This window comes from Archocentrus centrarchus, chromosome 2 (assembly GCF_007364275.1).
Source record: "Archocentrus centrarchus isolate MPI-CPG fArcCen1 chromosome 2, fArcCen1, whole genome shotgun sequence".
Classification (NCBI taxonomy): domain Eukaryota; kingdom Metazoa; phylum Chordata; class Actinopteri; order Cichliformes; family Cichlidae; genus Archocentrus; species Archocentrus centrarchus.
In genome coordinates this window covers 24,045,987-24,118,075 of record NC_044347.1, presented here as the reverse complement: position 1 = coordinate 24,118,075, position 72,089 = coordinate 24,045,987, and positions in this window count along the sequence as shown.

Below are 72,089 nucleotides of genomic sequence, written 5' to 3'. Positions count from 1 at the left end.
GGTGGGCAGCACTCCTCCTTTGTAGTTCTGCTCTATTGTGCTGTACAATTTAAATGTGAAGTTCTACTCATACTTCACCGCCATATTCCATTTGACTCAGAAACGTGTGACATTACAGAAGCCAAACGTGTTACAGCTATCACTTCACTGTGACTTTAGGACAGTGTGTCCCCAGCATGAAGAACAAAATTGCTGTTATAAGTTTTTTTTTTTAGTTCAAGCTCAAGATGATCACCTTTGTGTCACTGTGACAAACTACACTAGCTTCACACACATGATTGCATGCACAAAAGAGGCATAAAGGGACAAAAAGCTCCCTAATTTTGCTCTCTTTTCTCTTTTTCATAACACTTCCACGATGTCATTTTACGCGTTCAGACAGCTGAATGGAATGACAAGCACTTGTTTGGCCTTCTGTTCTGGTCACTTATTCATGTCACACAAAAAAACAGAAAAAAATACTACACTCTTCACATCCCTCCATGGGGTTGCAGTATCACATTTGGCCCACTGTGACACGCTAAAAGGCTTGACCTCAGCTGGGTCCGTGCTGTCAGGCTGGCAAGCGGGATCTGATTGTTAACACGGCAGCCTGACTAGCAGCAGCTCGTACCAATGAGAGGTGACCTTACAGCTTCACAAAAACAAAAAAGAGAGGTGTACGCATCCCCAGGAGAACAGGGGTCCTGATGTAGTGAGGTTAGAGGTGACAAGCTGGACTCCTATTACTGATGTTGGGCTAATAGAAATCTACTTGATTGTGCCAAGCATTAAAAGAACTATCTCAATTAAAAGGGTAGACATAATGTGAGAATCTACAGAACAACAACAAAAAAAAATAGGTGGTGGGCGGGGGGGGGGGATCAATCACAAATATGGACTAAACATGGAAAGTATTCTCAAGGCACTTTGTCATAAAGAACTACAATATTAGAGAGAACTCCAATGATCAGATGATGCCCTGTGAGCGAGCACTTGGTAAAACCAGGGAGGGGCAGAGAGACACTGTGAACAACAAGCAAGACAAAACACAAACTTCTGGAGAGAGTAGCCAAAAGTTAATGACATGCAATAGTGGCTTTCATGCACCAGGCATGAAAAGAAGGGAGTGGAAGAGAATTCTTCAGTGCTGTAGGATCAGAGGCCTGAGCCTTAAGCCCAATCTTAAAAGTAGAGGGGTGGGGGTGTGTGTCTGTCTTCTGAACCCAAACTGGGAGCTGGTTCCACAGGAGAGAAGCTTCAGCTTTCAAGCTTGGTCTCAGAGTCTACGCTCTGAGACAACTGTGCTCTACTGGGATAATAGGACTCTCTGAGTTCTATTAGATGTGATGGGGTCCGATCATTCAGGATGTTAGGAGAAGAATTTTAAATTCAGTTCTGGTTGTAACGTATAACACAATAAACAAGGCTAATACCAAAGAAATACAGTCTCTTTCTATTCACTTTTAGTACTCCCACTGCAGCGTTATACAGCAACTGAAGGACGGTCAAGTCTAAAAGCAATATATCTCCAAGCTTTGAAATACATGAGGTATTAATAAGTGTTTTATGAATGTTTATCTGCCGAGCACTTTGTGTGGTCAGCAAGACTGGAAAAATGCTACATAATGTTAATTTAAAGCTAAGAAGGAAAGCAGATAAAAAACTACCAACTGTGTCAGTTAACCGACATATTAGCATCATGACAGTACTAAGAACGAGGAAGACCTGCTTATAGTAAGAACTGAGCACTCCATTAAAAAAAGGAGAGCCAGACTTCAAACTGTTAAGTAGGTTGACTTGGAAATTTCACATAAAATCAGCAAGTAGGCTATAAAGCAGGGATCCTCAAATCCAGGCCTCGAGGTCCGCTGACCTGCAGGTTTTAGATGTGTCCCTGATCCAACACATCTGAGTCAAATATAGAAGTCATTAGCAGGACTTTGGAGAACTTTACTGTATACTGTGGAGGTAATTCAGCCATTTGATTCAGGTGTGTTGGATCAGGGACACATCTAAAACCTGCAGGACACCGGACCTCGAGGCCTGGATTTGAGGATCCCTGCTATAAAGCATAGGCACCCTGTTTTTGGATTATATCACTATATTAAGGCTTTATGGAACAAATAAATACTAAAATTGCTCTTCAGAATTGATATTTCATATTGATCCTCATCAGGGCAAGACTGCAGTCTGTCTCTAAAAACAGTAGGTCTTACTATCTGAGGTCAAAAGTACGTGGTGGGCTGTAACTTAACCTGGTGTGCATCATAAATTACCACGGTGATGGTACCACCTTCGTAACCCCGACAACTTCGGGATTAAGCCTGACGCAACCTCATTAAGCTCCTCACCCTGCTTTGTAGTAAAATCCTCCAGTCAAATGCTTCCAAAGTACACGAAACAATCTCTCGCAGCAGTGAGAGAGTGTTTCAGATGCATAACTGCATCATTTCCTTAACAAATGTGTGCTGTAAGAAAGCCATGATAGTTGCAGGACTTTCAAGTGGTAAAAGAGCTGGACCTATCCATAGGCAGAATAATGGGAAACAGCAGTGATAAATATTGAACATCCACTAATGAAAGAAGATCAAAAAGCCTGAGCTGAAGACGTGCAGAGCCAACACATCTTCTCCATAAATAAAACATGAGATACTGCAGGCTTCTACTCCCAACCCAGATTTAATGAGAGAAATAATAACAAACACATACGGTGGGACGTAACTTTGCAAGACGCTCTCAGATTATCTCACAGCAGGAGAGCGTGGTAAAGGAAACCCTAAAGATGATTTTAAAATTACTGCCATTAATGTATTTGCTCCTGTTAGAAACAAAAAAAAAAGATTCTTGTTACATTTCAAGCAACGAAACAGTAAATGAGATTGTTTTCTCAGGCTCAGGGTGTTTCATTTTGTTAATAAAAATGTGTGCATGTGTGGTATGCAATTTCAAGGTGAGCTCTGCATGCATAAAGCAGCCAGGGAGAACCGTCCCAATCAGAATCCTATTCATTTGTGGCTAAACGGAGTAGAAAGGACATTATGTGTGGAGTATATGTTAATTATGCATACTAACTGAAGAGTTCAAAAACCCAGCAATATTTGGAGCAGAATGTTGCTGGAATCCATCTGGACATGCCCGAGAAAATGGCCATGAACATTCATGCAAGCACTCTCTAACATTCACACGCCAATGAACACATCAGGAGCAACTCAGGATTCAGTATCTTGCCCAGGGATACGTTGGCATGCAGACTGGAACAGCTAGGGATCAAACCACCAACCTTCTAATTAGTAGATGACCTACTCTGCCTCCTGAGCCACCGGCACCCCAAACCTGATTACACCCCCAGTTTGTATTCAGGGGTTCAATATGTGATAAGAAAATATCCCCCAAACCATTTCATTACCACCAGCAGCCCGAACCATTGATGCAAGGGAGTGTGGATCCACGCTTTCATGTTGTTCATGCCAAATTCTACACTAACATCTGAATGTTGCAGCAGAAATGGACTCAGCAGACAAGGCAACATTTTTCCAATCTTACATTGTCCATCTGCTTCAAGGTTTGATGCCTCCTGCATACCTTGGTTGTATCAAATAGTTATTTGAGTTCCCGCTGCCTTCTTATCAGCTCAAATCAGTCTGGCCACTCTCCTCTGGCCTCCGAGATCAACAAAACATTTTCACCTATAGAACTTTCACTCGCTGGATATTTTTTTAGACCATTTTCTGCAAACCCATAGAGATGACTGCACAGTACAGCCCCAATAGATCATTAGTTTCTGAAATGATGGCAACTTTGAAGCCATGAATCACCTTCCCTTCCAATTCTGAAGCTCGGTTTGAACCTTAGCAGGACGCCTTGACCATGTATACATGCCTAAATGCATCGAGTTGCTGCCATGTAATTGACTTAGGCATTTGTGTTAATGAGCAGACGATGGTTTTGATTCAAAAAGTGTTGCTGAAGAGTCCTTAGGAATGTTTTCCATCTCCCCCATGAAGCTTGGAATATGGCATTGTGTTGGAATTGGCCCCACTTTGAATGGCTGACTAAACCATTGACTGGTCAACGTACCATAGGGTTGTGGGGGTGACTTAGCAGGCAATATTTCTTAAATATAATAATATTTCTTATATATAATAGTAATATAACTTTTGGAGAGTTCAGTCAGAAGAGTATCATATATACATGCACACATAAGCTGAAGAGGTAAAACCTTTTGCTTTAGCTCCCTTTCTCCCCATTCTTTCAATTTCTTTTAACCTCGAGTACTCATACGTATGACTCTGAAATGAACAGCAATTTATGGAAAAAAATGGATGAATACTTTTTTTGTATTTCCATAATATTTATCACACTCTTTGTAAAAAGACAGTTAAAGAACCTTTACTAGACTAGGGTGATATGGGACACAGGCTAATGAGGCTTTCCCCTGGGGCATCACCAAATGGATAAACGCCAAATGGATAATTAATTTCAGACACTGAATCTGCCTTTAAAAGTCTGTCACAGATTCTGTGGGTCACTTATGATGAAGTGAACCACGGAGCAACAAAATAAGCTATTAATGAAATGACAGGAGGTGTCAAAAAGCAACACAAGCAGAGCTGCTTTGTGTTTCAAACGAGGTCATTTGAGGGCTATTTTCCAAGTAAAAGCTATCAAAAAGTTTGTCCTGATCAGACCCCCGTGCCACAACAAATCCACACTAACTTCCCCTCTCTTTAGATATTATTCAAGGGATAAAACCTGACAAGTTGTATCATTCGTGATTGTAATAGTGAATGTTCCGGCTGAGAGGCCTGCTCTGTGAAGCATACTATAGGACAGCATACAAATTATGGGAGCGGGTTATATGGAGCAGGTTAAATTAACACAGAGCAAACAACTTTCAAGCCTCTGGCTGTCTAAATCTGAGCTGCAAGCATCATCAGGTGGGCTACACACCCAAGGTTGATTTTAAGTCCTAGTCAGACCATGAAACAAGTGGACTATTTTCACAGCACTCAATCATAAAAGAGTAATTTTGGTTCCTCAGTGCACTGTCCCTTTGACCCAAATAGCTGACCCAGCTACACTGTCCAGACTTCATGTGGGCGAATCCTGCCATTCGATGAACTTTTGAGTCCCTTAGCTTGTGCTATCTCCTGAAAAAAATAAGGGGGGGGGTGCTGGCATTTTCAAGCCAATATTCCATATACGCTACATGAAATTGCTTGCTATTATGTACTTTTACAAATGTCATGTCAGCGCGGACTTGGAGGCACAGCTTTTCCTACACAGCTGAATTGACCATTTTGCTGATTTCCATCAGCGGTGCTCCTTATCTGGTTGCAATGTATTCCTATTGTCATTTTCACATTAACTACATGCCAACAGTGTCGTGTTGTTTGACATGGTCTCAACCGCAGCTACATTCAGAAGACATCATCATGCAGTCATGTCCTGTCAAAACTGAATAGAGGAAATATGGAAATCCAAATCCATACCACTGAGCCAATTGTAATCAACATGCATCGAAAGATTATTTTTGATTAAGTATTCCATCTATTTGGATAAAAACATAATGCGATGGGTATTTTTCAGTTTGAACCCAATATTTTCTTTTGAATATCAAAGCAGATACAGGAGAGCTATTCTTCTATTAAGGGGGTGCATGCTTGCAAAAAAAAAAAAGTTCTAAATGCATTCGTGTGAATGGAGCAAAGCCACTATTTACAGCTGCTTACAGACAAAAACGTCCACATATGTAATTCTCACAAATACAGTCTCCATAATGTGTCCAAATAAAAAAAAAAAAAAACACACACTTTTGGTCTTTTTACACCCCCCTTCAAGCAGTGGCGTTCCATCAGGGCGAGCAAGTAAGCAAGCAGGGCAAGCAGTGCTTGTACTGTGGAAATTAAATATACAGATTAATTAAAATATTACCAAAGTGAAAGTGATTTTTCTCCTTACATCTCAAGCAGACTCCTCAAACTCTCCCATAAAGCATCTTCCACCGCCTTTTTGCATCCATCCAATAGATTACTAAAGTCCTGTGGTGGCAGTCGGCTATTGTCTGTCGCTCTGAGCCATTAGAATCTGTGGTATCTGTCATTTTCAAGGGTGAGTCTGCGTCCTGCAAACAAAGGCTTGAGCTTGTTAAGCTGAGAGGCCAGCAGACATTTTTTTGGTTGTTTGCAACTTATGGATAAACCTTTGGCCTGTCGCGGGAGACTGACAGAAGACCAGTGTGCTAGACAAGCTTCTCCCGGCTCTGTTTTCACTGCGCTGAGATCACTTATAATCTGTCAATCACACGCGTCTAGATATGTGTGGAAATAGAGGGCGCATTAGCAAATAAACAGTCAAATGACTGTGATTTATCATCTTAACAGATATGTCTCTTACCCTTTCAAGGTGCACGCCTGTTTTTCTGAACTCTTTAAGAGATACGTGGCTGTCACAGGGCAGCCACTCTTCAAGCATATGATTTGATAGAATATGTTACCTTACTGTAGATTAAAGAGGATATAAGCATTAAAATTGAGCTCAACCATCTGCAGCAGCAGTATTGATGCGTAAAACACTAATGGGGAACATTTTTATGAAGAGTAAATACATAAGAGTTTCCATAGTGTGGTACTGCAGCTTTTGCAGAAGGAATGGTTCTAAAAAATCCCTCCTTATTGTCAGCTAATGGTAAAAAAGTGCCAAAGTAATAATAAAATAAATAAAAAATAATTAAAAAGTGTATATTTCAGCCCAAACAATGACCTTTTCCTAAATCTGATCAGTGAATAAAAACAAAATTACGATCCTCAGACTCCTGGATGGAAGTCTTCCGGCTTCAAAGGGAGTCCCTGTGATTCATCTCGAGGTTACCAGACAAGTAAAGTCAAGACAGCTCAGCATTCAAAGCAAGAATGTAACAGAAGTTGTAACGTCTACGTTGTGGCCCTTAAAGTAGCCGGCGTGGCAACAGTTGGCGAGAGTTTCAGCTCAGACTGCAGTCAGCTGAGGAAGTCACTTCTTTGACTTGTGCAGTCTGTAGAATATAATTTCAAAACCATACAGTTGCTGAATATAATCTAATTTCATTCCAATGCCATATCTCTGCTATCCCAATTAATTACGGCGTGTCATTGTGTAGTTTTGTATTTCTTTGAGGGTACATTTGTCCTGTTCCCCACTTAATGATTTCCACTTAACTTAATTAAGTGCATTAACCACCTGGCTGCATATAAAGAAGTGCCGAGCCCCTGGGACTGAGATAAAGTACTGCTGATCTTGCAACGGTGAATCATTACGGCCCAAAATTCCTGTAGCTTCTTGTTGTAATCACTGATTAGAATATCTTCAGTCAAAAAAAAAAAAAAAAAAAAAGCAGGTGAGCTGCTCTTTGAAGTCGCTGCCTTTGCTGCCTAGTTGTAATAAAAACATTTGCCTTTGGTTCGTGACTGCACGCTGTGAAACGATTTCAACCACAGTGTAGTGCACATTAAAGGTGAGGCATATGAGCCGAAGAACCAGAATATAAATCACATTAACATGCAAAAGCAGGCAGACTTTTTTTTTTGCTCTCATTAGTGTCCATTAAAGTTAATTTTTTTATATACATGCTCTGCATAATGTTGCTTATTATGAAATATTGCATCCCCAATGAGTATGATAGTTTCTTATTTGGTTCCAAACTAAGGTTACAGGTATGCTATACTGAAAAATTGACATTTGGGATTCCTCTGAAACAATAAACTATCTGCTCACAGTGGGAATTAACAAGTTCATTTCACGTACACGGATGGAAATAAGTCCGATAAGGTTAATTGAAGCAATTTCAACTTTTTTGCAGAATCCAAGCGGTCCCATAAATGGTTGGAAGCAATAATAATTACTTTGCTCTTTGAATGGGGCGAACATTCCAATTAAACTGAAATAGGTTCATATAAAATTCCAATTACCTGTGTTTAGGAAAAAGCAATTCATAATCAGACCAATGTGTCTTTAATTGCCTGTCATATAGGTAAAAAGCAACCTACGTCATTAAAACTGGTAATTCGTCTTGTAAATAATGCACGCCTTCCCTGTGGTGTTCCATGTGGATGCCAATTACAGCTAAAGCCTCTTTGTTTTCTAGCAGCTATGGGAAGGAAACAGACCTGGGCTGCTGCCAGTCAAACCTACTAAAAGCATTTCGAGGGCCACATTAATTAATAGCCTGTAAATACTTGGAGGCTGGTTAGAAAGGTGACTCCTAATACACCTCAAACTCTCTCTTTCCAACTGTATTAACCTGTCAGTCTCCTCATTTGAAAGCCCCTGAGCTTAGTAATTACACTTTTTACAATAGCGTGCATGCTAAGTTGTATAATTATATCCTGATCTGAGGCTTTGTAGTTCCCACCCTCTATCATCTCGTCACTTCGCTTCATCCGCTGGCCTCACGGGGAGAGTGAATGGAAGGCAAAGAGGGAAAAGAAGTGGGGCAGTTTAGAAACAGGCATGCAGGGTGACTCATCACTTGAAGCAAGAGGAGCACCACCACTGGGCATAATGTTCACAGTGGAGTCAAAACTGATCATCGAGTGTGACTAAAGGCAACTTAGCTTCTGCACGGATCATTCTTTTCGAGGGCTTACTTGATGCGCTGCTATTTAATATTTCACTGCCCCCTCTCACTCTGTGAATATGAACCAACACTGTGTTCCTGACATTTCTACACTGGTTTCACGCTAATATATAACAAGACAGAAATTTATGGGTGTATTATTACTTGGGGCAATATTTTTTTGTCCGTGTCCACAGATGTAAGGCCTCTGTGTATTTTAAAAGAGAACCGAAACTTGCTCTATAATTTTAGGGCATAACTTGTGAGTGACATTTATTAGCTTCATTATCTAGTGCCCTTGATGAGTCTTTTGAAGACACGCAGTCATGAAAAAAGTTTTCTCAAGACACTGTGCAATCCCGTGAAAAACACCCCATGATTCATTAGCTTCCAGAGCCACCTTTAGTAGCAATAAATTAAAGTAATTATTCTCTGCATGACTTTATCAGTCTCTCACATCGTTATGGAGGAATTTCGGCCCATTGTTCTTTACAATGTTGCTTCAGCTCATTGGGGTTTGTAGGGAGTTGTTTATCCACAGCTCTCTTAAGGTCCCGCCACAACATTTCAGTAGGATTGAGGTCTGGACTCGTGGGTTGTTATAACTCCTGGATTCTTTTCATTTCCAGCCATTCTGTTGTAGATTTGCTGCTGTGTTTGGGATCACTGTCCTGTTGCATGGACCAAATTTGTTCAAGCTTAAGCTCTATGACAGATGACCTCGCATTTGACTCTATTTATATTATCATATTAAAAATTAGAACTGTTATGGTTTCTGAGCTAGTGCAGACCAAAATGAGGTTTGGTTGGGTTAGAGTGGCTGCTGTGGCAAGAGGATAAAGTATATTTTCAGAGTTGCACATGTTTATAATATCGCTGAAGAACACAGAAGATCAAAAGAACTCTCAAGCTATTAGGAAATCTCCTGAATATCCCATTGGCCTGTCCATCACTGGAACTGTGCTGGTATGTTCCTCTTCTGCCAGGCATTTGGAGTCAGGAAGTCATCTTCTATCCAGTCATCCATCCATTTTCTTCCACTTATCCAGTTTAGGGTTGTGTGTATGCCCTGGACAGACAACCATTAACACTCACATTTATACCTACAGCCAATTTAGAATCACCACTTAAGCTAACATGCATGTCTTTGGACTGTGGGAGGAAACTGCAGTACCCAGAGAAATAACTCCTAAAGGCAAAAGGCCCCAGCCGGCTCATGGATTCAAACACAGGACCTTCTTGCTAACCATTCACAGTGTTGCCAGGAAATCATTGTATCAGCCACTGTTTTGGTATATTTATGGGCATTAGCAGTACCATCCATAAATGTCACAATCTTATCACCTTTTGCACTAGAGTAGCTCCATATTATCACACGCACACATCCCTTGAACCATGGCACAAGAGCTCAAATTTCCAGGGATAAGCTCTGTGCCAAATATGAAGTACTCAGTCTTCTATTTTTCCAAACTAGATTGTACAAGTAATTCTACGCAGTGATTTTAGAAGGTCACCACAGTAGCTTTGATTAAGTGGTGATACGGCTCATCCTACACCACCTCATTATTGCTGCATCTGTGTTTCCACTCATTACTAGTTGGTTAATGATCTTCTTTTGTATGCTTCCATGTTTGTAAAGTCTCATAATCCAGTTTTTAAATTTCTCAGGCAAACTGTACCCTGCCTCTTCCCCTATGGCAGCTGGGATAGGTCATTTTCTGTCCATAGTTTCTTGTACAGTTCTGTCCATCAGAAATTGTCATGATCTCAGTCCTCATGGAACCCGTGTGTTTTTTTGTATCTCTCTCTGTCTGTGTCTACATGGGTTGTTCTTTGTGCCTTTTTTCAGTTTAATTACTGATGTATCTTGAAGGTTAACTTCTCATGTGGCTTTCTTTGAGTTTGTGTGTCTTCCCCGGGTCCACCCCCAGTTCCAGTCCACCGCCTGCACATTTTCACTTTGGTTTCATGTTCATATGAATAATGTGTCACATTAGCCAGAGATCCAAACCAAACAGCTTTAAGTAGAAGCATGTTTTAAAGCCATAAAGCCATCATCATGCTTAGCCTGTGCCAGTGCAGGTTACAGTCAATCTGTGGCACCCCCCCCCCCCCCCCCCCCACTGGAAGAAACACTGCACACCAAAAAAAAAAAAAAAGTGTCTTGGAAATAAACATAAAATGGGGTTTTATGGAAATTTATGGAAATGGAATAGGTGCATTTTCTAATAAATGATAAACATGAACCTAATGCATCTATCTGATAGTATAAATCACCAGTGATGCTGAATGTATTCCTACCCTACCTTGTAATCAAAGGGCCTTCAGCAGCCACAAGTGTGACTTCACACAGAGTTACAATTGTCACACTGTGTGGATGGTGTAGAGGCTGTAATGGAAGTGGGCCTGGGTGTTCTCCCTCGGTCTTCTTTTGGTTGTCTCTTCAGCTTCCAGTTTCCATGCCATCTTTTGAGTTCCCTTGCTGGGTCCCTGTTGTGGGTTAATTATTGTAGTTTATTGTATTTTTTTGTATTATATGTGGAGTACCTTTTTATGTTTTCAGAGAGCACCATTTCATTTAACCACCTGCCACTCAGCCTTGTGTTTTGTGTGCTTTTGGGTCCATTTCACTGGCAACATGACAGAATTAACAAGCATAGTCCTAGAGTGTCTAAATGTGTTTTTCACTGTAGTCCATCCAAATCATGCATTTTTTTTTTCATAGCAGGGAATACTGTCTTTCATATACAGTAAATGGAAATACTAATGGTACTTTTTGCAATTTATTTAACAGAAATTTCACCACCAGGGGGCAGTGTTTATTCAGTGGGTATGTCAAAATATTACAACAAGTATAGTCCTAGAGTGTCTATATATTACAGTGTTGTAAATATTGTAAATATTTACAACACTGACCTTTCCCAGGTCAGTGTTGTAAATAATGATGTATTTTCACAGACAGCATAAAACACAAACATAGTTTCCGAGTTATAAAAATGAAGCCACCTGCATTATATTTGAAAGTCACCAGATGGTGAAAGCTGTGGTTGCAAGAAGACTTCGTGTCTTATAGAAGGCTACGGGAGAACAGCTTTCTCTGTCTGTAAATGCTTTCCTGATGAGTTTATAGGCTCGGTCACTCATTTTGGGTCATACTTAATAAAACTTAAGTCTGTTTTGTAAATCTTGGTCATACCATGTTTCCCAATGGTGAATTATCTGTGACATGAAAGCCACACCCTCATTGGCCAATGACGTGTCAATCAAAGGTCATTAGCCAGTGAGAGCACGGTTTCACAGTCAGACCCACCCTTCTTCAGCAAATCTTGTTTTTTTTTAAAACACGATGATGACAGCAGAAACTCGAGACTTCAAAAGTGGGACCTTGGGAATCACTAGGTGCTGTCACAGCAGCTACGTCCATCTTTTTATGCTGTCCGTGTGTGTTCTTAATGACATGCCTTGGTTAAATTAAAGCTACAGTTGATCGCAGTGGCTGTTTCAAAAAGGACCTTAAAGTTTTGAATTTGACATAAGTGGAAACTACCTTTTGCATTTTATTGCACGGTGACGCAGTGGTTAGCACTGTTGTCTCACCACTAGAAGGTCTGGGTTTGATTCCACCTTGGGCCCGGGCCTTTCTGTGTGGCATTTGCATGTTCTCCCCGTGTCTGTGTGGGTTTCCTCCCACAGTCCAAAGACATGCAATTACTGGGGTTAGGTTAATTGGTTATTCTATGTTGCCCATAGGTGTGAATATGAGCATGAATAGTTGTCTGTCTCTCTGGAATTCAATGCATTGATCAGCTGTGTTTTTTTCTGGTTTTACTGACTCCTGTGAAAGTCTCCCTTGGAGAATTGTGCAGCCAGCTGGAGTTTATAAAGCGACGGCACATTTATTAGGCACCGTCACATATTGTTGCCCGCAGGGACGAGACAGGTGTAATGTGATACTCCTCAGAGCCCCCTTACTCGACTTCAACACTGTACCTGCTAATGAGATTCAAGCTTGTGTTATCTTGCTGTTTGGACTTGGATGGAAACATGATTCACCTGCATGTTTATTGAAATCAACTTTGAAATCAAATTTCATTGCAACTCAATTATGCCTCCCAAACACATAATAGATTTAGAGAAAACTATATTTTCTAACTTGCATTTTAATGTCTTTTGTCTGTATTATCCAATTTGGGTATAATTAGGGCAGAGAAGATTCAATTTACTTTTTTATGGCAGCATTTCAGCAAATTAGAGACATTAGACATTATATGAGAGATGGCATTTAAAATGCATGATGCACATGTCTCCATTTAGGACACCTATGTTGATATACAATGAATGACTGAAGTTTAAATGTGTGGCAACAGCAGCTTTTTTAAATCAACGACTTGCGTTGCAGCACCAAATAAAAATATCAAAAAGGTCTGATATTATTACCATATGTATAAAGTACCAAGCTTAATATCACACATAGGCCACATGCTGCACGTGGGCACATCTTCCATCTGTTGAAAACATACTTTTATTCAAATTTATGCCCAATGAACAATACAAATGATCCACTGCACAGGTGGAGTCTACTTCAAATGGAGGATATTGATTGCAGCCCACTTAGCATTTGGTTGCATCAGACAGCAACAGGTCCACTTGTGTTGACCTGTGAGGAGAAGATAATAACCACGAAGCATTTTCTGAAGATAAAGTCCACCAAAGATATTGTGAGAATGAGTAATTAGTTTGTCCAATTTAGAAAATAACCACCTGAAAATGGTCCAAAAGACTAGACAGTTGTTTAAAAAGGCTCAAACACACACTCACCACTACCCGTTTTACTAAGTGGCCGTTTCCGTGTGGATCAGTTAATGAATTTTTTTTAATATAAAATAATTCTTTGGCAAACAATAGTGTGGTAACACATATACGTCTACATAGCAGCAAAAAACTTGTTCTTTTTTTTTTTTCACACATTGGATGTTTTACTACTTGGAGGGATCATCCCACAGTACACAGTGTAAAGCAAATGCACTTAAAAAGGCACTGCTGAACTATAGCTCAGACAGCTAAACCCAACCAAGTACAGCTGGCTTTTCTCCCCCTTCCATATTTTAAGCCCCTTCTCTTTAATAGAATGTCTTTAATCCGGAGGCATGTTGTGCGAAGCCGTATGAAAAATCATGTTTAGGAGATTAGCATTGGAATCCTCGTTCTTCTCGCCAAAGCTTATCACTTGAGGGGCTTTTTGAGGCAGACTGCAGGGCAGCGCTGACTCAAATGTTTGTGTTCATGAGGCGTGTGTGTGAGTAAGTGTTGGCCTGCAGAGATGTGCAACTGGTGCATTACTCAGCAGGTTTTTTTTTAGCAGTTTGTTTAGGCTTTTTCCAAAAACAGAGTCTCTATGAAGAACAGAGAGACCCCTCCCCTGTTTACATGCTAATATATATATATATATATATATATATATATATATATATATATATATATATATATATATATATATATGCTTTGAAACACTTCATTAATTGATCATCAGCAAGTATGAGCACCTCTATAAAGCAGGCGTTTTGGCAGTTTGCTGGTCTGAAGGTTTCGGGGGGGTGTTAGGAGGAAAAGCATCTGCAGTGATGTGAAAGAAACAATGGCTGCTGCCCATCAATCTGGGAAGGGTTACAATATCATTCCCAAACAAATTGAAATCCATCATTCTGCAGTAAGAAATATTATGCACAAGTGGAAAGCATTCGAGACGGTTGCCAATCTTCCTAGGAGTGGGTGTCCCAGCAAGAGTACCTCAAAGTCAGATTGTGTAGTGCTCAGGCTCCAACTGTGAACACAGAAGCCCCTCCCACCTGCTGTTCAAAAGTTCTGCTTATGAGGGGCAGCCAATCAGGAGTTAAAACGGATTGTTTCAGACAGTAGATGAACTGAGGAATCTCAAGACTCGACACAGGATTAAATAAAGATTATTTTGAAGTTACTCTAGACAAAAATGCATAGCTTTAAATGAGGATAATTCGTCCCCTTGAATAGAGCTGATTGTATTTTTCTGGATGTTCAGTTTGTTGGGTCAAAAATCCAAATGAAATAAGATTCTAAGGAATAAAGGCAAGCAATATAGGGTGAGCTAACGGTCATCAAGAGGACTATACATACACCATGATCTAAGACTAAGGTCCAAACATTGAGGGCAAGACAGAGTCACAGGGGTGGGAAAAAGGCAAAGGCAGGAAGTAAAGTCAGCTGAAACACACAAGGAAAGTGACTAACAAAACAAAGGGAAATGTCTACAACAGAGACATGAACAACACATAAGAACAAGCAGAGACAAATGTTACAGACCTCTGGTGGGGTCTGTTTCACACAGAAAGAAATAGAGACGGGAGACATCAGTTGCGTTCGGTCTGCAGGCTCTTCCTCGTCTCTTTATTTACAAACGTTAAATCATCCTTCTCATTCACAATATCATCTAACATATCTCTAAACACAACTACAATATTGAAACAAACTCACATCTTTTGCTCCACTGTATATAATATACAAAATAACTGCCCCATAATTCAGGGTCTCTTTTGTGCGCTGCTACTACAGCGAAATGCTACAGCTATCCTGCTGCAAAAACCTATCATGTAATAATATCATCACTATTTACCTGCTTATTATTACCTTTTTTTTTTTGCTGACACTTCTTTCTAACTAAACATATGAAAACCCATATTTTCCAACTGAAACACATCTATATCAAAATCTCAAAAGAAACAGAATACATCATCATATAAAAACACAGTCAACAACAATACTTTGCATTTAAGAGGTATATCTCGGAGCAACATCCATAACAAAATGAAACACACATTGTAAAGCCTCACCATTTCGTACCATTACCCACCGATAAGATGGCTGCTCTCCCGTCGGTCGACGGAAAACAGTTTATATTTCTTTTCTATGTTCGAACACACAACTTACAACATTACACAACATCACGAGCATCTAAACACAATCGCCTCTCTGTAAACATGTACTGAGGTGAAATAACTCAGATTACTAACCTGTTTCACACAGAAAGAAATAGAGACGGGAGACATCAGTTGCGTTCGGTCTGCAGGCTCTTCCTCGTCTGAAGCCCGGAAGCCCCACAGCACCGAATACCACCCGCGCTATTTCCCCCTAGTGGCGAAACTACACAATTACATCTCCTCAAATTCAACATAATACTACCATTAGCATTGGCCTTTCCACAAATAACTTCTAAGCAAATTACAATTGTGACGCTTACACTTGTAGGTGTCACACACTCCCCAACAAAATGAAAATGGCTCCTGACATTTGACCTCTTAAACTTTAACATATAACATTTACTCAAAATATTCAGATCACTTTGTGCCTCCCCTCTTGCTAACATCAGTAAATGAACTCTTTATAGTATACTGGGAGGATATATCTCTGTATACCATGAGATGATGGAATGGACTGTGGTGTCCAAAGGAAATAAGGTACTGAGTGATACAGTGGCATACTAGAAGCTGATGTGTTTGGCGATTCATGTACATCTGCGAAACTAACTGACGAATGCAACTGGAGAGAAGGCTGGCCAAGTGTTTCATAGGTGAACCGTGCAGCTGGTCGCCTTTCTCTCGTTGACCTTCTCAACCCTGGTACCTCAGCTGGAGGGGTCAGGTTATATGCAGACTGCATTTGCTTTTCAGGCAACAGTTCAACCCCCCCTCTGTCTTCTGTGAGGGCCGCTTCCGTGTCGATTGATCCCCCCTGTTCTTCTATTACCATGCGTTCCTCCAGTGGCGTCCCCTCTGCGTCCAGCGGCATCCCTTCGCTGACATCTGGATCCGACTCAGCCGGGACTACACATCTTGAGGGTACATTAGTAGAGTCAAAGGTATCCACAGCACTGTCTCCATGTCCACCTCTCAGATCGTATCCTAGTCCATAATAAATGGAACCCCCATCCTCATCCGAACTTGACTCGTCGTCTCGTTGCGCCTTTGTCTCTTGTCGAGTTGGTTTAGATTCTTTTCTTTTGACCCCTGGGGGCTTACTTCCTTGGTTTGTGGCTGGTAAGTCCCTGGAGAGCTCATTGACAAGATGTAATACGTTGCGATGCAACACACGCTCCTTCTTTCCATCCATCTCTGAAGCCACCCTATAGACTGGGCTTTCTCCAATCTGCTGCTTCACCACATAGATGGTGTTTTCCCAATAGGACCGCAACTTCCCCGGACCACCTCGTTCAGTCAAGTTCCGTACCAGTACCCGATCTCCGGGTTGTAGCACAATTCCCCTCACATGTCGGTCATAGTACTTCTTCCCACGAGCACTTGACTTTTGACTGTTTCCAGATGCGATCCGGTAAGCTTCAGTCATCCGTTCCTTCCATTGTTTCACGTAGTTCCTTGCTGTCTGTGGCTCTTCTCCAGTCTCCAGTTGGAATAGGAGATCTACTGGCAGCCGCGGATGCCGACCAAACAGCAGGAAGAAAGGTGAGTAGCCAGTCGCCTCATGGCGTGTGCAATTATATGCATGTACCATCTGTGGAAGGTAATCCTTCCACCTTTCCTTCTGTTCGTCCCCCAGGGTCCGCAGCATCTGCAAGATGGTGCGATTGAAACGTTCAGCTGGGTTGCCCTGGGGGTGGTACGGGGTCGTGCGGGAGTGTCCTACCTTGCCCAGCTGCTGCAGAGCTCGGAACAGTTCATTTTCGAACTCCCGCCCTTGGTCATGATGTAGCTTCAAGGGATAGCCAAACCTCAAAATATAGTCATTAAAGATCCTTTCAGCGGCAGTTTTGCCCACTCTTGTGCGAGTCGGATAAGCCTGAGCATACCTAGTGAAGTGGTCTACCACACTAAGATGTACTGGTATCCACCCCTACTCGGTTCTAAATGCAGGTAGTCAATCGAGACCAATTCCATGGGTGAGCTTGTGACGATGCTGGCCATGGGAGCTCGGAATGCGTGCCACGGCTTCTTTTGCTTGATGCATGGGCACTGCCGGGTGACATAAGCTTCGATGTCTCGCTTCATATATGGCCAATAGAACCGAGGGTCTCACCAAACTGAGAACTCTCTCAACTCCGACATGCCCCACATCATCATGTAGATGTTTGAGGACAACCGATCTGAAACTTGTTGGCAAGACTAGCTGATGCTTCTCTTTCGCTCTGCGGTACAGGATGCCATTCTCTATACTCAGTCCTTGTCCACTCATGCATCATTTTCTAACGGGACCTCTCACCTTCTCCTTCATTTCAGGGGTGAGTACTTGACTTGACTCTTTCATTCCCAAAATGACACCGATTATGGGATCTGATCTTTGAGCTTGGATTAGTTCAGCTAACTCGATGGGCGGACCCACCTCTTGGATGCCTGGTTCGCCCTGGCTGTGCTGTGCTAGCGTCAGAGCAGCGATCCAGGCTACATCCCCCCGCTCGCCTGCTCCACAGCCTTCCCAGGTAGCAGCAACGCTTCCCTCGGGAGCCCGTTCGTACACTCCCCAATATATCTTTCGATATCAAGAGGGTTTCTCGACAGTGTATCTGCATCGACATTGACTCTTCCAGTCGATATTTGATGTCAAATCTAAAGTCAGACAGTTCCCCCACCCACCGGAAACTAACCGCGTTCAATTTGGCAGTGCTCATGACATATGTTAAGGGATTATTGTCTGTGTAGATGGTGAAGTGTGGGGCGTAATAGAGATAATCCCTGAATTTCTCGCAAACGGCCCACTTGAGAGCGAGAAACTCGAGTTTGCCTGAGTGGAGTCGATAGTTTCTTTCCGCGGGTGTTAGCGTTCTTGAACCATACCCTATCACTCTGAGCTTCCCACCCTGTCTCTGATAAAGGACGGCTCCAAGTCCGTCATTGGAGGCATCCGTGTGAAGCACGAAAGGGAGCTCAAAATCCGGATAAGCGAGGACAGGAGGAGCTGTCAACCTGTCAATCAGCTTACACAGAGCCTCCTGATGTTTCACGGTCCACTCAACTGAGTCTTTGAGGGTAATTGTGCACCCTTTCCCTTTTGTCCCTCTGTTCTTTTCTGGGCTTGCAAGAGCTCATAGAGAGGTTTCGCTATCGTTGAAAAATCTTGGATGTAAGAACGATAATAGCTCAAGAAGCCAGTAACCCTTCTTACATCCCCAACTGTCGCTGGTGTCCTATCTTTCAAGGCATACACGGCCTCGAGGTCTTTTGGATCAATTCGCACCCCCTCAGCTGAGACCAAACGTCCCACATACCTTACTTCTCTCTTGAACAGGTCGCATTTTGCAGGTCGGAGTTTAACTCCATGTGCCTGCAAGGCTCTTAGGACTTTTCTCAGTCCTTCCACGTGGTCCTCAAAAGTCTTCGCATAACACAGGATGTCATCCAGGTATGGAATACAGCACTCATCCCGTAAGGGAGCCAGCATTTCTTCCATACTCCGCTGAAATGCCGCGGGTGCGTTGGTCAGCCCAAAGGGGATCCGCACCCACTCATAGAGACCCCAGGGGGTGATGAAGGCAGTCAGGTGGCGTGATCCCTCGGCTATGAAGCCCTGGTGGTACGCCTTCCCCTGATCTAGCACAGAGAACCAACTATAACCCCCCAAAGTGTCAATGAGATCCTGAATTCGCGGTAAGGGGTGCCGGTCGGGCACCGTGCGCTGGTTCAAGAGGCGGTAATCTATACAAAGTCGAAGGGATCCATCCTTTTTCCGCACACACACGATGGGTGCAGAATAAGGAGATCTGGACTTAACGATCCATCCCTTTGCCAGGAGGTCCTCAATATACTCCTTAACCTCCTTGTAAAGGGGTTTCGGGATGGACGTATACGATTTCTGAATTGGGGTTGTTTCCCTCAGGGTTATTGTCATTTCCAAGCTAGGAATGCACCCCATGTCATTCTCATCCCGTGCAAATGCCCCAGACTCCTCCCTCAGCATTTGCTTCACTACTCTCTGTTCATCCCCTGTTAGATGGCTAATGTCAACAGGCGGATCCCATTCCTCTGCAACTTTACTCCCATTGCCCTTCGGAACACTTGTGGATTTCAAGGTGACCACCCCCAAGGGTGCCTTTGCAAACTGGTGGTTGGTAGTCGGTTTGTACAATCCCGGCAATCGATTCAACAGTCCCAAGAGCGACCCGACTGGTGAGCGTCACATCATGCTTGGTGTGATTCCCAATGGGGACCCTAATATACGGGACTTTTGCTTCATAAACTGTTAGGAGACTGTTGCCTACATCCAGCTGTTGCAACTGTGGTTGCTCTCAGTTGGTTCAAAGAGCAGGAGGGGATTGGAAATGTCAAGTGCAGAAGGGACCTTACATTTAACATACTTGACCTGGCCAGCTGGGATAACTACATCATGCAGTCCTACTGTGAGTACACTTTGGCTGCTTCTACTATCTCTGGTAAAGCTTGGTCTGGATGAAATTGACCAGTGCTGTGGCTTTGTCATTCTGGAGGTTCATTGCGCTCCGCAGGAGGCTCACTAAGGTCGGCATGAGGTTCGCACTCACGTCCGGCCCCAGGACCAGCTGCTCAATCACATTGAACCCAATCAGGGACATCCAATGGCACGCTGCTCACCAAGAAGGGCATTGAATAGTCCAGGTCCGGGTTTGCTATTCTCTGGTAGACTCACCATCCACCCCCAGGCCATCCATCATAGGGCAATGGCTGGCCATTAACACCCAACACACTGAAGGCCTTGTCACCGATGAAGCTCAGTCAGTGGTCGTAGCTTGTGGTCAGGGAGGTAAGTCTTCACCCACTGGCTATCTAGAAGACTTCACTTGTGCACCAGTGTCTAGCACACAGTCCACTGCGTAGCTGTGGATGTAGCACTTAATTTTACACTTCTTGCCCACCAACTTTGCCACTCTCTCACTCCCCTCAGTCTCTTTAGTTTGAGTTGGGGGGTTGCTTGACTGCTTCTCACATGAGCAAACTCCTTCGGGCTCTGGTGGGGTGGTTCGGGGTGGGCTGCCCACGGCTGCTGGAGGACGGTGCACCAGCAGGGGACAAAACCAGAGTGTTTTGGCTGGCCTTGCTGGAGACAACCAATTGCTCTGTGACCCGCCTCCCCACAGACAAAACAATGATTACATGTGCTTGCCCCCTTTTGAATACAATTGGGACAGCCATACTGCTTTGTGCTTTGCCTGGGTTTTGGTTTTGAGTGCGCACACTGACACGTTGGTTCACAAGTCTGCCTCGACGTGAGAGACTCCACCACTTTAGTCAGCGCGTCTATCTTGCACTCAATTCATCAACTACTTTATTCCTACTCTTCATTTTACCCCATCATCAGCCGGTTCCAGCTGAGCAGTGTGGGCATGTGTTACCTTTTGCCGAGCAACATGCCCCAGTCTCCGCTGCCTCTCACTCTCCTCACTCGACACCTTATTACCTGTCTTATCAGTGTCTCATCTGACACACTATAATCTGAGAGCAGCGGCTTAAGTTCGTTGCGCAGGTCACCATATTTCGGAAGGAGACCTTGATGAATGGTGCGTAGGAACACGTTTGAATTGTCCGTGTCTCATACACAACATCCATGTTATCCTGTTTGGAAGCAAACATGACTTTCTGCTTCAACCCAATCATCCTATAAAGGAACTGCTGGGGAGTCTCGTGGTCATGTTGTTTGGTACTCAGTAGTTCCTGAAATAACTCACTCCCACTTTTCTCACTGAGGTGTGAACATAATAAACTTTTAAGTTCCCCAAGGCTCAAGTCATCTTTACTGACTAACATATCCTTAAACTGTCCAGGTTTAATGATACGAAGCACGCCCTGGATGATCTCACCCTCTGTATGGTTCGCTTTCAATCCCTCTTCCATTTGTTTACATAGTCCGTGGTAGGTGATGTCAGATGTAGTGTCTCCCACCTGGCCCCCATGCACCTTAAACTCTCTGCGTTGCAGAAATGACAGATCCCTCAAAGAAACCACCTGCTCAGGTCTCTGGTGTCTAACATCTCTCACTGCATGGCTGCTAGCTGCATTTGCACTTCTAAGTGGCGGTATCTGTGGAGCAGGCAGAACAGGTGTGTACTGTACTGCTGGTGTTGGGTTTAACTCTGCTAGTTTTTACCAAGTGCTTCATAGCTAGCTTTCAACTCATCATATTCATTTATTGTGGGTCAACAGACTCATGGAACATTGTAGCTTGAGGATGCACGAGTGCCGGGCTAAAGACAACACCCTCTTCCTCTGACACCACAGGGGCACCTCCTTCACAAGTACGATTCGCTATAAGCTGAACAATAGCATCACTTAAAGACAGTAGGTGTGAAACTCCTGCATCTTCTAAACCCAAGGAGTGTTTTACAATGAAGGTATGCACAAATATAATCAAACAACTTTCCTCATCACCAAGTCTGTAGCTCACAGGGTCCAAGTCCCGACAGCCGTGTGATGTCCTCTGCAATCTGAAAGAGTTCCTCTGCTGTCAGCTCATGAAGACTCTTTTGACTTCCATGTCAACTCTTTTCGCTCCTTGTCCTCCATTTGTCCCTTGGCAGCACTCTCCCAGCGTAGTCAGCTCACCGTAGCACGTCACTCCTCCAGCAGGGTCCCCTCCTTCCTCTGGTCCCACGGCTGCCTCATTGCACGTCTACCACTCCAGCACCCTGCGATGTCTGCTGCGGGTTCGTTTGATTAAAGGATCACATCCATCTTTGTAGCATGCCGATCCCCGTACGGGCACCAAAATTATGTTACAGACCTCTGGTGGGGTCTGTTTCACACAGAAAGAAATAGAGACGGGAGACATCAGTTGCGTTCGGTCTGCAGGCTCTTCCTCGTCTCTTTATTTACAAAACGTTAAATCATCCTTCTCATTCACAATATCATCTAACATATCTCTAAACACAAACTACAATATTGAAACAAACTCACATCTTTTGCTCCACTGTATATAATATACAAAATAACTGCGCCCATAATTCAGGGTCTCTTTTGTGCGCTGCTACTACAGCGAAATGCTACATCTATCCTGCTGCAAAAACCTATCATGTAATAATATCATCACTATTTACCTGCTTATTATTACCTTTTTTTTTTTGCTGACACTTCTTTCTAACTAAACATATGAAAACCCATATTTTCCAACTGAAACACATCTATATCAAAATCTCAAAGAAACAGAATACATCATCATAAAAAACACAGTCAACAACAATACTTTGCATTTAAGAGGTATATCTCGGAGCAACATCCATAACAAAATGAAACACACATTGTAAAGCCTCACCATTTCGTACCATTACCCACGCGATAAGATGGCTGCTCTCCCGTCGGTCGACGGAAAACAGTTTATATTTCTTTTCTATGTTCGAACACACAACTTACAACATTACACAACATCACGAGCATCTAAACACAATCGCCTCTCTGTAAACATGTACTGAGGTGAAATAACCAGATTACTAACCTGTTTCACACAGAAAGAAATAGAGACGGGAGACATCAGTTTGCGTTCGTCTCTGCAGCTCTTCCTCGTCTGAAGCCCGGAAGCCCCAACAGCACCGAATACCACCCCCCGCGCTATTTCCCCCTAGTGGCGAAACTACAACAATTACATCTCCTCAAATTCAACATAATACTACCATTAGCATTGGCCTTTCCACAAATACTTCTAAGCAATTACAATTGTGACGCTTACACTTGTAGGTGTCACACAAACATGGGGGGGGGGGGGGGGGGGGGGGGGGGGGGGGGGGGGGGGGGGGGGGGGGGGGGGGGGGGGGGGAGGGGGGTGGGGGGGGGTGTTAAACACAGAAGATAAGTAGGTAGAAGGAAGGAGGCTACAGAAATGAAAATGGTAACCAAATTCCTAAACCCTATCAGATTTTAGTAATCTCTCTCATGTTTGTATAGGAGGGTTTCTGTAAAAAAAATCATACAGATTTATAAACTATAAATTATTCAAGTATTGATTTTAATACTTTAATACTTATAATTTGAGCTTGTAACAGCAGCAAAAGAATACATAGTGATGCAAGAACCTCAGCCCTATGGAAGATGTTTCCCATCTGTCCTTCCATTCAATCTGCAGTCTCAATTACACTGCAGTGCAACAAGACTCATGCAAATGGTAGCATAATTAATGTAGTTATCTTGAGAGGCGCATTTTAATTGATCAGAGACCTTAGTTTCTAAGACACTCATGCTATGAATAGCAACAAGGCTCGCAAAGGCATTAAGGGAGTGCGACACATTGAGAGAGCGGCAGAAGTATTTCTTTCCAGTGCTCTGGGACTCTACCACTTTTTAATTGTTTCGCAAGTTTCAATTTTAGATTAAACATACAGACTTTGACTGTTTTCCTTTTTTTTTTTTTTTTTTTCTTTAGAAATGACGGCCAGATTGCATCAAATTAAATCAAAAGTCAAAAGCTTACTAGCTACAACCAACACGATCACTGCTTCCCTGTCACTGTGAGCTGAAGAGGGTACTGTGTGTCAAGACTACATGGTGTTAAATGACTTGGGTAAAGCAAAACATGCATAGAGACAACGTGATTCATTTGACCTTTCATGACATTAGACTTTTGGCTTCTTTGGAAAAGGCAGTCCATTTAGCCCATGAGCCCTTAACGCATCACAGTGATGCTAAAGAGTTTGGGAAGTGTTGAGCAAAACCCTGATGTTATATCTTGAAGTGCCAGGCAAATACACCCTGCTCATCTATCTTAGGTTGTAATCATTATAAGCACAGCCGCCTTGTACCAGGCTGAGCATGACTGCCTTGACACACTGCACGGCATGTGACAGCTTATGTGGAAGTAAAGCAATTTGCAGAGCACAGCACAGCTCATAATGCTCTTTACTCTGTGGCTTATCCTAGGCCTAGGGTGTGGTGGACTAGCACAATCACACATGATTCCAGGATACCAGATATCTGCTGTGCCCAAGCAAACCTACTCAAAGCACACTAGTCAAACCTACTGGATAGTGTGAGTGTACCCTTAAGAACCTTCAGTGTCACTATTGCCCATAACCAGTTCATTGTGACTGTAAACATATGACACGAACGTGCAATTACTGTAGCTCGAGACAGCAGGACAGGCTTATCATATTAATCTGTTGCAGTTGTTGCACAACTATATAACTGAATTCATGTTTTAAAAAACTACCTGTTACATTACTCGGCTCACATACTTTTGCACTCATTCATGTCAGACTATCAGGTGTGGCTACATGAAACACACTCCAAGCATCCAGATGGTCAAAAAGCTGAACTAAGCCTTTGACCTAGGGGCAGATTGCACTTAAGCCACATGCTGGACAAGTATAGGTTCACACTATAGAAGATGTGACCTTTTAAATCAAGATCCTTAAATGTATTTTAGGCTCACTGTTATCCTGACATAAGATTCCCATTTGGTATGCCACACTGGTGAAAATTCCATAAAAAGTGGTAAATGTCACCTTAATCCTAACCTACTCTAACCCTAAACCAGTTAGTGGTAACCAGGTTAATGTTAAGAAGGCAGTGATTTTAAACAATGTACACATTTTAAAAAAATGACCAACAATCTTGCTAGGCAGTGATAAATGCTGTACAGAAAGAATTCTAGCACAAAGTAAAATGCTTGATGGGCACAGGTTTGTTTGAAGGGGGACAGCGGACAGGTGAAAGATGAAAGGTGGGAAAAAAAAGACAGCGTAATAGGCTGACTCGCAATGAGGTTAATAACGGGACTTGGAGAGAGAGTAGAATAGAGAGGAAAAGTTGAGCAGGAGTCCATGGCACAAGATAATTGGAGTGGATGATGGCAAAGACATCGCTATCCCAAGTAATGAAAGCAAGCTGACACCTCATTGACCCCAGAATTCAAATTACTGTGAGCATAGGACTTCTTTTTTCAGCCGGAGGGGACTGTGGTATCTAAGGATTTAATGCTAATGCCTATTTAGTTCCTCAGTGTGAAGCCCTTAAACCTTATAGGGCTGATTTGGACCTGCAATTAAAAAAAAAGTATCAGGCTTACTGTGCATTGCTGTTCTGGGATCCAGGCTGAAACGACAACAGGGTCATTCTTGCTTTAATACGCTGTGAAAAGCAATATAAGTTCAGACTTACTATATATAAGAGATGGATGTAACAGCATTTCAAAGCGTCAACATTAGGCTTTTGGCTACTGCTGCGTTGTTATTTAGGAGCGAGGTATTCAGAGAGAGGATGAAATGCTAAGTCATAGCTGATGCCAGAGTGTTTGCAGACAAGTTGGCATCTTCCATGCAACTGTAGTGACCAAAGCAATTGCAACGAGGTTTTCAGTGCAGCACCATTTACTTCTATGCAACCAGTTTCACCTAACAATGGCAAACATCCTGCAACCAGTCTCCAACCAGTTGGAGAATAAATAGGAGTTGCAAACAAATTCATTCCCTGTTGTTCTGAGGAGGAAATTACCAACAGAGACCAATGCTGTTTTTGTATAACGCTGTAAACACATTGTTTTCCTGGCTGAAATTTGACTTTTTAACATAGAAGTTTGAGGGGATTTTGGCCACTGGAGGAACTGCGGTTTTGGGCAATTCTACATTTGCATCATTCTTTGGTTACTGCAGGTTACTGCTTGGTCCAGACAATAGGGAGAACATCAGCCTTCACCACGTGCTTGGTGTTATACCTTTTTTTAAAAAAAAATGTTAACTCTGTTTGATATTCCAGAATACTAGAAATTTTAAAGTAGCCACGTGCAGTGGAATGCAGACCATGTGTAATTTTAGCACAACAGAGCACTAAAATCACACCAGTTAATTTTATTGATGTCTTCCTCTCTGGTTAAAGGAGTGCGAATGAGTGAAACTATCTCGTGGAGATCGGTGGGTTGGGATAATCTAAATGGCCCTTTCACTGCATGTGGATGCCATCCACAGTTGAACTGACGGCAAACAAAAATAATATAAAAAAAAAAAAAAACAAGACAATAATTGGTTCCTAAGGTTGGTTGCTAAGCTAAAATTGATGCATAAACTACCACCTGCTGAAAGCTGTGATATTCTGCCCATCCTTCACATGAAGATCCAGCATGTTTTAGCTTTGCAGTTTAATTCCAAATATATATATATATGTATATATAAAACAAACAGATATGTTTATGTAAGATTCCAATTAATACTGCTGGCTGTTTAAAGATTAAAGCAAAGAGTGAAAATAGACTTTTGAATGGGTGATTCATGTCATGCAGCTTAATCCCAAGATGACAAATAGAATCAACACTGATCTTGCTGGCGCCCCCTCTGCACTGAAGGTTTCAAAGGAAATGTTGTTTTGTTCGTCTTTTGCTCCAAGTTCATAGCTTTAACTCACCTCTCTCCTCATACTCCTGAGACCCATCATATGCCAGCCTTCTGCTCCAGTCTGCCAGACTCATGCCTCACAGTGACACCTGCCTCCCTGCTCTCCACCAACAACATGACCAAGGTTTAAAATAGCAAGGTCAGTGTATGTACAAATAATCCCTATGAGCCAATGCTTCATTTCAGACAGTTTTATACTCTTTTCTGCCCCCCCCCCATCCTCAGTCTTTTGTCTGTGTTGGTCACCCAATCAGAAAAGTTGGCTTAAAAGAATGGATGAAGTGAGAGGCTGCACCAAGGATTATTTGGACTGTAAATCATGCAAAGAGTGCAGTCAGAAAATAAAAGAAAAAGTGGAGTCCAGAATGAGGATAATGGATACATTTTAACCTCATTCAAAATGTCAAACTTTTTTTTTTGTAGTAAGCCATTTCTCACATATTTTCAAATCACAATAAAAGTTCCTACTCCTTTGATAAGAGGTAGGCAATGTAAATGACATTGAACTGCAATGACAGATTAAACCTGTGTTTGCTTTATGCCAGTATCCAAGTTATTTTAGAGGCTTAGGGATTGTCCTTTAAAACAAATCACAACCATCATTACAGAACAATGCAAGACAATGCAAGTTCAACAAATTCATATCCCTGACTGGCTGTGAGTAGTTTGCTGAAGGGTGCTGGCAGTCACTGTAAAATCAATTGCTAAGCACCAGTCACAGAAGTCAAAAGACCGGTCAGCGACCCCATGGTAATCGCCAGTTGCTGAGGGAAAATGTGTATTCTCCAACCTGTTGGTGAGCAGTTGTGATAGGTTGTTTGCTGTAGCTAGGACAGGTATACATGTGCAAACACTCGCCAACTACTCCCTAAGGAGCAGTGAAACAGTGAAGAGTGCAACGCAAACCGGAAACAGAGACCGTTCATTAAAAACTGCGCCTCTTTCAAACATGCTTGTTTCAGCGATAGGGAGCGACTTCTACTTTGGAGTTGAACGGTCGCTCCTGCTATGTCTGCGTATTCTGTTCAAACTAAGGATGACTGCAGCAATCTGCTAGTGACTGAAGCAAATCACAAGGAGACTTTTAGTGCAACACCACCTTTGCGACCAGTTTCAGTTACAAATTTTCCCCAGTGACCGGAGATGCATGAAAATAATTGGGTTTACAATGCAAATTAATTGCCTTGTAAAAATTGCCAATAATAAGTTTTTGGTTTTTTTTATGTAGAAACCAGAGGGGGGTGGGGGGTTGTTTTTCTCAAAGTTGGCAGTCCTGAAGAGGATACAGTGAACTGCAGTGAACCACTGTCCAGATTAGTTTCATCACTCTAACCAAGGCAATGGAGCAAACTTTACTACTACTTACATGAGACCCTTGAGGTGATATGAGCACAGATAACAGAAGGCTTCCTGCTCTTTATGCACTTCATTTTTTCCATGCTGGGCTGGAGGAATATGTATACAGCCAGCAACTCTGAAAAAGTCAGCCGCATTCTTTAATCCTGTCATTGTCTCTCTTTGGGCTCTGGGAAACTTGAACCATTTGTCTCTCCTCCCAGCTGTGGCTGTGAGCACACTTGACACAGCTCTGCTCACACAGAATCGAGAAACAGCCCACGGCTGTTTGAAATGCACAAGTCCCCAGAACTTGTCTAAGTTGTGAATGATCTGAACAAGTGGAGTGCAGCATGTAATATGTGGGGACTGGGTTCAATGTCACATTTAATACAATCCAGCAGTTATATGATCAAATGGATGTTTCAATGCTCAAGAGCAATTGGCCACGGAATATTTCCATGCCTGTGAGCCACGCTGGAAATGATGACTGCATGTTGTAATCTGCATGCAATATTGTTTTTTTTTGTCTGTCTCTTAGTCACACAGGCCAGCCATCCTTTGAACTTCCTGGCACTGCATGTGTCTAGGTGCCACTGAATTCAGGGAATTGTTGATTTAAGTTTTTTTTGTTTTTTTTTACTGGTTGACACCAGGGCTAACTCAGCCAAATTCAAAACTTTTGCCACTAGGCACCAGCATTTTAGAAAAAAATGGAAAACTGAACAAATAAAATATGGGATAAACATCTAAAAAAAACCAACTTTAAAACCCTTGAACACGTGCAGTAGTTCCATGTGTATATTACAGAACCTGCCGTGATAAGCTAATCAGAGAACCACAATTGGGCTATTACACCCTGCAGCACCCTGCAGAAACATCTTCAGTCTGCACCGTACTTTCACTCAGTACAGTTAGTTCTGTTTTCAACAATAATTTGCACATCCTTCATAAGGGGATCATAAGTACTTGAGCACATACAGCCTGTTCTCGTTCACAGGGCGTCAGTTTCTGCTGTCACATATGCTCACAAAGTGTCATTCGGTATTGCTCCTCTCTGAAAAATATCACCATCAGTGATATCAGGGGAAACCCATGCAGGCACTGACAGCATGCAAACTCCAGGTGAAAAAGCCCCTAAACAACTTGAACCAGAGACCTTCTTATTGTGAAACAACAGCGCTAACCACTACATTACCATGCCAGCTAAAGAGGCTAAAAGAAGATGCTGAATACTACTGGGGCTGGTGCATTGTAGCCGATGCCCATTAGACCTTGTGTGCTTGTATATGCCAAGCTGTTACATGCTGCTCCTGAGCTCCTGAGTTACCCTTCACCTCTAGAAACTGACCCCCGACCGGTCGCGGCAGATTGCTGCCCCTCCCTGAGCCTGGTTCTGTCCTTCCCACTGTCACCAAGTGCTTGCTCATGGGGATGGGGGGTCTTTACACTGCAATATAAAGCACTTTGAGGCGACTGATATTGTGATTTTGTGCTATATAATTAAAACTGAATTGAGTTGTTCATATAAATTACTCTCATGTTTTAGTAAGTATTTACAACAACAGGACAGTGTAGGTGAAACTGACTGTAATCTTCATGAGGGAACATTTCACGCAGTTCAGAGATCATTTTATGTTTTGTTTACTAGTTTTTGGACAGTAGATACCTCAAGGCCCCAAACAAAGTTAAAGTTACTTATCATGTTTTTTTTGTTTTTTTTAACATGCTGTCTGGAGGATAACGAGGTTAATGCAAGGGTTAAAACACAAAGGAAAATGAGAAAGATGTATCTCCTCTTCTGAAGTAAAATACTTGAGGTTGTACAGGATCAGCTCCACACTGACCAAAGAGAACATTCAGTCTCTTCTACAGTTGCATGCCGTAAGCCTAAACATGCATCAAAGCCATCCCGGGCCTATTTGAAGTCTTGAGGAAGAGCTGACTTGCAAGTATTTCCTTCTACAGTCAGCAGACTTCAACTCGACTGAGCATGGTTTTGAAAATAAAAAAAAAATAAAAGGAAAAATGAACTTTTTGTGTGTGTGTGTGTGTGTGTGTGTGTGTGGGTTGGGGGTGTGGGATGGTGGGGGTGGTGGAGGTGTTGAGGGTGGGGGATGAAAAACTTGAAAAGTGACGGGTCAACCTTTTGCAATTCATTTTCCTAGAATGCACGAGCATTTTTACATTCAACACGGCCTTTCTTCTGTGTTTTGTCAGCCTGTGTTTTACTCTGCTTGCATAATCTTGCATCCATAAAGAAACAGAATAGTAATGTGTTCCTTAGATACAATTTAGTATTTTATTAGTGTGTTACTTTGAACTATTAGTGTGTGTAAGTGTCTGTGCACTGCTCCCTTATAATTTAGGCATAGAGTGTGCTAATTGTGGCTGCTAGCGTTAGCTGCTAATTTAGCATTTCACCCTCTTGTTTTATGTTCTCTTTTCTGGCTCAAAGAAACAAAGAAAACATGTATGCAGTTTAAATGTTAATGTTGAGACTTCAAAGTGCTCAACAAAAAAACAATATGATGCCCTGGTAGCGAAGGTATCTTTTGTATGAAACTAGAAATTTATTGGCATGAAGCTAGTCTTCAAAGACTGACTTGAAAAAAAGAAAAAAAGGAAAACTTTGAAAACACATCCAATTTCAATTGTAAAACGGGACAAACAGAAGAAGAAGGCCTTTATTTGTCATTATATGGAACGCACAATGAGACTGTACATTCTCATGCTAGATAGCTATACTGATATGGAGTGGGTGATGTGTTAGGAATGAAAGGATGCCACATCGTTTGATGGAAATGAGTATCAACCTACAGAGGCTGAATTCAAAGACACCCCACAAATGACTGAAAAAAATGATAGTGATAATGATGATAATGATAGGCTAGTACATCTTGCCCAAATTTCACTGCAGCAACTCAAAATTGTACTCAGTGGTTTGTATGGCTCTTATGTGTTTGTATGCATGCTCCTAATGAGATGCCAGATGGTGTCCTGGAGGATCTCCTCCTAGATCCGGACCAGAGCATCACTGAGCTCCTGGACAGTCTGAGGTGCAACTTGGCGGCATCGGCTGGACTGAAACATAATGTCACAGAGGTGTTCTATTGGATTTAGGTCAGGTGAGCGTGGGGGCCAGTCAGTGGAATCAAGCTGGTCGTGTTGAATGATGTTACAGGCAGCATAACGTTCTCCACGGCTTCTCCAGACCCTTTCATGTCTGTCACATGTGCTCAGGATAAACCTGCTCTCATCTGTACATGGCACCAGTGGTGGACCTGCCAATTCTGGTATTCCATGGAAAATGTCAGTCAGGCTCCACGGTGCCAGGCTGTGAGCACAGGGCCCACTAGAGGCAGTCGGGCCCTCAGGCCACCCTCGTGAAGTCTGTTTCTGATTGTTTGGTCAGAGACATTCACACCAGTGGGATGCTGGAGGTCATTGTGTACAACACATGAGGTCTAAGTTGTTCCTGGTGACACTTCCACCCCTGACTCTGTTATAACTCTCAGCAATCAGAATATGCTTTTTTTGTTTTGATTTAAATGTTCTTCCAAGTCTTGGAAATCAGGAAACAAAGAAAATGATCATTGTACCTGACACTGATCAAAAACAATTTTTCCAGAATATTTAGTTTTGCCTGTTATGGTATGGTTAAGGTTAGGGCCATCACCTATGACTGTAGACCCAATAATATTAATCCTCTGAGACCTCAGATGGTTAATATAATTGCATTGATTAAAAAGAGACCCCACAAAAGCCCATGTAAGCTGTGCGCTCTTTAGTCGGAGGACGTGTAATTGAGGAAGGATCACATTACTGTGAGAGCCTTCCTTGGCACCCAAATCCAAACCTTGAAGAAACTGAATTGAGAGTGAAAATGAAAAGTCTTTTAATAAGCAGTCCTAGTAAATTCTGTCATTGATTGCAAGAGTATTTCTCCTCCCATCCGGTTTAATATTTTATCATCAAGGCACACTGGTGGTACTTCAGCTGAGCCTGCTGAAAAACAAGACAATGAGTACTGTCCAAATTGTAAGCTCCTTAAACATGGCAGTCAGTGTTAACAATGCCAGCTTTTTTTTTTTTTGCCTTTAAAATGGATACAACAGTGAGTACATTCTTAACATTTCAACTAACAATGCACATCACCAAATATTTTTTAATGAGGGCTTTGTTGGCTCAGGAGTAGCCAGACAATTAGAGTCAAGGCAGCTGAGAATCAGCGGTCTAATTGGCTGCCGTGTATTTTCATGTGGCATTGTAGATCACACAAAACCTGAAAATCTATAGATCCAAACACTGCCCCTTTCTTTCTTACATAGTTGTCAGAAGGCTGTGAAATCATTTTTTATGCTCTAAGCAAAGGATTGAACATTCACAAAAAGGTTTTGTTCTAGTGCTGATTCTGTTTATGGAACAAGGCGATCACAAACATGCAACTGAAATGCCCCAATATAGAGACGTCTTTAGAAAAGGGTGTACACAATTTCACTACAGTCACATTGGGGAAAATGGTGGTTGGAGACCACGACACAGCCAGAATTACTGCCACTGCGTGCAATGAACTTGCAGTCTCACTGCCTTTGAAATGGTTGCTTTGAAGATGGGGACCACTGGTAGTCAGTTGCTGCCTTCAAAGAGGTGACAATGAAACAGCAATAATAAGATTTCAGTCTGCTATCAGTTTGCAGTTGAATGGGGTTAAGTTGGCAATTACATGCAATGTTTGTGATGATACAGCGATTAACTGTCATTAATCAGTGAACATCACAAATCTGTTTCCATCTGTTGTAAACAGAGATTCACATTAACTACTTCCATTCAGAGTCCAGTCAGAAGCTCAAAGATTTTAAACAGAAACTCAAAAATTCCTCCACAAATAGTCTCTTGTTGCAAAAAGCCACATTGTAGACATTTTGCACTCTTTGGCACAGACTCAGACTGACTGTAGTCACTCTCAGACAGTTTGCCAACACGGTGCAGTCAGTCTGAGTCAGACAGTGATTGCTTGCAGACAGGTTGCATCACACCAATGACCTGTACATTTGCCTTGCAAACTACAGGTGGTGGGCCTACAGGAGGGCAGGCTGGGTGCAGCCTGATGAGGAGACACGGGCCTGATGTTCCACAATTCAGGCTCAAAAAAGAGTCCCTCCACCTAAATAACTTCTAAACCTTGCATGGCCTGAAAGAAAAACGAAGCTCAGTCTTTTCAACAAATAAATTAGATTTTATGTTAAATCACTCAGTTATTTGTCACAGTGGCAGATGAACAACGTGAGCCCCAGAACTGAGCCATGTGGGGCATCAAAGGACACAAGGGAGGAATTAGATTTTAGAATTTTTTAAAATCTGAGATGGGATTTGGCTGGAAATGCCCACCAAGTCATCGAGCCTCTTAACCAGGATTTGATTGTCTACTGTGTCAAATGTTGGACTTTAAGGTCCATCCCTGAAAAAATACAGGATATCAGTTTGTTCATCAGCTCATGCAAACTGTAAGCAATACACAAAATGAAGGTGTAATGTGTGCCCTCGAATTTCACTCTCATGTGGAGCAACTGATACATTATCGAGACGCTGCAATATTAATTATCACAATGCATCGCTGTCACCCAGGCTTAAATGCTGAGGCCGCTGGGACAGAGGTTTACATTCTGTTTTTCACTTGAATTCTGCTGGCTTAAAAAAATAAATAAGCCAAACTGGGATTAACACAGTGATTAAGCATTAAAGTAAAGGTCAGCACTGGAAGCTGCAAAAACATCTTCCACTCATATGCATAACTAGCATCATCCATCCTGAAAAGAATAAAACAAAAACCAAACATTTTCAGCTGTGGGAAGATAATCACAAGCAATTATTCCAAGACTCCTCTGATAAATATCATGGAACTAAAATAATGTTATGAAATTTTCTTAATTTTCACTATAAATCCCTGGACTGTTGCTCCCATTTTCTGGTGTCATCAAATAGCAGTATTTTCCTCATTCACATGCACATACAGATTAAAAAGGAGGAGAAAAAAAATTGACTATGATAAAGCAGGCAGCAATCTATTATTCAGCACACACAGTCTATGAATTATTTCATTTAGAATCAGCTATGGCATTTTGTTTTGAAGCAAAACTACACATGCCCAGTGTGGGAGGGAGTGCTCAGATCTTTTATTCAAGTGAAAAGCAATACCACGATTTAAAAATAGTCCTTTAAAAGTAAGTCATAAATTCCAAACTTGACTTAAATAAAAAGTAAGTATCGGTGTTGGCCTAGTATTTTGTAAAGTAAAAGTATTCATTACACACTAAAATGGAAGGTTGCCAATGCTCTTTTTGTGTATATCACTTTATTGTGCACCATTAATCCCTTAACAGTCACACTAAAAAATACTTAGGCAGCAGACCGTCAAGTCAACCTGGTGGGTGACTTGCATAGTTGAGGTAGTTTGAGGCACAAACCAGCAAGTAGACATTAGTATAAATTTGTTTCACAAGCATTTTTTTCAACGAAATGTGAATCATGTTCATATTCCAGAGAGTACAATATGTCAGTCTTCTTCTTTTTTCCTCTTTTGGCATCACCACAGCTGATCATCTGCCTCCATCTCACCCTATCACTAGCACCAACCCTCTGCATGTCCTCCTTCACTACATCCATGAATCTTCTCTGTGGTCTTCCTCTTTTTCCTCTTGCCTGTCCAAACCAGCTCAGTCCGTTATGTGCTGGTAAGCTTGTAAAGTGGCAGGTGTTGTAACAGTTTAGTTAATTAATGTTCCAGTATGTGCAGGTTCTCTGAAAATCTAACTTTAACATTTTAAATGGGTTGTGAATAATTTGCTCCGTTGTTTTTTTTTTTTTGTATCTCAGACTAATGTTTGCACATGTGCCTATTTAATGTGCTTTTCATTGTAATGCCTGCTTTGATGAAGTAGTTCCCCAACTCCAAGATAAGCTTCTCATATGGGAGACAATAAGTAACCTTAACCTTAATTAAGCATTCTACACTGTGCTTCTGGAACCATCTTCATTGTGTGCCCACTTGCAGTGAGAGCAGCCTCAGTTCTAATTTGTCTCTATTAATGGACAAATGCAGTAATTACAGACAGATAAATATGTAAACAATATTTGTTTTGAGATTACTGCGTATTTCCCAGCTTCATATAAATCGACAACTCTTGATTGCAAACTTTTTTGCAAACCATAGATCACATTACCAAATGCTTCTGTGAATAGTAAAATGCTTGTATTTTCAAGTCTAATTAGTATTTAATAGCACATCCATTCTTGTTTCTTTGGATGGACTCCAGATTTTCTGACTGCGGGTTGGCCTTTGCTAATGCCATTAACCTTTGGCTTCACTTTATCCGACCTACACTGTGAAGGTTTGTATTACTCATCTTCAGATATCTATCAGTGACTTGTCTGTTCATAATTTTATATTATCTTAGTCTCCAAACTAATGTGGTTATATTGTTTGACAAATCTGGGTATAAATTCAGTATAAAATATAAGAAACTGAGGAGTTTTCTAAAAACTTATCAAACCTCTTGTTGCTTAGGAAAAAAAATTGTATTCTCAGACTGGTTAGTGAGTTGTTGCATGAGGTTGCTGACCTCTAAATTGCGGTCGTCTGTAGTTTGCATCAAAGATGCCAACTTGTCTGCAAAGGCTTACTAACTAATAACCACTGACTGTAAAACTTCACAGCCACCTAAGAAAAAGTTGGCGAGTGTTTGCAGACAAGTTGGTGTGTTCCTTGCAAACTACAGGCAACCACTGCAATCTCTAAGCGACCAAAGCAATCTCAAGAAGGTTTTTGATGCAGGACCGTACACCTCTTTGTGAACAGAGATCATCCCATGACAGCAAGCAACTTCCTGTAACCACTCCCAAACAACCAGCAGTTCCCAGTGGGTCACTAACCAGTCTTTAGACCTACGCAACTGGAGCTTAGCAATCAATTTCACAACAGCTCCCAACAACCTCCAGCAACCACTCACAACCGGGTAGGAAATGCTCACTTTTCTCTACTTATTGGTGGTTGCCAGGCAGTAGGTCCATGTGACTAAGACCTCATTAGACCCCCACAAATAAATAATTGACATTCTGACAGCAAAGGACTGTTTAAGAAAGGGAATCATATCAAAACGTTATCATCAGCTTAAATCCTGTTCACTACAGAGTTAATTTTATAAGCTACATGCTTCTGCGAGAGCTCATACTCATACGCTGAATACACACATAAGATTAGTACTACAATTGGTTAATAAGAACTTATTATATACCAGACATATCTATAAAATGTAAAGAGGGTGAAGGAACACTGTTTTCACTGTGTTTCTAAGTGTTGAAAGTCTAACAAAGTTTTGGGAATAACTCCATGTGATATGACAATATTAGGCTAAAAGAAATCCCACTTGACCCAAAGCTATTTAGGCTTGGTTTGTCTCCAGGAGAGCACAATTATAATAAACAGGAGTAAAGGAGCTGTTTTGTTTTTATCCAATTTTGCTTCAATAATGTAAATCTCTCTTGGGTGGTATCAAATAATGATAAATCTCTGAACACAATGCAAAAAATAAAATTATGGGTGGCAGAATATGCTACATTCACTCAGGACCATTGAAATAAAAATCTTTTCCAATTGCAGTGATTTACATATGCCAGCTGTCGGAGCACACCTCTCTACTCTAATGTGTGCATGCACGGAAAGGCTGAGGCAGGAGCAAAAATTTGCCATCCCCAATTTAAAACACATTTTGAAACCCAGCATGCAAGATGGTACAGCAGTGTTTTGTTAAAGCATGCTTATCCATATAGTATATAGACAGATACAGATTTGGAGCAACAAATAGTGCCATCCAGACAATGCCAGGGAAAGTCCTGTTTCTTTCAGCAAGACAACAGCAAGCTCCATATGATCCACAGATTAAAAAAGCATGACCCCATAAAAAAAAAAAAAATCCTATACCAAGCAAGGAGAGGAACACTTTTTGCTTTGAGAACTGCAGCAGCTCCCAAACAGTTATAGAGTTTCAGTAGAAGAAAAGGCAGTGCACATTATTCCTTTCTTAGTTTTATCATTCAGGAAATTGTCACTGCAATATTAATTAGAATTAAGGAATCAAATCAGTAATGTACAACTCATTTTACTCTCTGTCAGTTCCAGGGTTTTATGTTTCAGGACTTAATAAGAATTATCCGGGCCGTAGCAGGTCTTAAAACGAGGTAAATCCAACCTCAGATCAACAGCAACACACCATTTATAGCACATTATTATTGATTTAACAACAACAACTAGGCCAAAATGCAGAATCAGTGAAATACTAGGTACACCCTCACTGCTTCAATAGGAAATATATGGGCAAGCAGCAACCAGGTGCTGATATTCAAATGCACATGATTAATCGATCAGTTGATTGATTAATTCACCAGGAAGTGTGACCATCGCTATTAAAGTAGAGGTTTTGATAGTTTGTTGGTCTGAAGCATTCAGGTGCGTGTTAACATAAGGAAGGAAAAACATGTTAGAGAAGCAGTTTTTACTGCCCATCAATCTTGGAAGGGTCATAAGTCCATTTCCAAAAAAATTGAAGTCCATCATTGTACGGTTAGAAAGATTATTCACAAGTGGAAAGATTCAAGACAGTTGCCAATCTTCCCAGGAGTTTATGTCCCTGCAAGTTCACCCCGAGGTCAGACGATGCAACGCTCAGAGAAACATCTCTACTCAAGCTTGACTCTACACACATCATTTAGAGTGTTTTTTTGTTAACATTCATGACGGTACAATTAGAAAAAGGTATTGCATGTTTGAAAGGGTTGCCAGGAGAAAGCCTCCTCTCTATAGAAAGAACATTGCAGCACAGCTTAGGTTTGCAAAACTGCATCTGAGCAAACCACAAGATTTAGACAGACCTCAGTGACTGGGTCAAAGTTCATCCACAGTGATGTGACAGACTGATGAAGTAGTAGAGAAAAAGATTGTTGCAAGTTATTGGTGCTGAGGATGGCTCAACAATCTACTGAATCATGGGGTGGACTCAGTTTTTAACAAACTGCTTCTTCATTTCAGCTTAATATTTTTAATATATGTCCTGTGTTGTTGTTCACATCAGGTTTATTTACCGAATTTTAAGACCTCCTAAGTATTAGATAATATTTTATTATGTCCTGATATGAATTGTATTTTCTTGTTACCATGACTGTCCATCTTGGGCTGCATACTGCTAGCAAATCAAGGACACCTATCAGCACAGCTCACTGGGCTTAACTTTTAAGAAGTGTTTTACCCTGGAATTAAAAACAGATTTTTTAATTTTTTTTTACTGTGCAAAAAACAGAAAAAAGAAGGCAAGGAAACTGCAAACATGATGAAAATACAGTTCAAAGTCCAAAATTTATGCCCTCCTACTTTGACATTTCCACTTCTTCCAATGTCATCCAGTGGGCAGATTGGACCCTTTAGGGAACCGGTTCTTGCCCACAGACCACATGTTTGACACCTCTGGTTTAAATCATTTGCAACTCAATCCACTCGTGTTTTAATGTACAATCAACCTAATTGGAAAAATTTTTGCACTATACAGTTGAAATAAAGTATCCCATTGTTATCTTTGTTATTAACCTACACATGCACAAATGTATACTGTAGGTACGCTTATACTTATCCAGTTGTTACTCATACCACAATGCATGCATTCAGGTGAACTAATGAAACTCTTGCTCATTATGCAGTGACATGATCTAGAGCAAAGAAAGGCTCTGCAGATTTAAACACATTCAAACAGAGTCACAATGAAAAGCTGTAAATGTGCTGCGAGGCTGTGTGTGCGAGATAGTGTCACGCAGACATTCTCGGTCCATCTGTGGTAACTAATTATGTCAGCATCAGCAGCTAATTAGAAAGGGAAAAATGTGGAAATGCCAGATGTTGAATGCCCAGATCAATCAGCCTGGAATATAAAAGTTGCTGCTGCAAGTTAGTTTCAGTACCGGGTTGGTTTATGCTCTCTTGCCCCCACGAGCTCATGCGGATGTGAGCGGGAGCCACATTTCTCTTCTTTTTTTCCACTTTGGATCAATTGTGCTGAAAAGAGCGACAAGTAAGATTGCTTTTTTTTCTGACTTGCTACCATTATCCGAATGGAATGAGCACTGAAAGTTTCTCCCATTAATCATTACAGCAACCAAGTCCCTCTCACTTTTTTTTTTTTTCCCTGTACATGAGTCGTGTGACCCACACAAACACGCGCACACATCTAAAGGTACAACGCAACCAGAGGAAATGCTACCCGAAAATAATATGAGATCATATTGCACTCAGACCCCCAGACAGGCTCAGGGACAAATAAATACACACATACTGTACAGCATAAAAGCTCCCGACACTGGCATTGAATTCCCGGCCTGATCTCAGCAGGGTCGGCGCGGTTGAAAAGCTAATCCAGAGGCGTGTAGGTGGTGCAGAGAAAATAAATAAATAAAGGGGGATGGTGCAGAGCAACACAAGCCAGTCATTAAATAGAGATACAAAAACAAAGTGGAGCAATTTGTTGGAGATGTGAAGCTGTCCAAATTATAGACGTTCAATTAAAATGGTCAATAAAGCGGTTATTGCAGCAATACGTCAGCTAAGTGCATTTAAGATTTTTTTGGCTTTCACTGTATGAAGGCTTAATGAGGTACGCCTTCAAATGAGGGTGTACAGCCTCAGATGACAAAATGAGTCTGAATACGTGCAGATTTCAGTCATTTTGGTAAAGCAACACAATTTTTTATTTGGTTCCATGCAGTAATGTCCACACAGCAACACTTATATACACAGAGAGAGAGAGAGAGACAGGGTTAGGTATATACTACATGTACATACAATGTATTCATGTGTTTACATAGGTGTATGACTATATATGTGTCTATATAACACATACAACATTGTGCAAAGATTTTGAGCCACCCCCCTCTGTGTGTGTGTGTGTGTGTGTGTGTGTGTGTGTGTGTGTGTGTGTGTGTGTGTGTGTGTGTGTGTGTGTGTGTGTGTTAACCCACTCAACACTGAAATATGAATCATTAAAAAGGGCTCTAAACTCAAGGGATGAACCAGTGTTGCACATAACAGACTGTTTAGCAAAGGACTTTTTGAAATTTTAAATTGTTATTAGCAGCCAGCTGCAAAAATACATCATTTGTTCCTATTTCTTTATTCGAATGTATGGAAAATTGCAAAGACCAACAAGCTGATTCCCACAGCTGAAGATTTTTTGTCCCCCAATAACACTCCTAGATTGAAATGCAGAATTTCAGTGAGTGCTCTATAAAGGGTTAAAAACTTTGAGGAAACTGGACAAATGCAGGACAAAAGAAGACTAAAGGCCAAACAACTCTCTGCAGCAGAAGAACAGTACCTGAAAGTCATGGTCATTAAGCAAAAAAGACCCTGACACTGAACCTGAGAGATGCATCTGGCCCTTCAGCTGGTCGATCTACTGTTCGCCTGATCAGAAGTGCTCTTGAAGACAGCCATTCTTAAAGGAAGGGAAATATACAAGAAGTGGACTGGTTCAAATCATTGTAAATCTGTATGGAGGAGGTCAGGAGAGAGTTACAACAGAGGTACAACTACAAGCATCTGTAAAACATGACGGAGGCTCTGTCACAGTCTGATTCTGTTATGATGTCGTCTCTCTGTGGTTCATTTCCATCTTTTTTTCCATTTATCTACCAAAATATTAAGAAATAAGAGATAACTCAGGACTTTTGCTCATGCATATATAGACTATAGTTTGCAGCAGTAGTAGTCAGTTTAACATGGCCTGCTGTAAGACTCACTCAGCTGATGATCCATGCTGATTAAAACAAACACCTCTAATTATCTGGAATTGATATTTGAACTTGGATAACTCTGCAACATGATGACAAACAGGCAGGAGAAAGAAAAAAAAAAGCTTTAGTGTACAAAGTAAATGTTTGCAGGCAGCTTTGGCATTCAGCATGACAACAGGCAAAAACACAATGCCAAATCATTATGCAAACTTAAAACAAAGCAGTTCCATTAATAGCTCATGTCAGATACTTTCTATTTCAAAACCAACTTCCAGACCCCACGCAAAGGTGTCTAGGGACAAAATTGGACACATCCCCTCCTAGGTGTTGAGCAAACCACTGATGCTAACATTTTGTGAAGCTCGACTGACACGAGCACGTACACACATATACAAGCACACTCCCTGTGGGATGGCAGGCTGGAAGGGCTTATCCAATCTGTCAGTGTGCTGCCAGCATGCTCCGCTCTCCCTCTGCTTCATGACCTGCACGCAAAGAGGCATTTACCCAATAATCTTATTGTAAGGCTTTGCTATGTCTGAGTCATATACTAAATGTAGTTCAAAGGTTTAATTGTGCCTATTTTTGATTGATTTAATGAGTGTCTTTCTGTAGTAAATAGTGAAATAAATGGCATTTTGTGGTAGGTAAAAGATGTGAATGACAGGCCACTGACCTGAAACCACTGTAAGGTTTAAATATATATCTATATTTATTTTTTTCTGCAAAGAAATGTAACAGTTGATGCACTGAATTAAGATCTATTAATTAATATAAAAGGACAAAGGTTTGCAGATTCAGTCTTAACCACAGTGAGCATTTATGCAGACGTCTTTTGCTGAGTCATCAAGCAGCAACTTATGGTGGTGAAAAATTTGGCCAAAGTGGCTGTATTAAAATGATACACAAAAAGTATTTTGTTTTTAGTCTCACCTGTTTGGAATTTGTTATCTATGAATTTGAGGAGTGTATATACAGTCTGTGGCTGGCAAATAACAGGCTGGTACTAGCCAGAGCTAGCCTTCTACTTTCTCTATACTTTAACATTAACTTGAGTTTTTATGAGTTCACTTCATATGAGCAGGGTGTGTTTTGGTGGGATGTAAGAATGAGGGATTTCTCCCCCTTTGATCCACACGCCCCTGCCGCTGCTAAATTATTTTAGTCCCCAGTGATCCCTGCCTCTGAAATTATTAAATTTTTGTTATGCTCTGGGGCTGCTGTCTATGACATCCTGCAATTAGAAACTCTTGCTATGCAAGCCGTCTCTAAAGAAATTACGTGCACAGTTTGCTGGCTTTGAAGCTGATGGTGCAGCTGTTGTGATGTGCTGATAGTGGAAAAAGTCCACCCTAACTTGCTTGTCATTCAGTTCATCATTCATACATGATGCAAACTTGTGAAGCTGCGCAACACGTTACAGAGCCGGGTCATTTTCACATATTTATTAACTCTCTAACTCTGAGCGTCTGCTGCTGATGTCAGTAAGTGGCACATCTGGCCAAATAGCTGGAAGTGGGAGGGAGAAATAAAGAGTTAAGGTCAGTGGACATTAACATGCCAGTAATATATACAGTATTTATTTGATATTTGATGTTGATATTGCTTTTTTTTCCTGAATTTCCAGGGATACCCTTTTTGTATATTGTTTCTATTGACGGTTAACCTTCAGTGTGTCATATATAGCACACACAGTTTAATGTACTACATTACTTAGTGATACGGTGTGCTTTCAAAATGGACTTCCCTCTTCTATTGCCTGCTGGAAATGGGATGTCTCCATAATTATGAGGCTGCAGAATAACCTGCTGGTTAATCGGGTTTTCTCCTGAACCATCATGCCTTGAATAAATTGCCCATGAGGCCACACCTGTCGAGAATACTTAACCCCGTCTAGTCCTGGGCACCATTTGCTTCGAAAGCTTTAAAGAGAAGAGAATCCTGAACACTCCTTCAAATATTTGTCCCTGTTATTTGTTTTTTTTTGGGTTATTTGTAGTAAAAGCCTGACTCCCTGGATTCTCATTTCACACCGATTTAACATAATTCCACAGTGAAACACTCAAATATAGCTTGTCATCTGCTTGCATTATGTGGTGGTCTGCTTTATCAGGTTTTGATTTTTTTTTTTTTTCTATTTTCTATTATAATACTTGGGCACCTACTCAAAAAAAATGTTACTCACCTATGCACTTCTACATCTGTAATGTATGGAAAGGTGCATTAAACAAACAAATCAATATGGCTTATGTAGAAATGCAGATATTAATATTTGCAGCACGGTGGTGCAGTGGTTAACGCTGTTACCTCACAACAAGAAGGTCCTGGGTTTGAATCGGCCATCTTATTTTGACAGTATGTAATTTGCTTTAGAGTGGAATGTGGAAATTGTGTAAAACTAAGAGTAAGATCATTTTTTTTGCTGTAGTCAGAACTATTAGCTTGACAATAGTTGGGGTGGCTGTGGCTCAGGAGGTAGAGCGGGTCACCTATCAGGCTGGCCGTTTGATTCCTGGCTGCTCCGGTCTGCGTGCCAAAGTATCCTTGGGTAAGATACTGAATCCCAAGTCGCTCTCCTACGCAACCTTCAGAATGTCAATGGTAGCTAGTAAGCGCTTAGCTACAGAAGGAAGTGCATGTATGAATGGGTGAATGCAAACGTGTTGTATAAAGCACTCAGAGTAGAAAAGCAGTATATAAGAACTTCTCCATTTACCATTTACAAAACATACTTAACATTCGCTTTCTAAGTGCAATGGATGAACATTTTATATATGACAATGTGTGACGAATGTGATGAATATTTTTTCCTGAAATTTGCTAGCTGTAAGCTTATTAGTGCTTTTGTTGTGCTTTGTAACGACTACTGCTCAGTCCTTTGAATTCATCTAACCGCCAATGATACCTGATTTTACCCTGCACTTGTTTTATCTCACCTACATTTGTGTTGTGTGAGTTTTTTTTTTTAACTAATTTTCCTTCCCTTTGCTTCCTGAGAGCTAAATTTATGTTCCTGATCAAAACTATTCAAAACATGTTCAAGTTCTAATCGGAGGGTTTCCAATGAGCGACAGTCTTCATGAAATTTTTGTTTAATTTAGCCAGTTTTCTAAATTAAGCCTGAAACTCTATTTCAAAGACTTAGAATATAACAGAAAGCAGCGAGGGGCCACAACTCCAAATATTAAACATGCATCAGCTCCATGGTCTTCACTACTATGATAAAGAAACAGAATATAGACACAGTGATAAGTGTTCTTATTATTAATTGTTGGGCAAGACGAACATGTTGTTGCATGCCTCAGCTTTCATCAGTGTAGTCGAACCATATGAATAAAACTGGACACAATGGTGCTAAGTAATTTTTTTTATTTGGCAATTTTAACAGATTATTAGAAATAACTGCATAATCATACTTCATTCAAATAATTTAGGCTGTCAGTTTGTTTTCTTTTGTAAGAAAAATTTGTATCAATCATCACCCCTTTTTAGGACAGTTTGTGATCCATTTGTACTTTGAAACATAAAGGGAAGCACATCAACTGAGCCAAAATAAATACCAACTGGGGTTTTTCATTTTTATTCCTTTTGTTACTTTTATGTTCAAGAATTCAGATTTCAAATCAGTCCCTGTACTGGAAAGAAGGCTTTTTTTCTTAAATGAAAAATAAAACAGGAAAAAAAGGATGAATCAAACATTCCTCAATATAACATGCATCTACAGTAAGTGGTAAACTTATATAATGCTTTTCTAATCAATTTGAGCACTCAAAGTGCTTTCTTACTACAAGCCTCATTCACACACTGATTGAAGTGCATTTTTCTATGCCCAAGTGGTTTTAAAACAGCACTCACACACTCACACTCCGATGAATCCATTAGGGGCCTCTCAGTGTTCCATATCTTGTCCAAGGATACTTTGACATGCAGACTAGAGGAGCCAGGGATCAAACCACTGACCTTCTGCCTCCTGAGCCACAATGACACCTCCAAGGTCCATCATCATGGATGGACCTCCTGCGTACCTGGCTATCCCTGATATAGTTACATATACAGTATTTTGTTGTTACTTCACCAAGGAGCTTATGGTTTTCGTGGCATTTGTGTGCCATTCATGCTCAAGACATTTTGAATGAATTCTGATAAAACTTTGTGTGAATGTAGAGTGGGGCCATGTCAACAGTCCATTAAAATTTGGCTAACATCACCCAAGGTCTTCAAGTCAAATGATTTATTGGTTGAAAATTGACTAAAAAGTCTTAAAACTTTGAAACTACGATTCTTACGAGTGTGTATTGCCATACAAAATAGACAGTACTGCATAAAAATATGTCACATTTGACATCTGACCTCTCCTTCAAGGTCAATTGATTGATTACAAGGTCAAAGTAATAATAATAATAGTCCTATATTGGCAAACATCTTTGTGAAGAGTAAAACGCATTTTACATTAACCTGATTACTAGAAATGTTTTGGTGTTTGTTTGTTTGTTTGTTTGTTTTTTTTGGATATCTAAATTATAGTTTTGTGAATACCCCAATAATTGTGAAGTAAAATTTTAATATTGTGACAGCCCTACTAAAGAAACTCTAAACTTTTCAAATTTTGTTATGAAACCGAACTGTTCCTGAACTTCAAAGACTCTCACCCTGCATGTCTCATACGTGACATGTGCATTGATTAATATTAATAATTGCTGCCTACTGCGGCTATTATTGCCAGATGAATGCAGGCATTTATTAATCCTGTCTGTTGCAGCGACACAAAGAAAAGTATTATTTTAAGTGGTGTCAATAAGCCGACCTTTGCTTCTTGTCTTGTGCATGCTCAATTTAGTCGCGCTTCAACAAAAAAAAAAAAAAAAAAACAGTCCTGCAGGGCCTGTGCTTATTACATGTGCTTATGTCTGAATACTGATGTACTTTGCCTTTTGAAATCATGCGATGATGAGTTTGATTAATACACATTGTGAAATAAAACTTGTTCTCTGTCTGCCAAACGTAAGCCTTTGCTCCCACGAGCTGCCTCCCATTAGCATATAATATAATTTCCCCTCCATGCTTCTTTTGATATGCCACTTAGTCTACCAAAAGACTTCTTGCTGCTTTCGTTTCAAAGGGAAACTCTGAAAGTTGAGTCAAAATTCATTTGCAGTCAAAATCCATTTGCAGTTTGGTGCCCAAGGAAGCAGCATACCAATGTAAACTCACCAAGTATCTTAATTTGTATGTAAATGTAAAGAGTAAAACCTTCCAAATTTCAATTTTCATAACTGTCCCTCTGCTACATAATTATAAGTTATCATAGAGCTATCATAATTTTTATTTATTTATTTATTTTGCTTGATACAACTTTCAAGGAACTCTACAAAGCAAAGCTGCGTTCATGGTTTTTAAGGCAAATCACTTTAAGCATCGTCATGAATGGCGCCTTCAAAGAGAAGCTGGTCTGTGATCCCAGCGAAACCTACATGATAATCTGCAGTCGCTTTCAGCTAATTATAATCCCTTTTGTTTTCATATCTGCTTTTATCAACTCCGATTACAAGAACTTCTGTGACGGCATGAGGCTCGGGGAGGTCTGACGATCCATTCTTTGAAAATAAACAAAACATTTAATACATTTTTTTTTTGTATCATTACATTAGTTACAAAGACAGGTCTCCATATGGAAGAACCACAAGAGCAGAAGGACATACCCCACGATTCATTCATAAGCTTGGAAATGGACGGGCGTTTTGTTTCTACTCTTACTGAATTAATATTTTATTTAATATATTTTAGATTTGGCCAAATACAGCCTGTCACTGAATCCTGCACCTTCAAATCTAAATGAAACAAAGCAAATATACATTGTACTGATAGATGTACCTTTTTGTTCCTGAATAAGGTACTGTACACATAACAAAGTCCTTCCAGAAGAAAGTCTCACAATTATAGAGTGAATCTGGGCTGTTATTTTGAAGGCCCTCTAAATGAATAAGAAGAGTGTTATAACTCTAATTTCAGTGTACAAACATATTTATAAAATTATTTCCAATTTAAAAAAAAAAAAAAAAAACTGTTGCAAAGGTTTGCTAGTACAGCACAGTGGTTAGCACTCTTGCCTCACAGCAAGAAGGGCCTGGGTTTGAGTCCTCCTTGGCCTGGGCATGTTCATCCTATGTCTCTGGGTTTCCTCCCACAGTCCAAAGACATGCAGTTAGTGGGGTTAGGTTAACTGGTGGTAGTAAATTGCCCATACGTGTGAATGTGAGTGTGGATGGTTGTCTGTCTCTCTGTGTGAGCCCTGCGACAGGCTGGTGACCTGCACAGGGTGTACCCTGCCTCTCACTCCATGATAGTTGGGATAAGCAGAAGCAGTGTGTGTGTGTGTGTGTGTGTGTGTGTGTGTCTGTGTGTGTGTGTGCATGTGTGCAGGTGTTCAGAGACCTGGAACTGCTACTTGCTATTTTACATTAGAGCTTATTTAATACAAGTTTAATTAATTACAGTAGCATGACCCTGGTGTATCAAATATTTCAGCTCCTTAAATTAATAAGTTACGCATTACTTTATTTGGTTGCAAAATGCACATTAAAATATCCTAGGCAAAGGCACTGAAAACATATAGGCTCTATTCATACAGTTAGTGTATCTAGGAAACAACCACCAGAGGTGAATGTGAATCAGAGCTGATATTTTAATTGTAGATGTGTCTGCTGTCAGCTTCAGTGAGGATTTTATGGATGCAGATATGCTAACAACATACTGCCTCAAGGTGAAAAGTTGCATATTGTCTATATGAATTTCCCTTTTTCCTGGGAAGCATGCAAAGAATCAGCATTTTAAAAACCCTCACAGGACTCCGAGAGTGATGTAATATGAGGTGACTGATGGTGTGCATGCAAGAGAAGAAAAAGGATTTTAAAAAGATGCTAAGCCTGTGCCTGCATGCAGTACTGTATGTGCTTTATGTGTGTGTGTGAGAGCGCTGAGACATATGCAGACACATACAGTACCCACTCGCTTCCTCTGTGCAGTCGTATATATTAAGAAGCAACCCAGACGGAGATCAAAAAGCAGGATCAGCAGAGTTGATCTCCATTTGACTGTTTCATATTCCGTTTCATCCTCCTCCCCCGACCACATTCCTCCCTGCTTCCCGCAGACCTGCTCCTTTGCGATGATCTGAAGACCGTGGCCATGGGAACTCCCCGGGTCTGCTTTGATCATGATTTTTGTTCGTTTTCATGAGCGCGATCAATGAAGACCGGACCAGAGCCGACGGGGAGGGAGAGCTCCCTGTGCGTCTTGATCAATAAGTTCATGTCATGGTTCCTGGGAGTCTGACTCCTTTCCAGTTTCATCATATCTGGAGGTGGCAGAATTACGCTACAATAAAGGAAACTTTTGATTTTCTGGAGGTGTCTGCATAAATCCTCATCCTCTCAGCTAGTGACAGTTTAAAGGTTTAAAAGAATGCGTGGGTAACAATTTACTGGCTGCTTAAAATAGCATCTTTTTTAAAAAATTTTTTTTAAATGTTATCAACGTCGCCACTACTCCATCTGAGTCACTTGACAAATGATTGAAAGGTAAATTGAAAGCATGGGAGAAAATTTCAAAGTGACAGAGCCTTTCATTGCTTGGCTTACAAGACTCATGTGACAGCTGAAGACAAATGCCAACTGCTTTTAATTTTTCAGAGAAGGAAACAAACCCATCAGCTGCTTTACTTTCTTTAGATGCACCAGCAGGAACCTTTAGAGAATATGACATGGACAGCTTTGATTTGATTAGCAGTATGTAAGAAACTACTGATGGTACGTATACAAGCGTAATTTGTTTCAAACTTGCTAAATGCGTGGCTGCTGGTTGAGCAGATGACCATATGCCAGGAAGCTGTGACGCAGTGTGTCTGATTATGTTTAAAAGGATGAGTAACTGATTCTTTTTTTTAAAGTCACTGCTGAGGATTGGACCAACTTCTCCATCAGAACAGCTAACCTAGGATTAAATGTGACAAAGTTTAAACAGTTACTGAAAATGGCAATATGAAAAAACATGGAGTCCGGACAATATTATGTGAGTAATAACAGACTGTTTAACAATGCCCCCTGGGCAGTGTGCAGTCAAAATATCCAATGACCACTGGAACAGTGACCAGTCTCTGTGCATACATTATGCATGGTAATTAAAGTCATAGATTCTGCACACACACTGTTTTTTGGTTGAGTTTTTTATTTTTTTTTTATTTTTTTTGGTTTTTACCCCCCTTTCTCTTAAATAGCAATCAGCAAGAATAAAGTTGTGTTTACAGGCGCTCATTAGCAGGGCCATTTTGTCAAGCAGTTCCAAGTTGTTGTTTCAAGTGAGCTTTTTGGTGTCTCTTGAAGTTGGAGGTCATGTCGGGTTGCTCTCTAATTGGGTGTCAAGAGGATTCTAAATATTTTCACACCCACACAGCAGACATATGCACACACACACACACACACACCTCAGCACACACACACACACTACCATACACACGGAACGAATACATCCTGGTTTAATTGGTCAAATAGGTTTCCCTGGCCAGTAGTGCATAATCATAACACCCCCTCCACACACACACACACACACACACACACACACACACACACACACACACACACACACACACACACACACACACACACACACACACACACACACACACACAAATTGTGGTGGTGTACAGTAGGAACCCCTAATAAGGATTTGTCAGACCTGTAGATCTGCAGACCACTGGAGGAAAGCGAGCCTTGCTGCTCCAGAGACAGGCCGCTGAAGCGCCTCAACTTTGACTCTTGCAGTCGCAGTTGTTTTCTAAGTACTTAAAGCCAATTAAAATTCACAGCAAAATGATCAGATGCACCGAGACATTCTTCAGCATGCTGTGACATTTGCGAGACAAGATTCTCAGTTGTTTCCTTAAACCCTGCAGATGTGTAATGGAACATTTATTATGAATATGTAGCAATGAAAAATGGGCACCAGGCCCAGGATTATTATTCAAAAAGAAAAATACCAACCTCAGACTCATTCAGTGATCTCCTTGATTTTTCACTAATTCTAGAAATCTTTATTTATTTTTTTGGTGTGGAATGTGAGAATACTCCAAAAAGGCTGAAGATAAACACTTTTCACAAACATCCACGCAATATGCAGTTCTTAAAATCATTCTGTATAAAGTTTAAGCTACAAAAATATCGAAAAAGGAAAAATAAATATTACTCCAAGATTTTGAACGCTGGACTTAGCAGTTGGACAAAAGAAGAGTTAAACCAAAAAAAATGTAAGTGTGGGAAGCAAGGAGAAAGCAGAGTACCAGTGCCCTCTACAGCCAGATTGTCTAGCTCAGTAGTTCGCAGTTTTCTGTTTTGAAATTTGTGTTGGGTGGATTATGTCTTTGTTGTAACAATGCATCTTGGCAATAAATCCTAGACTGTTAGAATGTCTGTTTTTCCACCTTAAATGGTGCCACATTTATAAGGAAAATGCATTTGTGTATTAAATAGCAGAGATGTAGGATATAATTCAGGCAGAGCTACAATCAAGGTCTTTGGAGCAAGGTCATTGCCAGAGAGCCAGTCACTGTTCCAGGATAAACAGTGGACTAGGGTGGACAGCCTATCCACCTTAAAAGACACATAGAACTGAATGTCATCAGCATAGAAATGATAAGAAATGTCAGAAAAAGATTGAATGATGCCAGCTAATGGAAGAATTTGGAAAGACAATAATGGACCTAGGACTGAACCTTGTGGAACCCCACAGGTAAGGAAGGCAGTGTTAGAGGAGAACTTGTTTGTCCTAACATAGAAAATCCTAACAGATAAATAGGAAGCTAACCAACTAATGCAGACACAACAATACCAGCCAGAACCTTAAGCCTATTAAGTAAAATTTTATGGTCAGAAATATCAAAGGCTGCACTGAAGCTGCCTTGTTCAAGTAGAATGAGTACAGAACAATTCCCTGCATCAGAAGCCATCACCAGATCATTACAAACCTTCAAAAGAGCAGTCTCAGTAGAGTGCTGCTTTTAAAAAACAAACTGGAAAGGATTATAAATGGAAATTTCAAAACAGTCCAAAAATTACCAGAAGAGCTGGCATCAACATTCAGTTTCTTTAGTAAAGGAGTTACCTCAGCATGTTTAAAGTGGGAGGGAACACAGCCTTGCCTCAGTGAACTGTTAAGAATAGACAGCAGTAATGGACCGATGCTGGTGAGTCTCAAATAAGATAGAAGGAGGTAATATGGCTAACGAGTATGATCAGGGTTTCATCTTGCCTACTGTAATTAACTCTTTACGTGTGATTAGAGAAAAAAAAAAATGAATCAGGGCACTGAGGACCGCCTTCATGAGGAGTGGAAAATTTAAGGAGATTTCAGATTGCAAGTCAATCCAGGTCTAAGCAGCAGTGGACAAACGGCCCCATTTTGTTGAGTCTGGGAATCCATGACAGATTTGATTGCCAATTATGAATGGAGACAAAAAAATGTTACAGTAACACTGATAACATATGTGGAATAAACACACGGACAGAGGCAGAGGGAAAGCCATTCATAAGCTCCGTCTTGGAAATCAATTTGGAAGCCAAGTGAATGATCACTAATAAAAAATTCTTACTTGACTTAACTTGTTGTAGAAGCCTTTGTACATAAATAATTGTTAGCTTCTATTTACTGAGGACTGTCTGACAAGCAGCCTGTTCTGCGCACCCAGCTGCATCGTAGCCTGTACAATAGGATGAATAGGATAATGAAATGGCTTGCCTAGATTATCTTTGCCCATGCCAGGTTATTTGTTCTTCATATTAAATTTTGGTGCAACTTATGGAGTATAGCTCAGATATAGATTACACTTTACAGTCATATTGTGAGTATTTTTTTTAAATTTCTAACAAATTCATTTTTGTTTAGCAAACTAGATCCCGTGTTTATTTTATTTAATTTCTTTGTAGCACTGACCACACAAGTCAGTGGTAAATGGACTAGTTCTTATATAGCACTTTTCTACTCTAGCTGAGCACTCAAAGCGCTTATACAACACATTTGCATTTACCCATTCACACAAGCACTTTCTTCTACAGCTAAGTGCTTTCTATCTAACATTCACACACATTCATACTCCGATGGTTGCATCAAAGAGCAACATGAGGCCCAAGGATACTTTGGCACGCAGACTGGAGCCGCCAGGAACCAAACCGCCAACCCTCCGATTAGTACATGATTTGCTCTACCACAGCCACTCCGTGTACATTGTTTATTTGAGTTTGTGAATATATGGTGCAGTACAGTGACTACTGAGAGTAGAGCTAGACCGATATGGGGTTTTTAAGACACATACGGATATTTAGTTATTTTTAACTATGATATTCCAATACATCACCTAATATTGTTTTGTTTTGTTTTGTTTTTTTTTAAGGGGGGGGTGTTTGTTTTTAACAGTCATGTCACGGCTGGTGGGGGTTTCTTCCATTCCTGCTTTACTTTTTAAATTTTCCATTTATCGGCAGTGACACTGATGCTGCTGATACCAACAGATCAACAAAATTGGCCAATAACATGCCCACTGAGTTGGGTTGCAATTGAAAGCACAAATTAATACACACTATAGTCCTACTGGCTGCACATTAAAACCAAATTATCAGCTCAACCAAAACAAATGATTTATTACTATGATATAACATACAGAGGCAAGATCCCCTGTACAGAACAAAGCTGACATCCACAACTACGGACATGAAATTGAAAAAGACACAGCATGGAAAGGAGCCAGCATGGAGGTGTGTTGCAAAGCAGTTTGTAGATGTGGCTAGCTAAAGAAGCTTAAAAAGCCTAACATTGGATTTGCCAATCACAAGAGTAGAAGGCCATCATCTGATTGGCACTGAGATCAGCTGATATGCTAGTACTGGAGGACTGGGTCATTTTGTCTCTGTGGGCTGCCTGAATGAAAGCCAAGCTGAAATTATTGGGAATTCAGTAATTTTCTCTGTCTGGTTCAGTACTTTGGTCAAGACAATTTACTTTGCGTGGCAGTAAAAGCGACACACAAACAAACTTCTCTCCTGTTAAATTACTCTTATATCAGGCACTCAAGGGACTGGCTGACTGCAGCACAATGAATAGATTGAGGGATTATTTCAAGATGAATAAAGACGAATAAGACTTAAAACTGTTGTGATGGTGGCTATTTCGAGTAGTTCTCACTATATCAAGAAACCTTTCAGCTGTGATAGGCCGACTGCACAAGACACCCTTTGCCAACCTCAGGCAGTTGTAACACCTTTAACAGCAAGTGCTGAAATCAAGACTGAGAGAAATCTAGTTAGCACTCCCTGGAAGAGGGCTCTCTCTCATTATGTGCTTTAAATCAGAGAAGTCACTGGATTAAAACTAAGCTTATTTCACATTTTAACATACAGACATATTTACAGTATGTCAGATGAAAAAGACTATAAATCGGTAACTAAACCATAACCTAAGTAATACTGTAGTATACACATTGGAACATTCATACCAAGAAATCTGCAATCAATTTGGGTCTTTCAGTGCATTTACAGTGTGTACAGTCAGCTGCAAATATGCCACAATGGATTGTTTCAGAGGTAAAAACAGAAAACGATTCCTGAATATTTCATATAAGTTTCTTATTAGCATGTATGAAACCTCAGTAAATTTTCTGCAGGGCTGAGTGGGCACAAATCTCATCAGCCGGCGACAGCGAGAAGAGGACTCAGTGGATTTAGAGGCAGCGTTTTCCCTGTTTTTTTGGGGTTTTTTTGGAAAACAGAAAAAAACAAAAAAATCCTCACTTTTGGTGTGAAAACAGCGCTGTGACGCACACAGCTCAAAAACAACACGTCCCTCCCGGTCCCATCTGTAACTAGCATCGGCGGCAGAGTAATTTGCGATGATGCACTCGGCAGTGAGCTTCTATTTTACATTTATCATGCTCCTAATGCAATCACACACACTGAGTTATTAGAGAGCGAAGCACGAGGATGAGACAGCCCATCAGATGAATATATAGCCAGAGATGAATCTGAGCTGCTCTCTGAATGAGAGAAACAAATCTACAAGTGCCCTCTGATTTCAGCTGACAGCTTCTTATGAGCACCAGGATTATGAGGTGATTTATATGAGAACATAAGAGGACAGCAGCAATGTTAGAATGATCTTATGGCAATTCATAATATCTTCTTCCTTGTCTGTGTCATTAATCTCCCCCCCATTCTAAATACTGTCACTTCCTTTTTACTACGTCTTTGCTACAAAAAACACACATACACTATGTCAGGTCTGTCAACAGGCAAATAAAGGGAGATAACACCACAAAACTTTTAGGTCACAGTGTTTTTTAAAAAAACAAACAAACCAGATGCTAAAGTTAGAATGAGGAGAACAAACATCTTTTGACCTGACGTTTCTTTCTCCAGCACGACAGCGCAACAGAGCTCGCACCATTATCAGAACTTATCCACTTCTCTGAAATTGCCTTCTGCCTGTAAAATTAATGATGGGCATTTGTACAGTGACAGGCGGCACCCAATACAACTGTAATCTCTCTCCAACTGTGTAGCGACGCAGCAGAGGACACGAGGAAAACAAATGGAGAGACAACAAGGCTTGTCATTAGTCTTGGCAAGGACTCAAGGACACAGGAGGGTTGGTTGCTTTACAACTGGATATTGAGAGAACAATCTCCCAAATGTATTTATTTTTTAATTATACTATTCATTGAGGAATGGCGTTTTGAAGGTGACTAAGTCGACCGCAGCAATAAAAGCAAAGTAAATTTTACTATGGCTCAAAAAAAATATAGCAGACAGGATGGGAACCTTTCTGCTGCCTCTGTGTTAGGACGCTGCTTAATGGCCACACAAGGTCAAGGTTTATGTAAAAACACAAGCATCTAAATTTGGCAAAAGTGAGGCTGCTGTTTTGTTTTTGATTGATGAGATTTAAAAGGTTAAAACTTAAAGTCATTAAAATGAAGCAGAACAAACTTCCATCCATTTCCTTCCGCTTATTCTTTTCAGAATACAATTCAAAAATACAAATGAATAACGACTTCATTTAAATAATATTCAGTGTGATAAGGCATCGTTATTATAGTTATGTTAAAAAAAGAAAGTTTGAGTTACCTTAATGCTATTTAACATCAAACAGTACATATAGCAGAGAGTGTAACCTCCAAACCTAAAGGATGGTTGAGGGTCACCTGATCAGCGTGATTTAAAAAAAATAAAGTTTTAAGCCTTAGAAGCAGAAAAGGGTTTCTACCTCCTACACCCAAACTGAGAGCTGACTCCACAGGAGCTATGAGAGAAGTAAGCCTGCACACTAAGACTGCTCTGCTGGGATAAAATGGTACTATGAGGTCTTTAAGATATGATGACTCTCGGTTACTGAGGGCTTTGTACGTGAGGAGAACGAGTTTAAATTCCATTCTCTCGTAAGCTGAACACAAAGAGTCGCTGAAACGGTGATTAAACCCACGGAGCGAACAATTAGCTTCGTCACAGCTTCGCACATCGCTGTAACGGATAGCTTGGCTATCTTTGGGCTTCCTGGCTTTGTCCAGCAACAAAGCAGGATTGTGCAGCTGTGGATCTGTTGGAGTCCCCCCCCCCCCCCCCCCCCCCCTCAAACAGCTGTCATATTTCCCCAGATTGAAAATTAGAACTGGAGACCTCTGGCAGTGAGCAGTGCATTCATCCATTCATGTGAAGGCTTTATGTTGATGTCTGTGAGCAAAGAGCCCACTGAGCTGTGCCAGACCACAATGACAAAAGTGAAATTATGGGCTGAAGTTGTGCGCCTCAGTTATGTGATTTTCACACCGACTGTGTTGAACCAGAAAGCACAAAAAAATTAAAAATGCCTATATACACTTTTGTTTGATGTGTGCAGGTTTTGAAATGAGCACGTTTAAAAAATAAGCAAGAAGCAAGTATTATGACAATAGTATCAGAACTCCAATATTAGATACAAAACATATTTTCAAAGAGCTCACATGGACACGGACAACAGAGAAGGGAAGTATTGCTTTTGCTTGATCTCCTTTCTCTTCTTTTCACCTTTGATAGCAGCCGCAGAAAACAAAGATACAATAAAAAGAAAAGGAAGGTGGGTGCAGCAGAGAAGGGGGGGGTTGCTTCCTGTTGCCTGGCAACATCTCTCCAGAGAGACGTGTGTGCATTTGGATGTTCGTGCGCCGCGTGCGAGTGCATCCCTACAGGCTAATGCGAGAACAAGTGGGGCGCATTTCTTTGTTTATTTGGGAACGCGGTGGCAGTTTTTCGGTGTCTGCAGAGAAAAGATGCGGGACGGGCTGTGGCACCGCACCACATCAAGGTAGTGCGCCGGTGCCTGGCCATTAAAGCCCTTCAGACAAAGTGGGTGGGTAATTCAAAGATCCAATTAGACCTGGATGTGTCACCCATAAATCATTAGCGCTGAGGAGCCATCAACAGAGAATTGGGTAAGACACTCTTGAGCTTATGAATCACTGTCACAGGCTTTTTTTTCTTTTTTCATTTTCCCCCTATTTCAAATAGCCCCCTTGGGCAAGTTATCATCCAAATCCTAAAATTAGGTAAACCAGGTGAAATGAAAAGCTTTCAGTGGGTGAACAGTCATTTACTGTCCTTTGAATCCAGCTCTGAAAGTGACTGGACTGCATATTCAAGGCACAGAGGTACAAATGAGAGTCAAGTCAAAATGAGTCAGCATAATGGACACAGTAATGCTGAAAAATACAGAAATGCGATTCCAGTTTTCAAATTTAATGATGGGAAATTCCCGTCAACCTGTTTTTCTTTTATGTTAATCTTTCAAACCTGCCCAACAATGAACTGAGAAGAGTGTTTATCAGTCAGTTCAAAATGTTGTTTTTCATATTTGTCAAGAACATGATGCATCCATCCATTTTCTTGCACTTACCCAACACAGGATTTTAAGGCCTTACATAATTCTGGATGCATAAATCAAGTCACATTGTAAAATGGTACAAGCAGCAAGTTCTGGGGTTGAAAGAAAGGCGGGTTTTTGTTTGTTTTTGTTTTTAATATAAATCCTTAAAGGGCCAAGGTCATAGATCAACAGCAACAAACACAATGACCTCTGTTTTCTGTTCATTTAAGTTAAGAAAATTTAAAGCCATCCATGTGTTAACATCCTCCAGGCAGTCCAATAAGGCCTTCAGAATCTACCCTCCTATGAATCTATCCCTCCTCTGCACATTTCCAAACCATCTTAACTTTGCCTCTCTAACTTTGTCTCCAAAGCACTTAATCTGAGCTTTCCCTCTGATATACTCATTTCTAATCCTGTTCATCCAGGTCACTCCCAATGAAAATCTTAACATCTCCAGTTCTGCCATCTCCAGCTTGGCCTTCTGTCTTCTTGTCAGTGCCACTGTCTCCACACCATACATCACAGCAGGTCTCACTATCACCTTGTAAACCTTCCCTTTCACTCTTGCTGCTATCCTTCTGTCACAAATCATCCCTGACACTCGTCTCCACCCACTCCACCCTGCCTGCACACTTTTTTTTTTTGTGGAAATTTTGCAAAATTGAAACTAGGCCAAGAAGTCTGCTCCAGTTTTGGTGAATAAATGACAATCTTTCTGATCATTTCTTTAAGTAGTCTTCAGGTATAGTTCTCCAGAGCTCTTGAAGGACATTCAAAGCTCTTCTTTGGATGTTGGCTGCCTTTTATTCTGTTCTCGTTATAAAATCAAGATGATCCCACACTGCTTCAATAATGTTGAGGTTCAGGCTCTGGGGAGCTCAGTCCTGTATTGATCATGTTCCATTGTGTGTTTTCTATCCCTGTATGCTTTCACTGCATTGGCGGTGTAACTGGAATAATTGTCATACTGAAAACATTGGATCAAAATGTGACAGTACATTTCTGCACTCATAATTTTATTAACTTTGACAAGATCTCCAAACACCACTGGCTGAAATACAGCCCAAAACCGTGACAGGACCTCCACCTAGTTTTACAGTTGGCTGTAGACACTCGGTGTTGTACCTCTCTCCTGACCTCTTCTGCACATATCGACAATGATTTGTACCAAATAATTCAAATTTGGATTCATCACTCTATAAGAAATGTTGTCAATGATTTTCAGCCCAGTTATTGTGTAATTTTGGATACCTCAGGCTCTTCTCGCTGTTTCACTTCCTTAAGAATGGCACAGTGCTATTCTGATGAAGCTTCAGGGACCAAGAAATGGATCAACTCTTCCTGTTTCTCTCGGACACGATTTTCAGATATTGTTCATCTGCTGTAGATGTTTCTTTAGGCCTGCCACTTTCCAGTTTCTGAAAAATTTTCAAGGACACATGCACACCATGATATACCAAGTTTTGGGCTAGTAGTTGGTGCAAAAATGCTATTTTCTGTTTATCAAACTGTGTTTTTTTTTTAGCATTTTCCAATAAATTGGTTCTTTGTTAAGTCGTCTGTTATGTGTAGACATGACACTGACTCTTCGCTTGCGTTAGGAACCTTTTTTGTGCCTTTTTATGATACATAGGTCAGTGTTAAGTGGCTTAACAAAGAACAGCAACAAAAACTTCTTTTAAAGCGATCAGGAAATGACTGAAAAAGCAGCCAATGTCCAAAAAATGTTTTGAAAGATCTTAAGAAAGCCTCAAGAACTATTGCTCAAGACCACTCAAAAAAAATAAATAAATAAATAAACAATGACTCAAGTCTTTTGCACAGTACTGTATATGAAAGCAATAAATGCATATATGTGTATTTAACAAAGTCACAGATTCATGCACATTCCCTCTCCCTTCATACTTCCCTGGAAAGACCTTTTGCAGTGTATTGTGCGTCATGCAAACAGGCTGATTTGATGCTTTTTGGCTCTGGGTTGAATTGCCTATGAACACCTGCTGCATTGTCACAGGAAATCTGATGAGCATTTAAGATGTGTTAAGCCCAAACAGGTTTGTGTCAAATGCTGGGAGTTGCAGAGTGTCACTGGGCATCAGCTCAGACACGCAGAACTTTCACACCCGGAGATGAACTGCAGTAATGGAAACAGCTTTATATCTGGTAATCTGCTGCTTTGAAATATTTTTGTTCCACTTTTCATAATTACAGCTGTGCAAAAAAAAAAAAAGAGAGTAGAAAACCACTCGTATCTGAATACTTTTCAACTTCAAAGTCTCAAGGTGAAGTGGGGCTGATTAGGTATTCCAACATATGTTTGGCAGCAAAGATAAAGTTCTTTGCACAGCTGATGGCCAAAATTTCAAATGCAGTGTGACATGCATTTATGACTGACCACCGAGAACAAAGACACATGCTCAGAGCGAAAACCTCAAAGCATATAAAAAAAAGGGGATTTTGTTAATCTTATCTACAGGTACACACACAGCACAGAAAGGTCGAGAGTTCTTGTGGAGGGAGGAACATGTTTGATTTGAGATTAAAGGAAAAATCTCAGAGTAAAGGAATGTGTAAAAGAAATCGTTTGAACCTCTACTTCATTTAATCAAGTCTAAATGGCCATTTGATTGTTTTTCTCATTTATTTTAGCCCTCATTTAAATTGAGTCTGACATTCATTTATTTAATAGGAATTCTGTTGTTTGCATGGCTTTCTAGAGAGGTATCTAATTGACAAAACCATTTACACCTCACCCACAGATGTCTCATCATGCAAAACCACTTCTTACTCAGTTGTCATAGTGACACTGGTATATATACACTGAACCCTCCCAGGAAAGTATTTCTTCTTGGAAAACATCTGCAATGCAGCACTCGTGAGTAAGAAATGAAAAATCCTCATCAAAAGTACAACAGTCTTTTCCCACTATTCACTCCTTCGAAACAGAGCAACACGACCAAGACAACCTGGTATAATAGCCACGCTGGCCCAGCGTGTCCTAGGCGTGAAATGGACATGCAGGCAAGTTGCATGCTTAAGTTGTAGTACCAGCAGGTGGCCATATTTTGTTTAAAACCAACCAGCTAGATGGCTTGATGTGTTTACGTTTGGCCTCCCTACACATATTGTCTCATCTCTTCTTTTTAAGTAATCTTGGTAACGGCTGCTAATCAAGAAAAAGGTGGTAGCAGCTTGTTGGCTTTAAGTAAATCATCGCCCTCTGCTGGTCCTCCAACTTAAGTATGCAACTTGCATGTGTGTCCATTTCATGCGTAGGACAGGCAAAGCGTGACATCCACACGGTGGACCGGCGTGTCTACATGCTTTGCTGCGATACTGCCCTGGAACACCCCTGTGACACCCGTCATCCAAACAATCTGATTTAAGAAGGCTTGCTATGTTTCCTGTCTTAAAAACAGCAAAAAAACAACCAAACTTATAAATTATTACCCTGTGGTGCAATGCTTAAAAACTGTCTGTTTTAATTTAGGTATACTGTCCCTTAAAGCCTCTTCTATTAATAGTTTATAGAGAAGGCTTGGTCAGTCCTTTGCCATCAATTCTGCGCACAACTTTTATGTAAAATACCTTCAAACTTACTGCTCCCTCGATGTATTTTAGATGTATTTTATTTTTAGATGAGACGAGTACTGGGGAGATGATGCCTTTAAGCTGGTTTGGGAACACCTCTGCATCCTTCTCAGAAGAGCTGGATTCTGAAGCCGGGGAGAGGAAGGTTGGGGCAGTTCTGCCATAAATCACCATCTCGCCTTCCTCTGCTTTAAAATGTCATGACTGAAAATTTAAGCTCTTGATGTTGCTAATGTTTAATTATAACTCAAGCATTTATATGTTATGACAAATCTTCGCACAGTTACTTTTGACTACCAAATTCTAATAAGTTCATCTTTGAGTTAACGTCTGTCCTGATACATCTAATGTATATCTATGTATAGAAAACATACAGTAGAAACATAATGAATCCGGCCATAGCTGTCACTGGTGGTATAACCTCTCACCCCAGCAGGGTATCCCTGTCAGAAGACGAAGCCCCCGGGAACACTGGCACCATGGTTTCATTGCCCCAGAAAACTAAAAATGTATATTAACATAAAGCAAAGTAGCAAATGAATGTTGACAAGCAGAATCCAGCTTGGTGATTCATTAGTTATAAGTGACTTGAGTTGGGAATGACTAAAAGGAGTCTGTAAATATATAATTCAGATAACAGTAGTGTGAAATTACTTAATCAGTCAGTGGAACAAACAGACAGTTGTTTGGTGTTTCTAGCAGGAAATGACACGACAATACAGCACAGCGTGACTTTGCATTTGAACTTAATCACATAATGGCTTCCCAGACGAGCATCAACAGATCACTGTGAGCTTCATTATTCCAGGGCAATGTCAAGCTCCAGATTCACCCAGCTACACACAATCACACCTGGAGGCTGCTTTTGGCAGCCAAAGAAAATCTCCTGTTGGCCGGCTGAGCAACTGTAGAGAAACCGCGGGGAGCCTCACTCGAGGGCAGCTCAGCGTTAATTGCAAACATTCAAGCGTCGTTCACGTGTTCAAACTGATGCTTCTTTCCAGCCAAGGGATCACTTTATAAACAACAAGCATGCAAAGCTTCTGGGGTGTGTCTGCTCCTGACAGAGAGAAAAGCTTATATTATTACAGTTTCCCCTCACATGGCATCTGCTTGTCAAGCCTGTTGCCTGTTTTCGCTGTTAGCAGCTTAATTAGTCCGTTGCCGAGGCTTTTCGGGCAGCCGCTGCTTGCCTCCGTACACTTTATCCCATGATCACACACTTGGGCACTGGGCAGCTGGTATACTCTCAAAGCAATGAGTCATAGCAGATGAAAATGTTTCACGCTCAAACAAGGGCACACCGAGATAATGGCCGACTCTGGTGCAAAGGACACGAACAAAGATGAGATGTGGAGTGGGTGTTTCTGAGTGTGGAGGCGCCCGGACGTTCATGGGTGATGAATGAGGTAAAAGTAAAAGGAAATCACAGGGCTGAGTTTTCCAGTCTTCACTTATTATTCCTGGGTGTGTGTGTGTCTGTGTGTGTGTGTGTGTGTGTGTGTTTGGGTGGGGGAAAATGGGCTTTTGGAGACACGTGGCATAAACAAGTTAAGAAAGAGCACCAGCGATGACGGCTGACGCCCTTCAGGATACTGTACACAATAACAGATACACATAAAATTTTACATGAGCACACACACAAACTCACACACACACACACACACACACACACACACACACACACACACTCACATACAGAAAACCACATTCACAGCCTTGCTAAACTCCTCTAGGTTATTTCACATGAGGTGAGCTGTGCATTGCTTGGCATAACCATGCCTTATTTATGCTACACCTCAGGCTAGCTGTCAGCCGGCGCTGCTTTCCCCTATGTATCCTCTCTGGTACTCCTGGTATAGTGACACACAGTATCTAAAGCAACTCTACTCCATCCAATCGCTTCCTAGCAGACACCCCAACACAATGGCCACATACACCAACCAATCCCTTATTTACCCCCTCCCCCTGCCACTGGATATCACTTCATTAAACTCAAAATTAACATCCACATCTTGGCATTTAAAGTAATTTGCCACCAAATCCTCCTGACTTTATTAATATTGACTGCATCCCATGCGACAAATGGAATTCTCACTTGGCAGTCGCATGCCTCTGCCAATCACTCAAGTTGCTGTTTACCTCCATGCTTTTTCAGATTCATAATATGTCTCACACACTTCTCCAACCTGGCAAAGGACACTGAATCACCAGTTGCAAGGGAGATACCCATGTTAGTGTTATCAATTCAGCATCCCACCAAATGTAAAATATCATAAATGTCATAATTAGACATGGATTCTAGTTTTTTATACTAAAAACTAAAGTGTTGCAGTGATGTTTGACAGTTTATTCTTGAATCCAAGCAGATGCCTTTGCCAAATGCGGTCACGATCAGCTGTGTGGAATGTGGTTAGCTGTATCACGGATCCAAATGCAAAATGCAAGTAGCACCAGGTGGCAAACAGCAATGCAGACGACTCGACAAAGGACAAGGGGAGACTGAGACAAGAAATACAAACGTTAATGAGGCGATGGGAAACAGGTGGGGGACACAGCAGGAACAAATCAGGGATGATGACAAGGGAAGGAAAACTCAGTATAAGGCACAGGTGACAACAGACTACCAAAGTAAAACAGGAAGTAACTAAACAGAGACGAGAGACTCAAACATACAAACGTAATATAGCGGGGCAAAAAAGGGTAAAGTAAGAAAACCACAAAAAAAAAACTATACAAAATAAACCTAAGTCAGAATCCTCATGAAAATAACCAGAAACTAAAACAAAGAGCTGTGACTCAGGAAGGATACTTAGAAATGTGACAAACAAGAATAAATAATATGTTTATAACAGAAAACCCTCAGTCCAAAACCCCAGACCACGACAAATGCCATGAAAGACCCCCCAGGTGTCCCTGATATACTGAATATATGCATGTATATGTATATGTACCAGAATATCTGAAAACATTATGCCTCCAGCCGCAGCTGTCGCTGGCAGCAATGAATAAAAAGGTGATAACACAGATGATTGACAGATATAACATACATAGATAGGTATACATCTGTCAGGTATTTGACAGCTCTGAGGATATATATATATATATATATATATATATATATATATATTAAAAACAAGAAGCTTGATAAATACCAAGGGCTCAGAGAGGAGCTGGAGAGGATGTGGAAGATGAAGATAACAGTGGTCCCCGTGGTAATCAGAACACTCGGGGCAGTGACCCCCAAACTGGGAGAGTGGCACGAGCCGATTCCTGGAACGACATCCGAGATCTCTGTCCAGAAGAGCACAATCCTGGGAACAGCTAAGATACTGCCCAGGACCCTCAAGCTCCCAGGCCTCTGGTAGAGGACCCGAGCTTGGAGGGCAAAAAGACCGCCTGTAAGGGGCGAGCTGGGATTTAAAATTCTCAAATATGGTTGATTGGGTGACATCAAACTTTCTTGATATGTGTGCATGTGCTTACAGACCCTAAATGCTAAAGGAGAACTAGGAAAGAGGAACAATCTTCTTTTGATGATGTTGGTTATTAGCAACATAGGAATTATGTATCAAACTTAAGTGAAATATAACAAAATCATGAAACTGGAATTTTCCTTTAAAAAAAAACAGTTGTACCCCTTTAAAAATGTCAAGGGGTACAATTTGGCAAAATCACGTTCCTCCTCACTTCTTCTCTCTCCCACACCTTCAAACTTTATTCCCCCTCTCTCCTCCTTTATTCTTCTTTCTTAAATTCCTTCAGTTTCTGCGCCCCGTCTCATTCTTAGAAGAAAAGTCAAGCAACTGTCAGCTCACTGCTGCTTTAAATTCAGAATTGAAAGTCTGCGCTTAAAATGGCCGTCCACCACAGTTCTCTGCACCGGCTTGATTTGCAGTAAGATGCTCAGGAATAAATAGTTTTCAGAATTGTGTTTACCACTTTTAAACTGACAGGTTCTTGGCCTCCTATAAAATCTGCGGGCTTTTTTCGTGCACCACCGCTTCTCTCGTTTTCTGTTTTCATTTTAATGTTCCTCGCTCTCCGTTCCTGCTGTCACCTTATCACAGCAGGCATTGTTATGTTAAACAGATGCTTAGAACCTGCGTGGCACCAAAATAAAAGCCGAGAGCCACTGTCTGCCTCAGTGTGAAATGGAGCTTATTATCTTTCTGATTTCAGTTCAAAGTAGTTTACAAAGCTGTTAAAAGTTTAATTTTAGCCTGGCAAAATATTGTGAGAATAAGCTTGTTTTTTTTGGGTTTTTTTTTTTTTTTTACTGTTAACTTGTCCAAGTTCTGCAGATTCACTGGGTTTTATCCAGCGCATACACACATATTAGAGAGCCTTTTTTCCCCACTATCCTTCTGCTTGTTCCCACCATCTGGGACCGATGGGGAGTGATGTGCTGCGATCAGCTCCCTGGTGTAGGAGCACACAGGAGCACAGAGCGCAGCAAACTCTCGCTTCCCCCCTGACATTTTGGAAAACCCTTGGCGGGCTCGACTTTAGGTGATTAATGATCTAGAGAGCTTCTGTGTTCACGGATGACACAGTCTCATACAGGCACGTGCACATGCATAGATATTATGCAGGGTGATTAATGGAAGGGTTAATATGATGGGAAAATAAAACAGCAGCTTATTTTGTGCAGCGGGCAATACTTAGAGCACACTTTGCCCTTATTTATGCCAAGCTGAAATATAGACACTTTACTCAGTGTCTAAGGCTGTTTTTTTAATAGACCTAATATATGCAAACATCTTTTTTTCTTTTAAAAATTAATACCTGATCATATTTTGGTCAGGATTGAGAAGCAAAGGTTACCTACAGCTTCATAGCAGAACTTAATTTCAAGCAGCAACCTCCACGACTGAAAAATGAAGCTGATGTTGAAGTGCCAAAGACTGGAGTTCCTTGAATAGAAACTTTTGGCTGGCTCCAAAAGCTGGTGTTACTAGGTTACTTTTATCAGTGTGTGGGAATTATATATTTATAAATCAAGTCCAGCAGTTCAGCTCTGAATATCTGGCTGGATTATAGTGCGGCCAAAAACAAGATTTATAGTACTCTTAAGACCTGCTAGCTGGCTAACCGCCCCTGCTTTCCACTGCTCTTGGCTTTTACAGTAGAAAGCACAAACTATATATCTATGCTTTGTTAGCTAAAACCAGTACTGCAAAATATTATACACAAGTGAGTATCATGCTTCATCCCATTCCCAGCATACATGCCCGTGCAGGCCCATGGTGGGTAGGTGTGGGTGAACTGTGGGTCTGTGTGGGCAGGGCAGAACCAACTTCTCCCACCCGGGCACCAAGTGCCCACACAGGGCCCTAAAGGGACATGCTTGCTGGGTTAGCTAGTGAAGAAATTAGGCAAGCTGGCTATTTCTACTCATACGATTTTTTTACCAGTAACTGTAGCAAGAAAAATCTTGGTTAATAAGTTAGCTGCAACTTAGCTACAGTAGCGCCAATATTAAAATGCCCAACTTTCTCTTTCATAACAGGCATTTAGGGGCTCACTGATAGGACACCTGATATCTCATATTATTGAAGTTGACTGTGTTTGTACTGCTGGTAACTTTTTAAGTGTTTTTAACAGCACTGAATGTGGCCTGCTGTTTGGTACATTCCAAGAAGTTGAGGTCCACTAACTAGCACGTATTTGAGATTTTGCATTGCACCTCTATCTGTGGATGTAGCTTGCTAACCAAGCGTACTAGCCACACTTCTGCCTCCAAAAACCAAGATACTAATGTTGGGGTGTCTGAATGGAGAGTCCAGACACCAACGGGTGACATTACCTTTGCTAAACCCATCTTTTATATAATGTTTTTTTGGGTAATTACAATGGCAGTGGGCAGATTCTGGGGGGCTGACTATTAATGAGTTTGTTCCAAGCCTATTTTTGGTAAAAGTGCATTGAATCAGATCTAGATTTGCTTACTGCCATAGACGGTATAAAACACCGGCGTAGCTTCTGGGTGTGGCTCAAACCTGCATTGCCAACAGATGGTAATAGTTGTAGCTGTAAAAAAAAAAAAAAGTTCAAACCTGTAGAAGTTGCTGGGAAAATGGCTTTCTGTCTTGACTTCTGTAAACATTGTCCTGATGGGCCACATTGGATAAAAGTCTGCATTGTAAATCATAGACAGTATAAAAAAATAGGTGTGACTACCATGATGTCACCCATTGGTTTCGGAAGTCCAATTTTGAAGCCTTAAGATGAGTGTTTCCACCATCTTGGTTGCAAAAACAAACAAAAAAAAACAGATGTGAGGCTTCATAACACAGATAATCCATTCTGACATATAGTAAGAAAAAGATTTGCAAAACATATATTTTTTTCATTCTATATGAGCTGGAATGAGTGGCTGAGCTCATAAACTCAGCAGGAAAGTGTTTACAGAGGATGCATCCATCTTTTATACTATCTAGGTTTACCATTCTAATGGCTGTAACTGATTTTAAATCAAGGTATAGCTCCAGAGATTATAGTGTCCCTTTTCTTCAGCACCAGCAATATGGCATTTGTTTAAAAAAAAAGGTCAATAAGCAGCTACATTTGTAATATATGTAGCTGCTCCTATGTAGAAGCTGCTGGGTCATGATCCATTGATGTACAAATAGTGTTTATGGGCTTTTGAAATAGCCCACTTGCTTGTAGTGATGTGGCACTGTGACATTATTACTCTGTTTACACCACTCTGTTGGAAAAGCAATGTAAACATGTGTTAGCACTTGGAATTGTTTTACTTCACACATAATTCAGCTTTAGGTTACAACACATAACAACATTAACAACACATAATGTAACACGTATCTGATAAAACAGATGCACTGCCAGATTTTAATATTTATCCTTTAGAAACTTATAGCTAGTGTAAATGTATTTGTTTGACTACATCTGTTTTTCAAATATTGAACACTAGGCATTTCTTTTCTTATATTTCCCTTTAATGCATTTACTTGTGCAACTATGACCTTTCATATGTTAAAACTGTATCAGTATATTCCTGCTTTTATTGAGTTTCAGTCAGGCTCAGTCAGAAGATATTGATTTATATTTGGCATCATAGCCCTGTTCTTGCATCTCCCCACCCTTTCACTCATACACTTGAAAGGCTGATGGGAAGGGAGAGTAGCAGCAAGAACAGAGCAGACCTCAGTCACCGCAGATATGGGATTGATCAAATCCGAGCTGGGGTGGAGGTGGGTTGTAAAGTGGCATGCAGATGTTTAGCAAATGGAAGCTAGCTAAAGCAGCACAGTAGCACATCCTATGTTGGGTTTGGCAATTGTCTGTATAGAAGGGTATCAGCTAAGCCATGAGTTGATGCTAGAGACTGATCAGCTTCTCTGCTGGGATTGTGGCTTAGCTTGATTGCTCAATTTGTGTGGGCCCAACCACTGACCTCAACAAACTGGAGTAAAAAAGAAAATGAAGAATTGAAAGAATGACTTTACTTATATAAAAAGTATTATTTTTATTAGAGATCGGATTGCTGTGACAGATTGACGACCTGCCTGGGGCGTAAACTGCCTCTCTCTCTGTGAGAGCTGGGACACGCTCTCTCAAACAGCTACAGGCTGCGTAGCTCAACAAGAGAAGACTTAACTGTGCATCAAATGAGCTGGAAGCACCTATTAAATGCACGTTCATGCATTAGAAAAATATACAATACTGCATGCGTGCACAGATTTACTTTTCTCCCACATACACACAGGCACACAAAGTCTACGGTCCAAAATCAGAAGGTGACAAAGGGCTCGATGTCAAAAGCCCTGAGCCTTTTCATCTGTCTGAAAACGCAAGGCCTTTCCTGAATAATATTCAAATAAACTAGAATCCCTGCTACATTGTATGGACTTTTAGAATAACATTAAATATCCTGCTACACAAAGGAAACGTCTATCAATAGAAGTGACATATCTATCCAACTATAATGGCGTTTGTTGTTGGGAATAGACTGAGAAGTGTAATAATTCATTGGTGAGGTGGCGTTTTGCCTCTTCGCGGCAAAAGCAACCAAGCGTGAAACCAGATAACCTTATTACCACTTTGTGATAACTGCCAGTGTTTTCGCTGCCAGTATTTTAACGGGCGCCCTTCTTAAGCGCTGATTGTTGTGTTGCTTTGACAATGAGATCATCCGCGCCTAATACCTCCAAGACCTTCGGAGGTGAATTTTTAAAAAACAGCAGTAATTAGGCTGTAGAGCAAAACAAAGTGCTGAAGGAATTCACTTGATTTTTAAAGAAAATTAGCAGGCAGCGATTTAATGCATACACTTGAGAATTGCAGTTAATCCACTATCTTTCTCATTAATTCAACACTTTTTTAACTGTACTTAACTTCTCTGACATTTGCAGCCCTATTAGTTTTCCTCTTTATATGGCTCTGCTGATATTATATAAGGTTTTAAACTTTCCTGTAAGCATTATATAGAATAACCCAAAGCTCCTGATCATCTTCCTCTGCTCCCCCCCACCAGCCTCCTGCAGACAGCTTTACCCTGGGGCTAACTAACAAACGGCCTGTTCGATGAACCAAAACGACTAAATGACTTGTTGTTGCCGCGCCGTGCATCAAAGGCAGGTGCATTTATGGCAGCCTAGACGATGGGGTCGAGGAGATCCGAAGTCGCGCTGCTTGTTAGTGTCAGACCGGCTCGGCAAAAAAAAAAAAAAAAAATGAAATACCAAGGTGAGAGGATCAAGCGCTTGTCACGGGGTAATAAAAACAAACGGGAACCCAGCTTGTGTGAGAGGAAAGAGCGGGACGCTGGCATGACCTGAAGGTTTCAACGCTGGAGTTATTTTTATTGTCGCTGTTATTGATAGTAAGGTAAATGTCATGTTCTGGAAAGCAGCTGCTATTATCTCAGTGCTAAGGTTAACAGCAACAATGTGGAGCATAGTGAGCATACTGAGTTCAGCAGCAGTGCGACGGTGGCCCTAATGGTGATGATAATTTTAAAGACGGGCTATGTGTGGATATCTGCCTGGAGATTCAATAGTAAAGCTAATTAGACCGAATCGTTTAGAGTCGCTGGAAAACAGGCGGTAACGGGAGCCTGACGATTTCCCACCAGAGTGAAGTCAACAGTAGCCTCATCAGGTCGACTGTATCGCCAGCTGCTCCAATCAATTCTTCCTAGTTAACACCCATGGCGCCACATAATGAAATAATTATAACTAGGCGGGGAGAGTATCTTGTTGATTTGCAGAATTTTCAATCTTATTGTAAAAAGGGGATTAGCTTTGTCAGTCGCAACCGGGGCCTACACTAGCTCAATTACGCCAATGTACAAAAAAAAAAAAAAAATAGAGGAAAAAAAAAAGATTTTTAATTAATTCCAAAGACTTGTTATGATCTCTGAGATTGCATTTGTTAATGGAGTCATGGCACTGTGTTAGAAAAGCTCTCAATGGGGAGACCGCTGCTCTGCTGAAAGCCTGCCTTTATTTATACAATCTGCCCTCACTTGATACAATCAATTCTGGATACGGTGCTGGAAAATATTGCCGTCCATGCCAAGTGGAGGGAGTTGAGTTTATTTAAATGCCTGATTTCATTCCTGAGATTTTTTTTTTTTTTTTGGACTAATTTTATGTAAAATGAAAGAAAAATCGCAGCGCGTGACTAATCAGAGTCGTATTAAAATTCCAAACATCAAGGTTTTAATCTTCAAATTGTGGGGCTCAGGCATTTAAAAATAAAAACAAAAAAACTAGCTCAAGGGTAGTTTTTAACATCAGCCCTCTTTAGAGACTCCTGAGCTTCATTGTCAAGTACAAATTAGAGAACATTTGAAGCTGTACAAGTGTTCTTAGATTATATTTCTAGTGTTTTCTAAATTATAAAATTTTCTCACAATCAAGGTGAGTTTTGGTTTTACTATTTTTTGATAAAGTTATTACATAGTATGCATTAATTTACACTGGATAACAGATGAAAACAAAATATAAAACTAGCCTAGAAGCACTCATGCATGTATGGAAAATCACTGAGCAAACTAGGCAAAGCAAATCACGGCTCTCTCTATCCTCTAAATGAAGAGTAATCAGTTACAATTATTGCTTTGCCTTTGAGAAAATAGAGAAACCAAAAGGTACCTTTGGCTGCTCCTTTATTTCCCAGCGGTTCAGCTCAGTGGATGGAGCCACATATTTGATTTGACAGATATTTTACACCAGATGCACTTTTATCAGGGCTTGGACCTGGCACTAGGAGAACACTGGCCTTGTGACCCACTGAGGTGGGTTTGTGTTTCTCCCCGGAATCAAATCAGGGATCGTCAGCATGCCTTTCCCTCGCTGGAGTCAAATGATCTTCACAGGAAACAATGCAAGTGTGCAACCCAGCCTGATTTTTATCTTAGTCTCTGTTCTTTGTCAGCTCTCTTTACACTGAAGCACAGCTGTGGTAAGTTACACCCCACTGCTGCTGCTTCACAATAAGAGTGTTTAACGCATGAGACGCGCAGTTTTTTTTTTTTTAAAGCAGTAGAGAAGAGAAAAATTATGTATTTATGTACTTGGTTTTCAAAAGAGCAAATCAAGTTTTATGTACTGCAGTGAGATCCACGAGCTGCAGGATAACAGCTGCACAACTTAACAAGGAAAGAAAGCTATAAAAAAATAAATAAATAAAATTCAGATTGCAGTTCCTTGAATGGCCTCTTGAGGCTGGCTCCAAAAGTAACACAATCCCAAGAGACTCCTAAGATAAAATTTTGTGATCATAGTGTTATTTACAGTAACTGTTATGTTCTGTTATTTTTAATGTTACTGCCAGCTGCAAAACTATTTGCCCCCCTGGGCAATAAAGACTTTGACCTATACCTGTGCCAACTGTGTCAACATATAGTTACAATATTAGGGAGGAGCATGTCAGCTTACAGTGTGGGGTTTCTGAAGGGTTTGTGGTTTTGACATAGCTAGATTTAACACAAGAGTATAAATCAACAGTAACTCACCAAAATTACCATTCCATCCATCCACCCATCCATCCATCCATCCATCATCCACCCATCCATCCACCCATCCATATATCCATCCATCCATGTAGGGGAAGGACAGTGGTGTGGTGGTTAGCACTGTTGCCTCACAGCTAGAAGGTTTCTGTTTGAGTGGAGTTTCCATGTTTTCCCCGTGTTGTGTGGGTTTTTGGATACTCAGGTTTCCTCCCACAGTCCAAAGACATGCAGTTACTGGAGTTAGATTAATTGGTGATTCTAAATTGCCCTTAGGTGTGAATGATTGTCTGTCTCTGTGTTGGCCCTGCAACAGGGTGGCGACCTGTACAGGGTGTACCCTGCCTCTCGCCCTATGACTGCTGGGATAGGCTCCACCCCCCACCCCCATCCCCCGCAACCCTAAACAGGATAAGTTGAAGAGACTGAATGGATGGATGGATCAAAAAGGTACTTTTAGCTAATGCTACCATAAATTCACAGCTATCTATCTTTAGCTTAAATATTATCAATATAGGTTA